This window comes from Drosophila persimilis, unplaced genomic scaffold (genome assembly GCF_003286085.1).
Source record: "Drosophila persimilis strain 14011-0111.01,24,50 unplaced genomic scaffold, DperRS2 tig00000000-arrow-pilon, whole genome shotgun sequence".
Lineage (NCBI taxonomy): Eukaryota > Metazoa > Arthropoda > Insecta > Diptera > Drosophilidae > Drosophila > Drosophila persimilis.
Window position 1 is genome coordinate 20061379 of NW_020825288.1, and position 69899 is coordinate 20131277.

General features: G+C 42.3%; 7 protein-coding genes and 1 long non-coding RNA gene across 10 annotated transcripts; 1 reads left to right on the forward strand and 7 right to left on the reverse strand.

The window, feature by feature from the left end:
* Window positions 1-10241: 10241 nt before the first annotated feature.
* On the reverse strand, window positions 10242-24605 carry LOC6591912 (dipeptidase 1). Its single transcript, XM_002016833.2, has 8 exons — window positions 24339-24605; window positions 17058-17789; window positions 16920-16989; window positions 16643-16819; window positions 16489-16573; window positions 16326-16401; window positions 16079-16217; window positions 10242-11095 (listed from the first exon to the last, which is right to left on the reverse strand). Exons 2-8 carry the CDS (start codon window positions 17702-17704, stop codon window positions 10988-10990), a joined length of 1302 nt encoding a protein of 433 aa, XP_002016869.1. The 5' UTR covers window positions 17705-17789; window positions 24339-24605; the 3' UTR covers window positions 10242-10987.
* A 4687-nt stretch (window positions 24606-29292) lies between these two features.
* On the forward strand, window positions 29293-33408 carry LOC6591913 (fructose-bisphosphate aldolase). Of its 2 annotated transcripts, none has more exons than XM_026984508.1 (3): window positions 29293-30109; window positions 30168-30367; window positions 32062-33408. In XM_026984508.1, exons 1-3 carry the CDS (start codon window positions 29314-29316, stop codon window positions 32149-32151), a joined length of 1086 nt encoding a protein of 361 aa, XP_026840309.1. In that variant the 5' UTR covers window positions 29293-29313; the 3' UTR covers window positions 32152-33408. The 2 variants fall into 2 exon arrangements, with proteins under 2 accessions (XP_026840309.1, XP_026840311.1); XM_026984510.1 differs by lacking the exon at window positions 32062-33408 and adding an exon at window positions 31178-31544.
* Window positions 33409-33806: 398 nt separating this feature from the next.
* LOC6591914 (proteasome subunit beta type-7) lies at window positions 33807-35041 on the reverse strand. Its single transcript, XM_002016835.2, has 3 exons — window positions 34953-35041; window positions 34676-34858; window positions 33807-34612 (listed from the first exon to the last, which is right to left on the reverse strand). Exons 1-3 carry the CDS (start codon window positions 35039-35041, stop codon window positions 33946-33948), a joined length of 939 nt encoding a protein of 312 aa, XP_002016871.1. The 3' UTR covers window positions 33807-33945.
* An 8720-nt stretch (window positions 35042-43761) lies between these two features.
* LOC113567443 lies at window positions 43762-44356 on the reverse strand. The gene is made up of 2 exons (XR_003409441.1): window positions 43985-44356; window positions 43762-43926 (listed from the first exon to the last, which is right to left on the reverse strand). It is a non-coding gene; the product is annotated as an uncharacterized LOC113567443 (long non-coding RNA).
* Window positions 44357-44396: 40 nt separating this feature from the next.
* On the reverse strand, window positions 44397-45070 carry LOC113567437. Its single transcript, XM_026995262.1, has 2 exons — window positions 44786-45070; window positions 44397-44714 (listed from the first exon to the last, which is right to left on the reverse strand). Exons 1-2 carry the CDS (start codon window positions 45048-45050, stop codon window positions 44422-44424), a joined length of 558 nt encoding a protein of 185 aa, XP_026851063.1. The 5' UTR covers window positions 45051-45070; the 3' UTR covers window positions 44397-44421.
* Window positions 45071-45463: 393 nt separating this feature from the next.
* Window positions 45464-46040, reverse strand: LOC113567468. Its single transcript, XM_026995464.1, has 2 exons — window positions 45760-46040; window positions 45464-45693 (listed from the first exon to the last, which is right to left on the reverse strand). The coding sequence occupies exons 1-2, from the start codon at window positions 46019-46021 to the stop codon at window positions 45473-45475; spliced, it is 483 nt and encodes a 160-aa protein (XP_026851265.1). The 5' UTR covers window positions 46022-46040; the 3' UTR covers window positions 45464-45472.
* A 231-nt stretch (window positions 46041-46271) lies between these two features.
* On the reverse strand, window positions 46272-46789 carry LOC113566046. Its single transcript, XM_026989964.1, has 2 exons — window positions 46582-46789; window positions 46272-46519 (listed from the first exon to the last, which is right to left on the reverse strand). Exons 1-2 carry the CDS (start codon window positions 46751-46753, stop codon window positions 46272-46274), a joined length of 420 nt encoding a protein of 139 aa, XP_026845765.1. The 5' UTR covers window positions 46754-46789.
* A 17999-nt stretch (window positions 46790-64788) lies between these two features.
* On the reverse strand, window positions 64789-68553 carry LOC6591916. Of its 2 annotated transcripts, XM_026992989.1 has the most exons (2): window positions 65317-68553; window positions 64789-65142 (listed from the first exon to the last, which is right to left on the reverse strand). In XM_026992989.1, exons 1-2 carry the CDS (start codon window positions 67759-67761, stop codon window positions 65083-65085), a joined length of 2505 nt encoding a protein of 834 aa, XP_026848790.1. In that variant the 5' UTR covers window positions 67762-68553; the 3' UTR covers window positions 64789-65082. The 2 variants fall into 2 exon arrangements, with proteins under 2 accessions (XP_026848790.1, XP_026848787.1); XM_026992986.1 differs by having other exon boundaries at window positions 65074-68552.
* Window positions 68554-69899: the final 1346 nt, after the last annotated feature.

Genomic DNA, 69899 nt, shown 5'->3' on the forward strand with positions numbered 1-69899 from the left:
ATGCCAGAGGTGGAGCTCCGTTCGATGTGGGCCACGTGACCCAGACAAAGGGAGACCCGCCACAGCCACAGCTACAGGTGCAAGCCAAAGGAACGAAATTGAGTCTGTCTGGTGGGGTCTGCCGATGGGATGGGTTTTCGTACAATGAACCGTCATAGATAAAAGACATAACAATGAAGCCAGGGGCAGACGTGCGGGTCAGGCCAGGCAGAAGCAGAAGTAGAAGCAGAAGGACACAGACAAAAGGTACCCAAGAACATTTGCACCTGCCTTGCAATGGCAATGCCAGGGAAAATAAGCTATAAATGTAAGACAAAGGCAAATGGCAAGGCGGGAATACGTAGGAGAGAGGGCTGGAAAAATAAGAAATGGCAATAAATTCAAAAACTAAAACAAGCCTCAGCACCAGCAGAGGCACCACTGACACCCCAGACAGAGCCACAACGAGGCCAACTTCTTCAGCCATATGATGAACAGACTTGGAGCAGACTTCGAGCAGTTGGAGTGGAGTGTAGTGGATTGGAGTGGTGTGGGATGGCAGTGGAGTGGCTGGTGCCAGACCCTAATAAAGGTGTCAGCCCGGAGAAAGTTGCTCGACGGTTGCCGGTTGCCGGTTGCCCGTTGTGTGGGGGCGAAAACGTGATTGCAAATTGTAACCGCCAATGGGCCGTAAATTGAAACGTGACTAAGGCAGATAATAAAATGCATAAAATCAGAGTACTCGCTGCCAGCGGGCGACGCTTGATGGCCCAAACACGGGCGCAGACACGTGAAATGCCCCCAAAGCGAGAGCCGGTAGAGGATTGTCCTTTGTCTGCTTTGTTGGTGGTTGGGTGGTTCTAGTGGGTTGGTGGGTCGGCAGTACAACAGTTCGGTGGAGCGAATGGCTAGTTACCAGTCTCGGTGGTGTGTTAGTTGGCAAGAGCTGAGCGGCTTGTTTGGAATTTGTCATTAAACGGATTCGAGTTGGACTGAAGCACAAAAGCCCCAAAAATGCACATGTGTAATGTCTAACGAGTGTATGGAAGGAATCAAAAGTGTGTGGAGTGTGGACGGGATCAAATCAGGAAAGAAAAATATCAACTACAACGAAATGCACTTAAAACATTTGAAGAGCTACTTTCGAGTGCCTCGGCAGTGGAGGCCATTAAGGAAATAATATATGAAACGGAGCTCTGAAATTAGCTGTATAGCTTGATTCTGTTGTGGTTCTTGTAATTTAAATGGGAAAAAGTGGGGCCGTGGGCCTTCGTAAATATCGGATATAAGTTCAAACCATTATCTTGCTAAATTGACAAAGTTTATATTTTTAAAGGGTATATTATATATATTTTGGTTTAGATTAAGATTGAAAAATTCATTTATGTTACACACGATTTTTGAATGAATTTTTTTTTAGTTATATATTTCTATAACATATTTGAAACTTAATGAAGTCTCGATAGAGGCTGGTTCACTTCATTTCCCTCCGTTATGTGTGTTCGAGTCGTATTAATTATCCTTCACTGATTGCCCGCAATTTTGTCCATTGTTTGAAGTAAGTTTTTGGGTCCGAAACCACATTAAACACTGTCTTTGACCTGCTGGCTTTTGCTTTAATTGGTAATTTTTTGGTTTTGGCCAAATGAGCACCAGCGAAGTTTTAATTAATTCCATAAAAAACCAAGAGGAGGCCGCAGGCAAACAGGAAAACGGATACACATACATTCAGAAGCGAGTTAGCGAAAGAGAACGAAACACACCAATGGAAAGGGATAGGCATAGGGAGGCAGAAAAGTGGCTCCACAAACATGAAAAGCAGCTGAAATATTGGCAGTCACAGAAGTCTGTTGAACATGGACAGGACGGGGCCAAGGATTGGGGAAGGTTCCTCTGAGGTTGCTGTTGTTGTCAAAGTCGTTGTCATGCTAAATACTGCGGCATATTTAAACAGCAAAAATAACAAGGAATGTACACAAAAAAAAAAAATGAGAACAAAAAAGGCAAAGCAGAAAGGAAACCAAAGCAATGGGATGAGAAAATGAACGAAAAACGAGCCAAATTCGAGAGTAAAGCAAATGAAATGGCAAAGGAACAAAAGAAGTCTTCGTTTGGCCCCAAAGCCATTCCAGAGAGGGGGAAAGCTGCCACATTAAAATGTTAATTCCACCTAAAATGCCAATAGCATAGATATGTACTTAGAGCCCAAAGGTTTTGTAGTGAATGGCCATAAGAGGGACATCTAGTGTACACCCATACATCTAGCCTCCTTGTGGACTGTATTTTGTTCGGCGTTGTCTCCTGTTGGGTCCTGTTAAAGTGCATAAACATCTTACCCGTGGTACGTCAGGCTTGTGATCATTGCACCGTGGCCTTGTGCTAGGTCCCTTTAATTTTTATGAACATATAGGATGATCAGAAAATAGTCAATTTTTAGTTAATATTCTCCTAAAAATGTATGTAGATGTGTACAACTTCCATTTATATAAAAAATTTATTTGACAAAGCTCTAAGATTGCAAATTTGTATCGCTTAAGCAAAAGAAAACCCTCATGAAAAATACCAAAGGATGCAGCAAGAACAGAAACAATGTTGCAAGTAACTTTGATGCTGCCACAAGGAAAATAGAATTGAAGACTCCACCACACCGACAGCCACCAGCAAAAACAGTTGCATTTGCAACAGTAAGAAGCATCTCAGGAAGCAAATAAAGTAAATAAAAGTAAAAAACAATTCTGCGGAAAATCTGGAATCGTTTGGGAGCTTTATAATACCCTTTTAGAGGCACCGAGTGTAAAAATTTTAATGGATATTATATAATGCAAGCATTGGTCTTATTTCATAATTTTATTTTGAGGTAAGATTGAACACTGAACATTTTCCCAGTGACAGCATTTGGTATTCTGATTATATTTAAATTTAATAAAACCTTAAATATATTTAAATTAGACTTTGAGACCCAAGAAATGGCATAAATCCCTTTTATGGTAACGATTGCATCTATTCTTGTATTAATTAGTGGTTTTCTTCTGGCCAAAGATATCTTGCCCATTGAAAGGGTATGCAAAGAAAAACTTTATAAACATTTTAAGTGCAGATGGAGCCAGGAACAAAGGGGAACCACGGCAATGGGTGCAATGAAACTGAAATCTCACACAAAGACAGCAAATGCAATCAAAGGCTGGAGTGTGGCGGCAGTAACAGTAACAGAAAGAGAGAGGAGGAGACACAGAGGATGGAGAAGCAGAAACAGGAACAGAAACAGGAAGCGGACTAACAAAGCAAAACGGATGCGGAAATGGCAGCAACTGATGTCTGAAGAAGTTGTCGGTTGGTGGCATCCCATCCCCAGCAGCCCAGACTTCCCAGTTGAAGCTGCCCCAAATGGCACTGCTGAAAGTGAAATGAAAGTGAAACCCTTACTGCCGAAAATACCAAAAGTCATGAATTCCGTTTTATTTAGCTAATAATTTGTGCTCTACTCGTATTTGACAAACATTTGAATAGTATTTTTGGAAGCTTTTAATTATGTCAACGGAAAATGCTCGAAATTCAAACAGACAGACCTTTGCCCGGACTGGTGTTTCTTACTTGAAATCTGGGCAAAATGTCACAGACGCTTAACCTTTAAGCAAATCAAATGACGGCAGAGTAATTTACTTGGAGCCCGTCCTTGTGAACATCAGGAGCACCAGGAAGAGGCCGCTCGTGCCTGGAGTCAAGCCTGCAGGCACAAGAGTGACAAATAATTTGCGCATGTGTCGGGCCCCGGGCCAACGAATGTGCGTGTGGCAAAAGTTGAAAATTAAAATTAAATGTTCAAATATTTGCCTTAACGTTCTGCCTCACCTCCCCCGCCTTATCGGCTCGCAGGCGTGGCGCTGGGAAAAGTGTTAAATTGCCGCTTTCAGCAGAATGTCGATTGATACGGGAGGGTGGAATTGATTCGCTGTTGGCACTACTAATGAAAGCGGCCCACGGACCCCGTCGCACCCAGTCACATGTTGCCCCTCAACCAGTTTACTCACCATTTAACCGGTGATTGGATCACAGCGCCTCGAATCGGGTAAGGCTGCCTGGCCTGGACCCTCAGGACGATATGAAATTCATGTGAAATGGCACAGCGGGACGAGTGGAACGCAAAAAAAGGGAACAAGATTTATTTTTTCGGTTTCGATGAAAGTCGACAGGGGATATACTCTAAGTATGAAGAACTCTACTGTTAGTTAAAAAAGAAATCCACAGAGACTAAGCATATTTAATTTGCATTACCGTTCGAGGATTGTATTTTATTGTATTGTATTATTTGTTCTGCTCATAGAAAAAGCATTAGCCTTCGCCTTAATCGTGATACCCTTTGTCAGGGATATATGCCAAATGAGTGTAAAAAATCGCCATTATACGAGGCTCTGGTGAAGAGTATGGATGGGGGCATGTGAGGCATCAAGGGTGGGTAACATATTCAATAGCTTTTCAAAAGCATGCTTAACAGACGGCAACAACAGCAACAATAACGAGAGAGAGCAAGAGGCAAAAGCAAAAGAAAAAAGAGGAGAAAGGATCATCAGAGAGAGGTTCCATCACCCATCAACCAACAAACACAAACACTCAGACATTTGCATGTCAAGTCCTCGGCCTGGTCCTCGGTCGGGGCTTGGGTTTGGGCCTCTGCTCTGCTCTCCTCCCGACTGCATTAAAAACGACCATGAATAAATTTTAACATCGCTTGTGTGTTAAAGTATTTAATGCTTAAAGGCTCAGGCCGTCCGGCCGTGCGCCTTAAGCCATGCCACATGTTGAGGCAAGTGCCTGGAAGGAATGAGCCACGTTACGCTACGCACATGCGGCTCGCCCTGAGGACTGCCACTGCTTGAGTGTGTGTGTGAGTGTTTGAATGAGCGAGTGAGTGTGGTGTGGGCACTTGTCACTTTGACAACACGTCGCCAGTGTCGTCACATCACCAGCGTTGTCAACGAGAGTTCGCTTTTCTCCTCCACTCTCTTCCGTGTCTGGGCCTTCTTAGTGATTAAGCACATAATTGGATTCATTCCGGCGTAGAACCCGCCTCGCAATAGCTTACAATCCCACCATAGGGTCTTGAAAAACTTTCTGATATGTTTTACGATGCTGCGGTAAGGATTTGTGGTGCTAAGCATTAATTGCCTTGCGGCTGTCAGCATCGTATGTTGACTTTGGGGGGCAGGGGCAGAGCTGAGAATTCTTCTCACTTTACAGCAGTGATAGGAAAAATTCTCTGCCAAATAATATTTCTGCACACACTGAGAACAAATTTGAATCATAACGATTATATGTGATGACGAGCTCTATCCCTTTTTGGTGAAAGTTTTTACTTCTTAATCATGTATTTTAAGATGCCATATTCTCTATATTATCTAATGTAAAAAAGAAGAGCAGAGAGAACGAACTTATGAACATGTCGCTATTGAAAGAACCACACGGTGAAAAAATATTTAATATTCCGCTCAACCGAAAGTGCTGATTGATGCAACTGGTAAATAACCTCCCCATTTTCATGCGCTCAAACATTCATGCAGGAAAAGTGCAACTACCTGAAATTGAGACATCACCAGAACTTAACTTAAATATTTTGTTTACCTTAAACAGAAACAAATTCCCTGAGTGTACACCATGACAAACTGAACTGAACCCAAAAAGGGCTAAGGGCAGCAGAGGGATAACTTTAAGCAGAACAAAGCCTCATCCAGTGGCCAGTCCTGGGAAGGGGGAAACGGAGAAGGACAGCTGCGAGGCTTAGGCGAGGCTTAACGCAAAGAATACCCGATTGATTGTGTAAAATATGAAAATTTCACATCAAGCATATGGGACCACAGATGCTGACGGTGCCAGAGCTCTCGTATGGATTGAGCTTTATAATGCCATCCAACTGAATTATAAATTATTAAATTTACTTAATACAAAATCAATTCTTATAAATTGGAATGGGCCGAGCCGCTGCGTACTGGTTATGATTGGGGGATAAAAAATCATGACATTATCATTGCCCATCATCGTCATCATCATAATATCAACCAGCCATGGTTGGTCATGGGTATATGGGCATGAGTGTGCTGTGGAAAAACATCATCATTAAATATAATTGCATGTAACAGTTACTCAGTTTCAGAGAGCCGCTAGTGGGTGGGTTGGGTGGTGCGGCATGTGGTTGCGGCAGTGTGGGTGGGAAAAAGCCGCATTTGTTATGTAAACGCTCATTAAAATGTTTGCCGCGTTACGCATACGCATTGTTGGCCGAAAATGAAAACCAGTTTTGCTGCTTTCTCTCTCTCTCCCTCTCGAATTCCGTTCAATTTGTGTGATTTTCATTTTGATTTTCCTTTGTTCTCTTCTCCTCTCTCCCACATGGTCAGTTTCCAATGGAAAGAAGACATTTTCACCTGCCCAACACCCATCTCTCGGGCAAAGCCAAGAAGAGTTGAGTTATTGTGCACTGACATTCTGAATATTTCAGGAATTTCTTAATTGTTTAACTGGCAGACCCAGTAAAAGCAGAGTAATGAAACGGAACGGAAAGGAAAGCGTCCATGGTCACTCTTCTCCTCAGTCCTATTGTTGTGTCCATTCTTGTGTCCATTTAATAATTCAAGCTAAATATTCTATATGTAGTAGATCTGTGTGTATGTTCTAGCGCGTGTGTGCTTATATTTTATTTTTAAAAAACAATTTCCCAACAAAACGACAATGAGAATGACAGCCAAGTTGGTCCCGGGTTAGGTTCCAGGTCCAGTTGCCTAGGACAGGACCAGCATGTGGCCCAAAGTGCCCCCGAAAAAAGCAAAACACTAGATGAAGCATAAGCAACACAGCGCGGAAAAACCCGAGAAGAAAAAAAGGAAGGCAGAAGAAAAAAAAGGGAAAACGCAGAAAAATAATAAAAAGAAATTGGACAATAAAATACAACAATTTATGGCGTAGAGCAATCCTTTTTGGTGGCACTTCTCGGGCCAAGGGTTGGTATTGACCAGTGGCGGGGGATAGGGGACGGAAGAGGCACCAAAAGTCGAGCATGAACACGGACCAACGACTGGATAAGGCGGCAACATTGTTTGCGGTGAGGTGGTGGTGGCTGCAGAGAGGTTCTGCAGGGTGGTGACTGGGTTCGGCTTGGAGCCAGCAAATCGTCATTGGAAACTAAACGAAAATGTTTAGTATGATTTTTTTTTATTTCACTTTTGTTTCGCTCGATTTTTTATATTTATTTATTATTGCTGAGGTTTTTCTCCACTTAGCTGTGGACTTGCCAGGGCTGCGCGGAACCAGCTGGAGCGATTTTAAGAGGAATTTCGAGTGGAACCAGGAAATGAGTAGATTGTTTTGATCAAATCAGAACGAGTAAGAGGCTTATATGTCCTTGCACAAGAATATATTTGGAATCTTTTAAAAGATATGCCTTCATTCATTATAAATTATATTTCACTTCCAACTATAGCAAACTCCTTCTTTGTTTTCATTAAATAAACAAAAAACTAGGACATTCTTTCAATTTTAAAGTTTCAAATGGTTGTGGCTCTTCAGGGACAAAAATTGCAAAGTAACTTTGGGAGTACTTGAGTGCTTTTTCATGTTATATGAAAGGAGAAAGGAATAGAAAATTTTAATTGATAATAAAACACATGGGAGAGTCCAATAGAAGCTGGAAAATTATAAAAAAAAATAATATTTCTCGTAACAATATATTAGGAAATATTTTCTCAGTTCCAATGCATTTTTTCCACGGAAAATTTTAGCCTTTGAGCAGCCATTGAACCAGTTCGATTTTTCAAATGGGTTTCCATGGCTCTTAGACTTTGCTCTCGTCTCGTTTCGTTTCGGATCGCTTCGGTTTGGTCGTGCTCCTTTTTTATTACTTTTATTACTGGAAAAGCTGGTAAGTGATGGCTGTTGGTGCCGCTGCCACTGCTGTAGATGTAGCCATAGCTGTAGCTGCTGGTAACAAATGTTTAACAAAAGTTGTTGCCACTGCCAGTTTCATATCAGCTGCCAGCGAAATGATTTAAGCGGGACGCACGTTCCAGCCCCAGGCAGTCCAATCCGCTCCGCTCCACTTTGCTGCCGCTGCCGCTGCCCCTTTTCCAAGGACGAATCTCGCCGAATCCGCACCCAAAAACCGAAACTTTATTTCATTTAATTGAAATTTTATGTAAAACATACATTTCGTTTCGTTTGATGCATAGTTTTTTCGCTCGCAGCGTGGCAGCCCCAACAAAATGTGAATTATTTTGCAAGTTTTACGAGCATTTGAGTCATGTGGTTTGGTAACTGGATGGAAACTGAGGGAAACTGCGTGACCTTCGCCACCAAAATGAGATAAATTTTCATGATTTTTCACTGTTTGAACGGTTTTGGCCATAAATTACATTGGCCAACACAGGAGTTTTATCTTCTTTCTGGTTTCTGTTTTCTGGTATAGGGTGTACTACTATAAACGCCGCGACGATAAGGAAACTGGAAATCCTTTTACTTTTCCGAACAAATTGACAAGCCATCCCTCCCATCCGGCTGTGGCAGACAGATAAGAGCGCTGCTGGGGGAAGGATGTACTCAGGATGTGTGGCACAAGTGTTTGCCGAAAGAGTGTGTCGAGTGCAATCATCACAATAAGAGAACAAACCCCAGACAATGGGTGAGTGAGGAAAGTGTCTGAAGTGCTGATGGTTGCTGAGGAGTCGAGTCTTACTTACAGAAACAGATTTCCTGAAAGCTTGACGAGGCATGCAGATGGATTTTCCCCCCACAAAGATCCCAAATATAACACAATACTCTGACATGTTTTTGTATAATTTTTATGAATTTATTTATATTTCTGTTGGTATTCTTCTGCTGGCCATTTACGACATCGACATCCTCCCAATATACACACATGAATATGGTTATTTTTCATTTTTCACAACTTGACATACTTTTCCATTCAATTATTATTACAATTTGATCAGTATTCATCCAAATATTTACAGGGTATTAACGCTGTTAGCATTTTGAGAATTTTTTCTATACGGGTTACATTTAATTAGGTTTCTTTTCGCTTTCATTATTTGCTAATTGTTATCAATAAAGTTGAGTTTTTGTTTGCAATTTCCATCAGCAATCAAAAATTGTGGAATTCTCAATAAGTTGTTCTTTTTATTTTTATTTTTTGTTTTTCCTGTTGTTAAACATTAAATTATCGTAGTAATTAAATAGTAATAATATATATATATGTAATTTAATTTTATTTTTGATCACATTTGTTATTTTTGCCTTTACTTTGTTGCGCCCATTCCCATCGCCTGGCTTAAACTTTAAATATGTTTCGTATTTTTTGGTAACCAAAAAGAGGTTGGATCTAATCTATTAGTTGAGCTGCAAAAATTTTTTCAAAGGTAACTTTTCGTTACCCTCCCAACCACCCCCCACAAAAACCCAACTCGAAATCTTTGATGACTAAATTAAAACAAAATATTTAAATATACATATCTATATACTCGTATGAGAGTGTTTGTCTTTTGTTTTATTGGTTTCTATATGCGTTTAATGGTTCTTGAACAAACTTTTCTTCTCATATGCTGGCTATACAATTGTCGTTAAATATTATTTCATGCTTAATGTGTTTTCCTTGTGAACTTATTCGCAATTTTGGCGGGTTGAATTTTGTATGGATCTATTAATTATACAATATGTTTTTTACCATCATCATTTTTCCGTTTTTCCTTTGCAGCACAACGCTTTGCTTTATTTGAATATTGATTAAAAGATTGGCATTTAAGCCTTACAAATTGCCAAATGATGCAAAAAATGTGGTTACATTCAATGCGTGCATTGAATAACTTTCATTTTGTTTTTGGTTTTTTTGTTTTTTGGCTTTTCTCATTTATATATAAATAAAACCTTTGCTAATTAAATGTTTAATGTTAATTAACTTATTAAATGGAAATTTCATTTCGGTTAATAACAAAATTAAAAACGCTTTAAACGAATAACGTGTTGTAATTAAAACTTTTTGAATGCATATTCGCCGGGCTAATGAAAGCGGCTCAGTGGCTGAGATTAATGAGCCCGATTCGTAAATCGGAATCGTGTCAATCTCTAAAACCCTCTGGTTCAAGGCCACTGGCCCGGCGACAATGTATTTAAAAATGTAACAGGTATTTTTTATGTATTAACTATTAGCTATTTCCTTTTCCTTTTGATAAACTTTAATAACTTTTTCATAGAAAAAATACTTCCTGAAAAATTAGATTTTCCTCTTGACTTTTCGGGGATCAGCTTTGGTTTTTTGGTTTCCCGTTTTTACTTTGTATCGGGTTTATTAATTTGGGGCTAACTGTGCTTTACTTTAGCTATTATAGGGATTACTTTTTTCCTAGCTTTTATGTGCTGTTTTCCAGGTTTTTTCCTGGTTTTTTCTTTAGTTATCTTTTTCCACTCTTTCCGCTGACACTACCTGACTTAGAGCTAGAGATAAAAATAAACATGGCAATGATATTTACACAATGTTGGCGGATCTGGGGGTGGGAGGGACAGAGGTGGTTAGGGTTGGGGTTGGGGGTGCAGTGGTATGTGGCATGTGGCAGTCTCTGCTTGCCACTTTGTATTTGTTTATGGGCGATGCCAGCTGCGCACAAAGTTGTCTGGCAGCGGCGGGCACCAGCTGGCCAACACTGCCCCAGGTCTGAGCGATTGAAAAATGTCTGAGTATCCGTGTATGACTGAGTGTGTCCGCGTTGCCTACACACACACATAGACAAGCAAACAATACTCAACAAATAAAACACGAACAAAAAACAAAAACAAAAAAGAGAGCAAAACTTTGTCAATTAACCTAAAACAAGTTTCACTTTACAACACGTACGCTTGACATAATTTTTTGCTATTCTCTCGCCGCGGGAGATTCGCTCTATTTGTATATGTGTGTATATGTGTACGTATATGTATGTGGATGAATATATGTATATGTGTGAATGGGGGATGAACTTTACATATGAAGAAATTATCACGTTCTTGGTCCTTGATAACGACAATAGGATCTGCCCATAATGTCTTCGGCTGGAATTGACTGATCAATGGGTGGCACCCGCAGGAGTTCCATTTGATCACGCACCTAAAACGACAGAGAAAATACGTGGTTTTCCGTTGGTTAAAACTCAATCAGCAATTATCCGAGTGTGCGTGTGTGTGTGTGTGTCAGCCAACAGCTGCATTTGATTGATGAAAATTGATTGCATACGCGAAGGAGTCCAAAGAGCCGAAGGAGCTGTGCCATTGCTGGCACAACTTACAAAAGTTATTTAGCGTAATTGCCAAAGTTTTGTTTGCATTTTCAAATGCTAAAATGATTCCTTGAAAGTGCTCGGGTATCCTTATACTGCATATGGCATTATTATTGTCCATAAATTTTGAGCCGAGGCGTTTCCGTAATGAATTTCTGAGATTTAAGTATACTTTGACTTACGTCAATGGCTATTAGGGAAATTACAAAATCGATGGGGCTCCGAAAAGATTTTTGCAAGAATGGTGCCATGGAATCCTTTAGTTCTAAAGTTTATCAAGCACCCCCAGTGTAAAGACAGACCAATGACGGAATTTTCTTATGAACTATGAGTTTTGAAAAGTATTTGGGTGTGGAGTTGTTGCTGGAACCAGACAAAATATTCATGCCATTATATTGTATTAAATATATTTAAAATTTAAAATAAATATATTTCACATTTAAATAATATATTTTCATTTATACCTTAAATATATTTTCAACAAATTTAATATAATTTATATTTCGATTGAATATGGGTGTGCTTTTTTTCACTATGCCGTGTAAGTTGACTAAGCTTGAAGGTAAGTCTAAGGTAATTTTTAGAAATTATCATGGAATTGGCTGACTCTCAGAAGCTATAATAAAATATTTTTTTTTAGTAATTTTGTATCACTTAAAAAGATTTCAAACATTCTTAAATCTTCCTAAAGCTTAACTTCTAAGATGCCCATTCCTAATTTGTATATCTTTTCGTAGCCCCCCTTTCCCCTTAAATGGCAATAATATATAGAGTTAAATATTCATAAAGAGACATTCTGGCTCACTCCGCCATTCTCACACATACTAAAGACTTAAAGGAAAACCCTTAGTTGCGTCCCTGGAAAAGTTTGGAGCACATTTAATGCCACAAGCCGAAAAAAGGAGGAAAAAACGAAATAAAATGAGAGAAAATGTTTTGTTTTCAACACCAAACACCTTTTGAGGCAGCCCCCGCCCAGCAGTGGGAGGTGATGATGGCGACGATGGGGCAGTGGCAGTGGAAAGGCTGTGTTGGACTGCGCCCGAGTTTGGGGCTCGTCCCACTTCCTGTGTTTTGTTTGCCATACAACAATCGAATTTACGACTTTTTTATGAGGCTTTATGTGCGCCCTGCCACACAAACAACAATAAAACGTCAGCTTTGGCTCAGTCATTGCACTTTGCGTGCAGTCCTAGGCCCGACCCTCTCCCTACCCCTCCCACTCACAGCAGTGGGAACTTTTGTGCCTTTTGCCTTTTGGCCAGACTCTTCCGGCCTTTGAGCCGCGTTCTATGCCCCTGTGTACCCCACGCTACAAGTATTTCTATACAAATGAAAAGCACAGTTCCACAGTTACAGTTTGAGTGAAAAGTTCAAAGCGTAAAATGAATGTTGAAGAGTGCCCGGCTCTACCCCTGTAGCCCGAACCCAAAGCCAAATCAATTGTAAGAAGGTCAGGCTCAGACATTCTCGCACTCATACACACAAGAAGGGGTGGGGGTGGGTGTGCTTGTCTGTTCTTAGAGAAAGAGATCCCCACACAAGGCTGGCAAAAGATATTTAAATGAATTTGTCTCGCACAAATTGCTGCCATTTGCCGGGGACATTTGCCCATGGCCCATCACCCATCACCCCGGACCAGGCCAAAACCGAAGCCGAAGCCGAAGCGGGAGCTAGAGTCTCCGCTGCCGCCACTAGGGCGATGTGTCGTGCCAAATGCCGTTCTCCGCTCTCGCATTAGATATAAAAGGCTAAAATAAAAGATACATTTACACAGACACAAGCAGCTGGAAGGGCTGCTGCTGTTGGTGATGGTATGGGATGGGGGCGAAATCCTTGGCTTTTCTGCCGCTGCCTCTCTGCTGCTTTTGTGTAGATAAAAACTGGCGTCAAGAAAATTATCATGTTCATGGGCTATGGGCTATGGGCTATGGGCTATGGGCTCTCCAGTTCTCTACCACCCGCTGCCCGCTGCCACCCACAAATTTGTGGCAATTGCTGTTTGTCTTTAAGGTCCTTGGGAATGTGTTCTCGAAACCCGTTTTGGTTCTGAATCGGGGGGAAACTTTGGCCTACGACTTCCGTTAGTGTTTAAATTTTTCATAATTTATTGGCTCATAAAATTCTCCCCCTAAAAGATGGAAATGTGTCATAAAAAATTGATTTCCTTATGGCCATTGAATGGCTCTCGAAAACTATGGGGAAACACGGAGGATATATCGTGCAATTAAGGCGAAAATGTTTACTGGAATGCCCCCCGAGTACGTGTCCAGCTTGAAAGGGTATGTGTGTGTGTGTATGGTGGTGCGCTTGTGTGCTAGATGGCAATCATTAAAATGGCCTTTTGCCTAATTTCTATGACTTGCTTAATTATCACAGCCATGACCGAGTCCCCGGTCCAAATCCCCTGTGTACACAGAGAGAGAGCGACCCAGAGACCCAGACCCGAAAACAGCATTAAGCTTCTAATAATTGAACATTTGACCCGCTTTTCGTTATTATTTAATTGCATTACGAGCCAGGCGACACTGGCGGCGCCCCTAAGTAGGCAACAATAAATTTCATGCCAGCTCCAGTTCAATGAACTCCAGAGCCTGAGACTTGGTCAGATGCAAAGCCAAAACAAAAGCAAATGTCATTCGGATATATATTATATGGCTCTCTGGCTTAATCCTCGGGGCTCTGGGCTTTTGGCCAAAGATAAAAGGCGGTTGGGTAACGTTTTTAATTACTTTTTACCACACGCAAAAAAAAGGGCAAGTACTGGAATACAGAAAATAAAAAGTACAGAAACAAACAGAAACGTATTAATATACAATTCTTAATGAGTATTATGGCCATGTAATAAACAGCAGTAAAAATATATATATATATATATGTTCATATATATGTACGAGTATGTGACTCTATATGGTTGTCTGCTGAGTGCAAAACGCCATAAAAACTCGGGACGATTTTAATCAGACCACGCTGCAAGTAAGGCTATACTTTTGCCGGCCCCCTTTTGTCCAGTACTATTATGGGGTAAGTGCGAATTGTAATCACAGACGGACACTAAGTATTCCCTGCTTTTTATCCGAGTATATAGTATACACCCCGAACTAAAACTAATTACAATGTAGCGGCTGGGAGGGGGAGGAGGCTCTGAGAATATGATTAAAGTTTGCCCGGTCTCTCGCAGTCTCTCGGAGTCCGAGTAGAGACAAGGGCTAAATTAAAAAATGCTGCGGCGGCATCTCTTTCTCAACTTGTGCCAAAGGAGGTTTTTATAATCAGCAAAAGCAATAAAAGCGACGACCACGACGACCAGTATCGTTCAAGAGGGCGTATGATTTATACTTGTTATTAAATCTTTAAATTGGTTTTGGGAACCAAAGGAACAAGCTTGACAGAGCGTCCGAGATTCGAAATGAGTATAATTTAACTATTTTGATTTAGAGAACAGAGATTTTATGGAGCACAAGCAGGCGACTCTAGTCAAGATGAATTCGAGAAGAGAATTTACCCCAAGCCATTTTGCCCGTACATATGCTCGGGGCACGCATTCTAAGTATTTCTTATGCACATTTTCCTTTAATTTATAATTCAATTAGCCCATCAATAGAGAGAGTACCAATCTCCTCACAAGAGACAGCTGAAGTGCCCGTCTGCATCGTTTAGCCAAGCATCTAGCCATAGCCATCCCATCGATGCATCGAAGCATCCATCCAAGCATTCGACTGAAAAACAAACCCACTTGCCAGCCTTTGAGTGGTACTAACCTCCACTCGAATGGCATTCAATGCAAGAGGAGTAACTTCCTCAAAAGAGGGGCTTTGGTCCCAGTCCCGTATTGATCTAAATTGAATGCTGCTTGAAGCCTGGAGTGCATAGACATAGACAGCTCCTGCGAAAAGAAACAGAATGGCAAAAACCAATCCCATTCCCTGTACTCTTTACTCTGGGCTTTATGTGAGTATATGGGACTCGTAGTATCCTCCAGTATCCTTGGAGCAGACGGCAAACATGCTGACCGCATCCTGCAAACAAACTGCAGATTCTGCTTCTGCTGTTGAGGCGCCGGCTGTTGCTTCAACTCTCCTGCTGCTCCTGCTGTTCATGCTGGCTGGTCATGCCTCGTGTATAAATATCGGAATAAGCATTTGAAAATCCTTTTAAAATTATTTCACAACTTGCGTCTTTTCGACGCCAGAGCCAATGTCCTGCCAGTGCTAGCTCCAGCTCGTCCGCCTTTCAACTTCTGGTTTTGCTGGTGCTTCTGCTTCTGCTTCCATTCCAAGTATGTGCAAATTCCATTGCAAAGCCACATTATTCCTTTTATCCTTGTGAAAGGAATTTTCCAACTGTAATAACAACCGAGGGTGAGGTGGGGTGGGGTTTCTAGCAATGTCCTTTTCCAGCTCCTTTGTTTGTTTGCTGGCTGAGAAATGTGTGTTAGTTTGCAGCCCTGGCACTGGCTTCGGACTCTAAGTCGGTCAGGTACGCGTCTGACACTAAACAGCACTAAAGAAAACACAGCAAAGGACAGAGAGATCCCAGAAGGAATAACCTCAAGAAATCTACACTATATTTTATGATAGAAATCTAGATTAGAAATCAAGAAAAGCCACTGTATATAATTTCATATGATTAGAAAATCCACTCTCTTTAGTCAGTCAAAGAACTTTCTTGGAAACATTTTTTGAGTCTCTGCGGCAGAGTATCAACACATTCTTCAGAGGCCAAAACGATGAACAATTGAAAAATACCACAGAGAAAAAAATGAAAAATTTTCTCCAAAGTTCTCCCCCGCTTGTTTGCTGCTGGACACTCACCGCTTCGACTTCCTTGAATACACGTATTAGATTCCTGCCAGCCAACTTGGCAATATCCTCCTCTGACCATTTATCAGACTCGAGTAGAGCAGCAAAAAGATGCGGATATTTGGACACATCCTCCAGTCCTTTGGGCACTCTGCAACAAAGGGGAAGAAAGGGACACCAACCATAATTCGCCAAATGGAATGAAATGTAATTGAAGTACATATGTATGTGGGGAGCCGTATAGCTGAAAAGTACTCACAAGTTGACTCCATCGTAGCCAGCACCAATGCCCACATGATCGATGCCAGCCACCTCCCTTATGTGGTTGATATGCGCTGAAAGGAGCAGAGCAGTTTAAAGATTAATGTTTCCCTTTTTGAACCAGAACCAGAAACCAGAACCCAAACAGAAGCCCAACCTACCAACAACATCGTGCAGTGTTGCCTGTCCCGAGCAGCTGACGAAATGTGGATAAAAGGCGACCATAACCAGACCGCCATTTATTGCCTGCCAGTGGGATAGAAGGGACAGGATTAATGCTCTCTGCAAAGATTAATGCCTTCTTAATGGACTTACAATGCGTTGCAGGACATGATCGGGCACATTGCGGGAACTGTTGCAGATGGCATGCGCCGAGGAGTGCGAAAAGATGAGCGGCGCCCTAGAGGCGGCCAAAGCATCCAGCATTGTTGGCACCGACACATGCGACAGATCAACAATCATCCCAAGACGATTCATCTCCTTGACCACCAACTAAAAGAGAAATATTCGGAGTTATTTCACGAGTAATAATACTAATAATATATTCATAGTAATAATAATAGTAATACGAGTAGTAGTTGGATGGTCTCACCTTGCCGAACTGCGAGAGTCCGCCAATGTGTGGATACTTTCCGGGCTCGTCAACTTTGCAACAGTCCGCCCTGATATCAAAGAAAGGAAAGGATCATTTGGTAATCATTTGAACACTTAGACATTTATGGACCCTTACCAAGGTGTATTGCAGGTGTGTGTGAGAGTCAAGTATCGTGCGCCGAGCTGATAGAACATCCGCAGGACACTCAGACTGGTGCCGATGGCATGTCCACCCTCCACCCCTATCAGGCTGGCGATCTTCCCCGTGCGATGTGTCTGCTCGATGCCCGTGGCCGTCGTCACAAGAGCCATGTGATGAGGATAAAGCTGCACCAGGCGCCGGATGAGATCGATTTGCTCCAGTGTCAGCTGCACGGCATCCAGATGCTGCGACGAACAGGGGGCGTAGGCTGACCAGAATTGTGCCGAGACCATGCCCTCCTTGAGGCGGCGCAGGTCTGTGTGGCTCCAGGCACTCGACGACCAGGGAGCCAGTTCCCGGAGATCGCCACCGAAGTGGAAGTCCTTCAGCTGATTCTTGAGGAACTTTCGTATGTTCCAGGGCAGATCGTTGTGGCCGTCGATGAGGGGCACCTCCTTCAGGACATTCCGGACGCGTTGCATGCGATAGTCGAAATCGTCGCTGGCCTTGGCGTTGCCGCTGGCGCCGGCCGCGGCCCCGGCCGAGCATTTCAGGATGGGCAGGACGAGCGGGAAGTAAACGAAGGTCAGACAGTTCAGGCCACAAAGCACGAAGCCCTTTGGCAGCTTCCGTGATTTCATTGCCCCTCAAGGAGCGCGGCGCTCTAACAGTAGAGCCCAGAAGCCGCCGCAGCACTCACATTGATGGTGTTCCACCGCGTTCTAGCTACAAAAACAAACAAAAAAAAGCCAAGAGAGAAAGAGTGAGAAGGGGTGAGAGAGAGGGGGAGTTAAATGGAGAATTCAATGGAGAGGATACGACTTAGTCTATTGCATGTGCGGGTGTGGCGTGATTGAGCTATTGAAAGTTGTTGGCAAACAAATGTCATAAATATAACGCCCACGGCCCTGATTCTAAATAAGCCCGCTACCGCCCCAAATCCAACACCAATTCCAATCCTCGCCACAGCCACAGCCACCCCACGCAAACATAAATAAAACTTTTCATATTTATTTCAGAGCCCAACTTCAAATCGAAATCGCGCACAAAATGCATAAAATGCACAATAAAAATGCAAAATTATTTATAGCAAAGTTTCCACTTCGCTCCGGTCTGTTCCAAACCTGAAAAAAAAGAGAAATCATAGAAAATTTAAATAGTTTTCCCTCCACCGTTTGGGCCAGTCCAGAAAAAGATCCAAAGAAATACTTTATCCATGGAAATTTCGTTTTTGTTTGTTTGACATAAAGTTTTTCCTGGGCCCGGCAGGTGGTAAAGAGAAAAAAGAGAGAGATAGAGGGAGATAGAGGGAGAAAAGGTCTAAGCATTTCCCGAAGAAATTGAACTATCGCCTCGTATGTGGGCGGAGACTTGGCCAAAGTTTTTGGGGTAGGGAAGGAGGCAAATATTTATATATTCCTTGTCACAGAAAGTGAAATTAAAGTTTCTACACCAAAACAGAAAAACTAAACTAAACTACTTTAATAGTTTTCAACGCATAAGTCAGCCTCGAAGTCGAGAAAGGTAATGGCCAAAAATGAAATGGTAAACTGAGCAGATGAAAATGTTAGCCAACTTGTGCCCATATCCCACAAGTAATGCGATTTTTTTGGTGCGCTTCGAGTTAGAAAACAAAGCCTATTTGGGGCGAAATGCTTGGCAAAGTTTTAGATTAATACATAAAAAATGCTCATTCCACTGTATTCTTTATGGATGTAGGTCAGAAATGACTAATCTGGTATTAAATTTATTCTCTTTCCATTAAAATATTGTTCTCCATATTAAAATCCATTTATTAAACAACTGCACAGAGATCAATTTCAATATACAAGTCCCATCCAAATTTTGGTACTATTTTGTACATTTTTATAAAAATCTTTTGCCTGAACGAAAAATTATTTATACCAGGCAGAGCTATTTATTTTCGCAAATTAAAAACAGTTATGGTTTCCGAAATATTCACCAAGAATATGGTATTTAATTGCATCTATAATGCTATGAAACAGCTTAAAAGTGTATTGGTCTAATTTAAAGCACCAGATGAAGGATACTTAAGTTATGTGAAAAAAAGATGCACTACCTCCAAGAAAATAAAAATATACTTCTTTTAAGTAAAAATAACCTTGCCATAAAAAAACTATAGCATATTTAAAAAGTGGATAGCCCCAAATCTATCAGAAAAGTCGGTTTATTTCGAAAAAATTAAAGGGAAACATAAATAACAAGATAAACTAAACTTTTTCCAATAATTTGACTCTTTAAATTCCCAATTTCTCGCTGATAAAAAACAACCGTTTTATTCCATATTTTTTGTGACTATGTTAACACTTGTTTGTACACATTTCTCCAGCTCGTTCTCCACCTTGAGGGTATTTCATCGTATTCTTTTTCTGTTCATTTTCATATGCCAAATGTTGGTGTGTGTGCACTCCTGCAGGTCGCAACAAAGCCACGGAGCAGCACCGGCAAGGGCCAGGACGGGATGGGTAAGTGGAATCCGTATGCTGATTTTCATGCTCCGATGCTTGCGAACAAAATGAAAACATTCCGCTGTGCGATACCTTATCTGCTCTGCTTGGTTTAGTCTGCTTCTCCATTTGTATCTGTATCTGTATCTGTTCTGTGTTCTGTATTTTATATTTGTCCCTACTTCTGCAACCTGGGTTGCTCCTGATTGAGGTTCGGTTCAAAGATTCTCTTCATGCTGATGCTTTAGGTTGCCATTTGATGGAATTTCATGCTTCACCATTTTTCATCTCTCTCTCGATATTGTCCTCGATTTTTGGTTCTGTCGCAATCCTTAAGCTATCTGGACGAACAGAAATTATGCAAAAATCAACAGGGGACAACGATGAGCAGGAAATGACAACATTGACAAGGGCAACGCGCCACGAATATTTTTGGGCCCATGCAAAACGTGACACAAACGCAACGCACGAATTATTAATACAGAGAGACAATGGCAGGAGAAGCGAGCAGGACAGGACACGAAAGGAAGCCAAATTAGACCCAGTTGGGTTAACAGGAAGCGGAGACGAGACTGCCAGCACTGTAAACAAAGTCGGTTCTCGTAAAATCGAAAACGTTTGGTGCTTCATTAAACATTTACGCCTGGAAAACGAACCGAAATTAGGAGCCACAACATAGCAGATATTTAATTAAATTTGAAGAGCTCTTGCTTTAAGCAGACCATGCGGAAAAGTCAACAGGAATCACAGGGAATGGCAGATACTTCTATATTTAGTCAGAGATCAGTCAGAGGAAAAAAGAAAACTGGCGTACATATGTACATCTATGAAGAAAATAATTTTGCATACCATAAACAATCTCATAGCAACCAGACCACAAAGACAGCACAATGGATGATTTAAGCATCATTGAAGCGGATTAAATATCAAAAGGGGTTAATAAATTGTCTGCCTTGCAGTTGGCAAGGCCCAAGCATAGCCAGAACGAGCCAGAAATGGGCGCAAGGATAACTGCGTACAACGCTGCGTATGTGCAATGTGTGTGTAGAGGGGGTAGTGGTGGGGGTTGTCTTTATGTTATATATGGTTTTTTTGTTTGAGTGGCATGCATGGGCGTAGGGATGTGCCAGAACGGATAGGGCCATGGAGGCACATGGACTGAATCGTACATTTATTGCAACATGAAACATTATTTTGCATGGCCCCAAAAAAAAAGAAATGGGAAGAAGGAGGCTACGAAAAGGAGACAGTGAATGAGAATAAGAATGAAGAAGAGGGGAAATGGCACTGGCAAATGCGATGGCGTGGTGGTGGGGCGCCGAGGAAACCGGAGTGCGCGCGTTGGAAAATTGCAGTAAGGAAATGCGATGTCCTCGTTGCAGTTGGAATTTCCATGCAAAGTGGCAAGCGAATAAATATAAAAAATGCTTTTCTTTTCTACATTAGTGCACCATTTAAGGAAGTTGCTCCCCTGCCGCGCTGCGTCTTCAGATATTTCGCTGCGAGTTTGTCGTGTTTCATTTCCATTTTTTCCTCACAACTCCACCAGCAGCAGCAACAGCAACAGCAACAACAGGAGCAGCAAAAAATAAAGGAAACGTGCCGTAAACTACAGCAGACAATCAAAATGCATTCATGTGCGCTTACTTTACGTTATTTATAATCAAAGCCCGCACCGCCCCGTCCCGCCCAAGCCACCGTCCTCATCCTGTGCCATTCATGCCCCGGCATTGCCATTCATTCAGCTCTAAATTCCATTCACTGCGAATTGTAGCAAACAGTCAATGTGAATGGGCAAAGGCAAAGGCAACCAACCGACATCTTCTTCGACACTCCACTCCTCGAAGGAACTGCCTTCCTGCTGGGCAGGAATTCCCAGCCCGCATTGGCTGGAGTAATAAGGTTTCTCTCGCGGCCTTTCAACAATTTTTGGCTCATAGTACTACTTAAATTTAACAAGCATAAAAACACATATTAGATATTAATAAAAGTCTGGTAATGGAGGGTACACAAGACCAGACAAAACAGGAATTCAGATATATGTTTGAGGAAAAACAGCTGATAATTTCCACTAATTCGTACAAAACTTATAAATATGGTAAGTAAATTTGTTATTGGAAAAATTAACAAATCTGGCAATATTTTTTTTAAATAAACAAACAAACTAAAACATAACAAGTTTTAATCAAAATAATAAGAGTATTAATTATTTTTTTTCAGAATTTTTTCAGTTTAACTTTAGAGTACAGTATTTAATCTTTTAGAAATAAAGAGAGAGAGAGAGTTACTGATTTGATGAAAATAAATCGATGAATAGATAATGATAAATATTTTGATGAATGAATTGTTTTCAAGATCTGTATTCAGATATTTTAATTTATAAGGTTATCGAAGCAATAGATAGCTTTAAGAATAGATACAATTCTATTAACTTCTCCATATAATAACTTCAACATACAAATTTAGCAAAAAATACATTTCTATAATTTTCATAGATGGCCACATGAATGGTGTGCCACCTCAGAGCCGCGTCACTCCCGGACCCCCTCCTACCACCTTGAAAATGTTTTCCCATCAAAATCATCACAAATGTGAAAGTTTCCCTCTACGAGGGTATGGCATAAATTAATTGAATGGAACCCCAACAACAGAACAACGACTCATATGGCGAATGGCGAAAGAAAACTGGCTAAAAAAGGAAACTTTAACAAGGATGCTCTATGTGCTCTATGTGTTCTTCGGTTTATTGTGTTTTCCTCCACATTGTGCTCTCTTTCTCTCTGGGCAATAAATAAGCGAAACTGAACACAAAAATTCTGCAGAATGCTTTTGAGGGCCCCGGCAGGAGTAGCAGAAGCACCAATACAATGACACACAGGCAACGGTTAACGGTTAAGGACCCTGGGGCATGCGAAATAGTACCAGAATGAATTGAAATTATTTTACAACATTTCATGTTTCTTGCCGTTTGTTTGATTTGCCTTTGCCTTCGCTTTTACCGTTCTCCGATTCCTTTTGCTGTTTTTATTTCTCCCCACTTCTTTCTGTATGCATAATTTATGCTCGACTTCAGGCCAATTGTGGGGAAACGATGGCGCCAGGAGAGGAGTAGAGGGTGGCAGTTAGAGTGTAGCTTAAGCACAAAAATGTTGACCTAGAATATATGGAAATAATACATATGTATGTATGTTGCGGCATGCCACAAGTAATCTGAAATAGAAATGTCCAACAGATGTCCAAAAAGGACGTCCATTAGTACTCGTAAAATAAAAGAAAAATTCCCATTTTTGGTTTAAGGAAAATCCCCAAAGGAGAGTATAATTTTAGACCAATCAAAGAACCCAAAATAAGGCCCGAGTCCAGTCAATTTTGTCCAGAAGCACAAATTCGTATACTTATGCCACGAATACCATTAAGGACATGAAGTTCAAATCGCAAGTGTATCTCCAATAAAGTACAATCGAGGACTATACAATTAGCCCAAGTAGCCCACTGGCCAACTACTTATCTTCGTCTCTTCGTAAATGCAGCTTAGTCGCTCCCCAGAATTCAACAACAAAATACGCATTCTTTGGCGAGCCGCACAACTCGGTCTTTGATACAATCGAATGCAAAAATTATAACTGATCTTTTTCTAAGGAGTTCTGACGATATTGAAACCATGAAAATATATAGTTTAAGCTGGTATGAGGTGGATATTATTCCATGGAATGCAGTTGATTAAAATTCCCCATTTTGCACTAAGTAAGCAAAACTCTGCATTTTCTTAAGCTTTGAAAAAGTTCTGAGTGGTTTATAACACAAGTTTGAGTCTGCCTAAACTCAAGCACTCAAAATCTGCAAAGGAGCTCTCTCACACAATCCCAGCTTCCAGACACTTTCAAACCACAATTTGTGCCATTTTCAGAGATTGCCATTCCTGGTTCTGTGTGCCACAAAAATTTTAAATTAAACAAAATGCCAAAGTCTAACCCGTTCACCAGTGACCGACAGCACTCATAAACACTTTGTTCGAATAACAAATAAAAACAAAACGGAGAACAACAAAGAATAGCCTGATTGATAGCCGACTATGGGATACCTATTACAGGGATTTATAGTTTGGGCACCAGTAAAAAAATTATCTTAAATCCTATCAAATGGAAAAGTTGCTGAAATTATTTATAAATTACATAAATATCTATTGATTGATATTTTCCTTAGCTATCCTATATTTTAGACACTGTCAAGAAGTGACGACAATAAATAAGAATAAAGAGCTATCATGGTAATACAAATTGGGAATATCACAGCAGTTTCATCCAATAAAAATACAAACGGACAGGAAACTATTAAAACAGAAATACGATATACCTTCTTCGACCTTCGACCGCTGAGTACAAAAAGTGCAAAACAAGGAAAAAAAGTAACAAGAATTTACAAATGGCACAAACAAAAGCTAGAGAAATGTAACTAAGAGTTTGGGTTTTTGGTTGAGTTTTGTGTGTGGAGTTTTTGTGGGTGGGTTGAGTGGTATGCCCCACGCTCAAAGCAAATTGTTGCGGAAGGCAAGAATCAGCATTATCATCAGCAGTCGGGAAGCTGCTCAGTCGGTTATAGGATACTCATTCTCATTCTCATTTAGGGCAGAATGCAGATGAGGAGACAATGGGTGTGGGTGAGGCAGCGTCGCCTGTCGCATATTAATGAAGGGCATGCCGAAAGCGCTACCACCAATTTCTCAATATAACCACAAATCGGCATATAAAGTACATGCTGTATATATACATATATGGAAACATATATACTATACGCCATAAATTCTTACCAAAACTGCTTAAACTATTTAACATTCTTTATTTTTGTTTTTTTTTTGCTTTTCACGTTGTTTATTTTTTGGCTCCAATTTCACACTGAAATGCTAGTATATTCTCTTGTTTGTGCACTCCACTTTCCATTCACACAATAATTATTATTATTTCGCTTTGATTTCTGCCTCGATGGGGCAAACGTAACGTAATCTTTCGGAGAAACGCGCAACGGAACGCAGCGCCAGACAGGCGCAAGTGGGAACGCAACACGTGTGGCAGGACAAATACCGAACGATGGCCACACTACTCGACCGGCCGACGCAGGAATTCCAACTGAAAGCAGCCACGGATGACACTGGGGCAAGCCCCAAAGACCCCAACAAGAGGAGCAGCACTCCCACGAAGGCGTTCCGCACGAAGGCAACAGCCGAGTGACGCCTAAACGAGGGAGAGAGAGAGAGAGCAAGGACAATAAAGAGCCATGTGGCTGTGGCTAACGCAACTGCGTTAGATAAGAATGCGACCAAAAACCTCTATGGAAACCCATATTTTACTTATGTTTTTTGTTGGGTTTAGGGGAAACTAGCCACAGATTACTTACGGAATCAAAGTATCGCAATTAATTTATATCATACTCGTACGAGTAGTTGTTCAGCGTAAGCCCTAGGAGTACATTAACCTCTTCATCGAAAACAAGGCGCAACTGTGCCAAGAGCATAGCCATTGCGAGAGAATTACTCATGGAAAAGAGTCCTTTTACTCTTTCACTCAAACTAAACCAGTAAAAGAGCCCACAACTGCACGCCGAGGGTTAAATACCCTCAAATTTGCCAACGAATCTCCCGCCCAGAACAATATTTTTTTAATAAGTGTTTTGTTAGGTACTTTGTTCATTGGTCTAGACAAGACAAGACTTTTGATAGATCGTTCTTTTGTTAGCTATGATGTCGGATATTCTTCCTTCTCTGCGTTACAAACATCTAACCACTTTGCAGCAACTCTCCCAAAAAAATACAAATACAGGGAAATTTCAGATTTCTCTCAATCAGCTGTTTGCCCCATTGCGTGTGTGTTTGGGTGTGTGAGTTGAGTCCTTTAACATTGGAGGAGGTCAGGCATGGCGTAAAGTCAGTCGCATGTCCCTCATTTTTTCTTTTTTTGGTGTTACTGCTGCTGAGGAGCACAAAAAAGTCATGCACCCCTCGAAGTAAAGCAGGTCGCATGAAATTGGGAAGGAAATTCCATGCATTAATTAATTATTAATTGGATACATATTAGACTACGGTGTGCTACCAAAGGAAAGAGTTTTTAAATGGAAAATAGAAGAAGGAGTATACCCCTAAATAAAACAACAAATTAACTTTTCAGTCAAATAAACAATTTCAAATTTCAAAATTTACCCGCCAAACACCCAAAAGCTCAAGCAGTGCACAGCTTTCCACCAAGGACAGCCACCCACCTACGTGGTTGGTGCATTGGCTAAAAGCTCTCATTTCGGTGTTTTGCCACACATCTGTTGCTGGGAATTTTTCAACACCGACCACGGACGACCTCTAAACAACCTTTTGACGCCCGTTGATGGAATTTCACGTCAACGCCGACGTCGTCGTCAGCCGCGCAGCACAGCAGAGGCAGAGGCAGAGCAGCAGCAGCGATACAGACCGAAAATAAAAGCGTTGAGCTCTCTCCTCCAGTGCAGCAGCAGCAGCACACCCAGTCAGACGAACTTCCCCCAGATTTAGTCTCCAGTTCGGTGAGTGCGACGATAAGTGATAAAAATGTGTACCCCTTTTATCGGTGAAAAATAAGTGAATAAAAAGTGAGCCATCGAGGTGCATTCGATTCGGCTATTCGGGCTGCATTCTCGTAATCCTCAATGGGAAATTTTCCATTCCGTTAGACGGCTGTTTCGTAATCGTTACAAAATATTCCCACCCGAGTTTCTGTGTGTGTGTGTGTGTGTGTGATGGGAATTATTTCAACATACATATATTTATTTACGACATTTTCTAGAACCCTGTGTTGGAGCTTTCTCTAGTACAGTGGTCCGCCTGCTGGAGCGACACCCCTTTCGAGACCTGCTATCGGGTAACATCGGTCCACTCGCAGGAAGTTTTACTACCGGCTCAACCGGCTCTCTTTTCTTCCACACAGACAGCGGCAGAGACACGTCTCTCTCTTCTTCTGCCTTTTGCTGCCTGAGCTCATTTGGTTATTGGCAAAGTTTCAACTGCAATTTGTAGTCGCGGCTGCGGTCTTTCTTTATAAATAGTTGCCGCAAATGTTAGACATATTTGTATCTACATATGTATGTATATAATCTATCTTTTGCATTTAGGCTTCAATTAGCCAACGTCATCGCCAGTTTTTCGGTTTGTTGACTCCTCGGTCTCTCTCTGCCTCTCTCTGTACCTTTTATAAGTTTTATTCACCTTTCGTAATGGATGTATGACAGAGGTGTAATGCACTGTAAATTACAGCCGTATGGGCAAGAGCAACAAACTGAGAAACGAGAGATCTTCATCTACGACAGAGAGGGAGAGAGATACACTCAGAGAGAGAGAGAGAGAGGGGTGTTTGGCCGATAGAAACAACAAAGACTTCCTTATTTTGAAGGTCAACCCGAGGTACCTACAACCAAATTAGATAACAGAATGATATGGTGAATAAAAGAATGAATGAAGTCAGAGATAACTTGGACGTGGAGAAGATACTTTTCACTGCATTTACTCCAATAAATATCTCTACAGAAATTGCAGTGGAACGAACAGAGTTTGTATTTCCTTTACTCCCATGAAGATCTTTTTACCGAACTATGGGTCTTTGCACAGAGAGCAATTACTGTATATTTTCCCATATACTAACATCTTATCTTATAAGAGATAAAGAGATAAAAGAGGTCAAAGAATCACAGCAGATGGAAAGAGAGGAAACTTTTCTCAGCTGTTGTCCCTGTTGTCCCCCAAATTCTCCCTTGACGTCAGCATAGTTTCATTACATCAGCATCAGTGTAGGGGTTCTTATCAACGCACGCCGTGGACTGTGGCTGTTCTTTTGACCCACTGTCGTCTGGGGCGCCCTGGGAGGCCGGACCTAAAATCTCGTTATGATAATGTTGGAAAGACCTTTGGATCGTCTGTTCGGGGGGGGCTTGTTTTCTGTTTCAGATACGAAATGTGGCCACATCAGAGGAGCAGGCAGAGCTCGTTTCCAAAAATGTTCCACACAAGACACTCACTGTTTGTTTTTTCCAGTTCATGTCGTTCTCTTTTTTGTCGTTGCCCGTTTTATCAGCTTGTTTTTCGACACACAGATACGACCAATTCAATACTCGTGCATAGGGGAGGGCGACACATGTGTCGGTTTTATTTTTATACCAGTTCCTTGATAGCAACGTGAATTTACTTTGATTAGTGTCTTTGCTGTTGCTGTTCCATCTCTTCTTTTCTTATATATTTCTCCGACTTTCGAGCAGCGTTTCAGTCCTCATTGATTCCCCGACCCGTGTAGGTGTGTATTTTCAAAGTGAATCGGTTATAGATAGATTTCGCTGTCTATAGATACAGATAGCTATCTATCTATTCAAAGTGTTATATGGTGCTTTTATTGTATGAGATAGAACATTGTTTTTGACACGTTTCGTTTCGATGGTCTTATCTATAGATTTGGTATTTCTCTCTCCAGTCCTTGACTCAATGTCAATGTCAAACAAGTCAATACGTGTCTCTGGAACACAAAATTGTAGCCAAAATATCTTCCTATATGTGTATTTTTTCTACCCCTTCTCTCTCTCTTTCTCCGTGCACGCGCCGCACGAGTTTCTCAACAACATCTCAGCAACACGCAGCACTGTCTCTAGCAACATTGCTGCCGGCAACATTGCTGTTTGACCTTGTTCAATGTCGGGCCAAGAGCGCATGCCCACCCACCCACAGGCTGAAAGTGAAAGTTTCGACGTCACGCATTATGTGGGTGATAGAAAGAGATGGGTACAGCCAGTGGTATGAGAGAGTGCGCTGTGGCATACATACATATGTGTGTGTATATTGCTTCCAGGGCTTTGCCTTTGATTACATCAGAGGAGAGGTTGACGTCGAAAGCGCTTCCGAGACTTTGCTCAGTTACTAAAAAATCGTCGTCAGGGTTGGTTCACTCTCTCTCTCTCTCTAAAACGCTCTCTTTGGTTCTATATATTTAGTAGGTTTGCTTAAAGGGCAAATAGGTGAAAGTAATAACTCAAATAGTGTCATAAATCAAACAGGGCTTAGATACACAGAGTGGGGTGATTTAGCTGGAAGAAATATAGTTTTTGTTACTGTTTCCAATTGCAAATGTAATGAAGGAAAAAAGCTGAGCAACATTTTGTGTGTACTACGTGAAATGTGGAGGGACGGAGAGCGCACTCGCACTCGCGCTCCCACTCTCTCTCCCTCTCTTTTCTGCTGCCTCTTTGTTCTTGCCATCAGCTGTGTATTACACTAGCCAGCAAAGAATTTTTGGCAATGAAAAGAAATTCTTGCGTTCTATGGTAATCGTAAAGATATATGATGAAGAAGAGACCCACAAAATCTGGTTATTATGTGGTGTCCGCGCAGGTGAAATTTAATAAATTGAAGTGAATAAATAACCACGCCTATATCTGAACTTAGGGACTTAAGGGGATCGAAAGATTTTAAACTCAAAACACAAATCTGACAAGTCGTTTCCAAATGTATCCTTCGCATTAGTGGTCTTATATTCTAAACACAGATAATATCTTTCAAAATTGAGTACACATATTTTTGCTGGTGTCGCGTTCACATATAAGCCGTCAAAATTCTTCGTTTAGGACTTTCTTTGGTGTCCTGCAAGCCATTGCAGAACCCAGTTTATCGCCTACTAACATGTCACGAACACTCTCTTTCTTCTTGCCACAACTGCGCGAATCCGTCGCAACCATCAATTGGAAAAAAATGGACTCGCATCTTGCAGAACTACACTCGAATCTCAAACATGACCACCTACTTCAACTACCCCAGCAAGGAGCTGCAGGATGAGCTGAGGGGCATTGCCCAGGCCATTGTCGCACCCGGCAAGGGTATTCTGGCCGCCGACGAGTCCGTCTCGACCATGGGCAAGCGTCTGCAAGACATTGGCGTGGAGAACAGCGACGAGAACCGTCGTGCCTACCGTCAGCTGCTGTTCAGCACCGACCCCAAGCTGGCTGAGAACATCTCCGGCGTGATCCTGTTCCACGAGACCCTCTACCAGAAGGCCGATGACGGCACTCCCTTCGTTGATATCCTCAAGAAGAAGGGCATCATTCCCGGAATCAAGGTCGACAAGGGTGTCGTCCCACTGTTCGGCTCCGAGGATGAGGTCACCACCCAGGGCCTCGACGATCTGGCCGCTCGCTGCGCCCAGTACAAGAAGGACGGCTGCGACTTCGCCAAGTGGCGTTGCGTGCTGAAGATCGGCAAGAACACCCCATCCTACCAGTCCATCCTGGAGAACGCCAACGTGTTGGCCCGCTACGCTTCCATCTGCCAGTCGCAGCGCATCGTGCCCATTGTGGAGCCCGAGGTTCTGCCCGATGGCGATCACGATCTGGACCGTGCCCAGAAGGTCACCGAGACCGTCCTGGCCGCCGTCTACAAGGCTCTGAGCGACCACCACGTCTACCTGGAGGGTACTCTGCTGAAGCCCAACATGGTCACCGCTGGCCAGTCCGCCAAGAAGAACACCCCCCAGGAGATCGGCCTGGCCACCGTCTTGGCTCTGCGCCGCACTGTCCCCGCCGCCGTCACCGGTGAGTCCATCCGCGAGCCCTTCTATTCTGTTCTTCAACTAAATGATCTCTTGTTTAGGTGTCACCTTCCTGTCGGGAGGCCAGTCTGAGGAGGAGGCCACCGTCAACCTGAGCGCCATCAACAATGTTCCTCTGGGCCGCCCATGGGCCCTGACCTTCTCGTACGGTCGTGCCCTGCAGGCCTCCGTGCTGAAGGCCTGGGGAGGCAAGAAGGAGAACATTGCCGCCGGTCAGAACGAGCTGCTGAAGCGCGCCAGGGTGAGTTTTCTACTCCTTGAACGGATCTATATAAGATTGGGTCTATCTAAGTGGTGTCTAGTAATATAAGCGCTGGGTGACAGAATATTTTCCATGGTATAAGCCCCATTATCGACCTATGTATATAAACCACACAATCCCAACCTATTGATCCCATTATGAAACGAAATTGCTTCCTATCTTATCTCCAATCGAAGTAATCCTCATTCTTAACCTTTAATCGATTTCATTATCTTATCCAGGCAATCCTAACTCACATTCTTATCATTTAAGTCGTAAAATGATTTCATTATCGGTTTCAAGAGCAAAGAGAAATTCCTTTCAATTTAATCGTTAATCGAGTTCATTCATTAATCAACTAATTTCCAGAATCAATCCTAATTCTTAAACACATTGAACCGATAATCTCGCTCTAATCTCAATCCTAAACTCATACTCAGGCTAATAGTGCGGCCAGCTGTGGCTGCTACGAGGCTGGTTCTGTTTCCGGTGCTGCTGGTGTGGATACATTGCATGTGGATGATCACAGATACTGAAAGCAAGAAAGAGATGTACAATGATGTAATATTCGATAAAAGATGCAATATTTTGCAATATAATGAACATAAACCCATTAAAAAACCCCACAGACATTAACAGAATGCTTTCCCATGATTAACTCTTCCATTCCATATTCAACCTATTCGCATGCATTAACCCCCATGCACGCTTCGGTAGATGTAACCCTAATCCCGAAACCCAACAAATGCTCCCTAATGGACTAATCCCAACCACAATCCTACCGCTCTCCTTCCTTCCCGCACCGCACAGGCCAACGCTCTAGCTTCCCAGGGCAAATACGTGGCCGGCTCGATTCCCTCGTACGCCGCCAATACCAGCCTCTTTATTGCTGGCCACAAATACTAAATAAAAAGCACAGACCTAACACCGAGTAAGAGCCCCAATCAAAATGCAATAACCTCAGGCTGAACTCTGCACTTGACTCGAAGGGCCTGGAGCTGAACTGCGACTGGCAGACATTCCACTACACATGGATCACTTTCTTTTATTAGACTTTCCTATACACTATATATTTACTGACTAGACTTTATGATCGTAATATGTTGCTGATGATCTGATACTTCAAATTCAGACAAAGACAAACCGACAAGCAAAATAAATTATCTATTAAATTTTACACACTTCTCTGTTTCATGATTTAATCTATTTATATTAATTGTATATTAGTTAAGGTTAATATATATTTTGTATATTTTTTTTAAATCTATAATTTTTTATACACTTAAGGCGAACGTTAAACTTATTGTGGGCTAACCAGACACCCCCATTCACAAGAATTGGGTTCGTCTTTTCACCACTTCTAGTGGACTCGTACTGGAGTTTTTAGAGTACTTACATTTAATCGAATCGGGCTGTTCCTCAAAGAAGTTTTTAAGTTTTCCTGGTATTTGTGGGCGTAAAATGTTCCTGTGAAAAGTGCCGCAGGTGGGCGGGAAAAGTTTTCGAGTGAAGCGAAAATCACAGGGGGAAAACTTGAAAGAGTCAACGAGATGGCAAAATACAACTTTTGTGCTGTGGCATCCAAAGTTATGAGTTAAGGTATAATTAAGGAAAATTGTTTGCAACTAAGCGAGGAAATGGGTTAGTGTTTTCCACATGATACTAATGCTGTAACTTGACTTTTCTTTTCGCAGGCTAACGGCGAAGCCTCCGTCGGCAAGTACGTGGCCGGCACCGCTGGCAGCGGCTCTGGCTCTCTGTTCGTGGCCAACCACGCCTACTAAGGAGCTGCGGCAATTCGCCCACCAACACACACATATATTTATACATATATCTATCTATAAAGCAGATTGCTTGAAATGTTTGATTTTTGGCAGATTTGTTTCTTTCTATTTAACTTAGTTTCGAGAGCTAAGCAGCAAGCATATAAAAACCCAAAAAAAATACAAAAAACGAAAGATTACAACACAATAATGTTATAATGTTATCATATATTTGAGAATTGAATACATAAACAGCCCCCAACAGATATAATTAAACAAACAAAAAAGTGAATACATATATTAAAGAGAATTATGTTGATTGAGACGCAAACTCATCTTTAGTTGTAAGCACACAAGAAACACAATTGTTGAAGTTATGCAATTTCTATATCTATCACTATGATTACTATGAGTAAGATTTCAATGTGGAAGTGCATAGGTCGTAAATCGTTTGAAGCATACTAAAAAAAAAACTAAATAAAACCTCCTCTAAGAACATCTCTAGCACAATCAACATCCAAGAACCTGTTGGTCTCTGTTGTCGCGGAAGCATTGAAATCGCACAAATGTTTTTATTACTTTTTTAAACGTTTGTATACAAAACTGTTAAATGAAAAACGAACGTTTTATTATTATTATTATTATTACAATTTATATTTATGATTAAATAAGTATAAGTGAAAATACAACAAATGACGCAAATAAACAAACACAATACAACAAAAAAAACCCCAACAGCAACAATCACAAGAACCACAAGAACATTCATTCAATGTGAAAAATCAAATTGCTGTTACCAAAAAAAAAAAACAAGAATATATAGGCCACGGTGCAGCAGTGCATCGTGCGATTGTTACTCGTGTTTATCGTTTCCACCCACTGAGCCACGATCCAAAATGTGTGATCGATATCGATTGTATCCGATCAAACTAAACTAACCCAACAATAATGTGCATATATTCCTGTGTACATGTCTATCATATTTATATTTATCATATGCATATACATATGTCTTATTTATTTATATGTTAATCAAAATTCGATATCTGCACCTGTTAATCGAAAGAAAAGAAGCATGGCATACAGAAAAATACCTGTAATTTAATGAGAAAACGAACAAAACCACAACAACAACAGAAAACACCACCAGGAACTGAAAAAACAACTAAATGTTCCACAAATATTGAAGAAATGAACATCACAAAATTAATTAAGGGTGTTTGTTGAACGAACATCATTCAATAAAAGAACCTAAAGAGCAAAAACAAAAACATTGAACGAAATCTTTTCATTTTAACTTGATCAGGGATCAGTGATGGATTTCTTTCGATATGGCACATGATTAGATATTCATTGCATTAGATTTTCAGAATTGGGGTGTACAAATAGTGCGATCCATCATCAGCATTCAAAATATGATAGATGTCAACTGATACATGATGCACAGTACATTAATACTTAGACAGGAAATGTATTGAATATGCGCTAGAGCAACATACAGTTAAAGAAGCACTGGAGCCTAACCAGGACTCAGTTCTATTTTCAATTGAAATCCAAGAAATTCGCTCTGGGGGCTATGTTGAGTGGGCAAAGCTAGCAGAAGTCGAGAAATGTAGGGAACCTAGGCACTTACAATTCAAATTTAATCAATTACTAAAAACAAAACTTTGAAAATCTTGAGTTAAGATTAATTATATTTGTATTGTTTGCTGCTGAGAGTGGCTTTAGTTGACAGCTATAATTTATAGTTGGGTTATCGTAATGAACAAAGAAAGAAAGAGAACAAAAACGACGAAAACTTGTTCTAGAAAACGTTTAACCATCGATTTCCGTTGTTTCCTTAATTTTCTTGCTCTTGAGACGTGCTAATGCGAGAGCGGTCCGTGTGCCCTTTGGCACAACCTGATCGGATTCTGGTGGAAGGCTATGCATGCTATTGGCAATAGGTTCCAAGGTATGATCAGCTGCGAAAAGGACTTTGGGTGGTTGGGGTTTCACTCTCAATACGGGTGGTCTGGGAACAGGAATCCCAGCGAATATCTTGTCATATAGTGATACCGAGTAATCGGTGCGGATAATGCAGATATGGATGGGGGAGCCAGAATACAGATCGTTTCTTATGCCAGATCTCACCGCATCGATGGCTAGAGACTCTGCACTCTTCTCGTCGAGACTTGCGTTCCAGCCTTTTTCCAGCACAGGTAGGGCAGCACAGTTTCCCGAGCCCTGAGCTGCGAAGGGAATCTTTGTCGTGCTACCCTCAAACCATGTGGAATAGAGACTGGGCCCCCCATTGTCAACCCCACCGATCAGCATGGTGATCTTGATGTTGCCCTGATAGCGGTACAGCATATGCTTGACAAAATGGTTAGCGCAGACGACAGGCACCTTGCACCCCATTTGGAGTTGATGCAGATCCATTTCGGCGCGAGTGAGGCGTGCGACCTGGTGTAGATCGCCACAGACCCCGGATCCACCTGCGCTGTATTATCAGGATTCATTAGAACGATAAGCAGATGTGGCACAACCACCAACAAATACTCACTAAATGTTCTCCTGCAAGCGATATATTTTCTTCATACAATTTGTGGTTATCCTGCCGTCGGCTGTCCCCTGTCTGTCGGTGGCCAGGATGACGCCGTCACGGTACTTTATACCCACGACAGTGGAGCCGGTGGTCGTTGGCGGCTTAGGAATAAATCCTTCGCGCTCAGCAAGTTGGTTGTCGCTGCAGATTGTTTCATATAGAATATGAGCAAGTGGCAGAGAGTGGTATTAACTGGTACCAAAAATCCAAAACACGGAGCACGGGACATACTTACCGTTCGCGATTGTCAAAGTTGAATCCTGTTGAATTTCTTTGGAATAGCGATTGGCTAGGCGCCTGGAGATTTGGGGTAATGTTTAACATTATGTATTTATAGGATTTTTATATGATATTTTGAACAATGTTCGAATGTTAAATCCCGGACTACGTGTGATCTTTTAAGTTGTTTAGCCTATGGCCTCCGGTCCTCTCCAGGCCTTACGATTTTTGCAGCGCGCCTAATAAGATGTTATTTTGGAACTCTTTGACACGACCCATTTCCGGTATGAGTTCACATATCATTTTGATGAAATATTTGCACCCAAAAAATCAATTTTGTATCGCAATCATTTTTCTTGTTTCGATGGCAGCATGTGCTGCCGCTTTCTATAAACGGTACTAGCAGATACGAAAGGTATATTCTATTCACGTGCATTTTGCCAGACAAAGTATCCAACGAATATCAAGAGAAAAGTATTTTTCTTTGTCAATATCTATTAAATGTCCCGGGTATCCCACAGTCGAAATACTGTGCCATTACGATTTTGTTTTTCATTGACCACAAGTTCAAGACCACCAGACAGCCTCGAGGCAGAGCAAGAATCTTTGTTCCTCTCTTAGTCTGTAATTTTATTGAATTTTGGTCGCATTTCGTTCGATTTCAATTTACAATTTCCTTAGTTGTAAATGCAAATGTAAACACGAGCGCAACCAGCGACGTAATCTGTGCACTGATCCATTTTCAATATAGCTTCTGTTCTGCTTTTGCCTCTGCTGCTGCTGCTGCTGCAGCTGTTGGCTGCTGTCCGGAGTGCAAAGTTCGCTTAATCGTAACCAAATCCAATGCCCAACGCACCAGACACGGACGAGCCGAAGATTCTCAGGGGCCTTGGAGTATGGCAATGGAGGAACGGAGAGACGCTGACGACTCTGGGGGCAATGTAATTGCCATTGCAAGGGACAGAGGGTGCACGGGGGGAGGCATAGCTTTGGAGGTCACTGATTTACAGCATCGAGGAGAACATTCATTTGATGAGCCATTGCGTCATTTGTGGTCTTCGATTGCAGGCAATTTTGCACGGCTCTCAGTTCATTGCCGTGAACTAAGGATGGTAAAATGATCGATATTTATTTAGCCTTTGGATATTGTGCATGGCTTTTGAGTTCCACTTAAATTGAGGTCAGAAGATTTTATACACTTCAATTTGCGGGAGTTGCTTGTTCCTATGAATATATATAATCTCATTAACACCGGCATTGTACCTGTACAATTTTCACGTGTACAAAATATCCTACTTTGAGCACAGCTCCCTTCGAAATGTAGCGGAAATGTTGCACAAAGCTGGGGTTAACACTCATGTCGAAGCAGAGAAGGGTGAAAATATAAGAGAGAAAGCAACAAAAGGCTTGCTGACATTTGGCATCCTGATCCATCCAGCCTGTGGCAGTGTCAACATTTCCGTTGTCATTCACTCGCTATCTGCCCCTCTGTCTCTGTCTCTCTCTTTCTGCGCCTCTGTCCCTATACCATTTGCTGTGGCATCTGTTGGGCTGATGGGCGGCACTGGTGCTAGCTGCTGGCACAAAGATTGTCCACAAAAGTGGAATTAATTGTATTTGCATAGCATGTAAACATCATCACGTTGCCGGCAGGATCTCGCCCTGCTGCTGCTGTGGCTGCCATTGTCAGCCAGTCGCAACAATTTCGAAACTGTTCACTCTTTCCCAACCCCAAGCTGCCACCCACACAACAGCCATTGTATCCTTCGGCTTCCTGCGGTGCAATTGTGATTTTGCCTTGTCCTGGCACGTTGCTGATTACGCTCCAAGGAGAGACCAGAAACTAGAAAGGAGCAAGGCGACATAAATATCAACTGCACGTCATGTGGCGTCAAAGAGGAAGTGGAAGTCGAAGGCGCAGTCGAGGCACGCAAATGTTGCGCCATCAACGTGTTCAGGCGGAAATTGACACGCCGTGGGATGCTCGATGTGCCCTGAGCCAGAGCCAGAGCCAGAGCCCAGAACTCAAGACTGCAAGTGATTGAGCTGTGGATAATTCAAAGCCCTGCTACATCAATTATTGTAAATGCCCCGCCCCGAAAGCCAAATCGATACGAAATCATTTCGCCCCCTCATTCCTGGATACGCGCAGAGATGTCCTTTCTCCCGTTTCACATGACCTGACCCAATCATGGCCAGGGATAACCACATTGCGGCCAGCCAGCTCCTCGCCAACTGTAATTGCAGGTGGCTTCTACGTGCTCCCCACATGCGGTCATGAGTGTGTGTCTCTCTCTGTCTCTCTCTCTGCCACTTTATGTATATATGAGTAGTTTCTAATTAGCAGCAAACACCACTCGAGGGCCCAATAACAAAACCAAACGCGTGACACCAACGCCAACGCAGCAAAAATAGCTCAAAACGAGCTTCGCCAACAACGAAGGCACCACCAGAGCCAAGCCACAGCAGCGTCCGCTCCCAGATGCATTAGATTGGTCACCAATGGCTGCACAGTGGTCACAGACATCGGAGATGTACGAATTAAAAGTGAGATAACTGAAGGTACACATAGAAGGCAAGAAATAAGGAAGATAAGGAAAGATCTGTATAGGGGATAATTATAACAAGCCGATATCCGTATATAACAGCTTCTTTAAAACTTCAACTAGATATAATCAAACTACTTACCGAGAAAGATATACAGTAATAACCTAGTCGGAGAGGTTTCTCATTACAGAACGATATATCAAGAATCTATTAGAACAACCCGCTCAAAATTATCAATAGATATGCATAAAATCTGGATAAAATACGTATATTTATGTAGGTAAGAGTAGATGCAGAATGCATCGAAGCTATTCGCAGGACTCTGTTTTTTGTTATTCTTAAAGATTCGTAAAAATTAGATCCCTATTATGCATATAAGATTCTTAAGAATTCCAGCAGGAATCATTTTAACCATCCTGTGTAATTCCTTATAGCTCGTATTTACGGAATGTTTCTTAATTATTTACTAAATCTGTTTCAAGACCTTCCCAATGATTTCCATTGTCAGTTGGTCAGTCCAAATGTCCTTTTCCTTTCCTCCTTCCTCTTTCCTATTGCCACTATTTCATCCTCCTTCTGTCTTTCCCTTTTCGGTTTCCCTTGGGGCTTGTGTGTGCATTTTGGGCCATGTGCGTTGTCGTCGTCGTCGTCGCCGTTGCCGTCGTCGTCGTCATGGCGGCCAATGTGAAGGTCGATCGATCCATTTGCTACTCCCAGCCATTGTCCACCCGTACTTCTCTTGCCATCCAACAGCCAACCCTTTTCGTTCCTCCCCTCCACGATTCCCTCCCTCGTCATGGCAATTTATGTTCATTGAGTTGATGTTGATTTGTGCGCCGCGGCATGATTTTTTAATGGAATGTATATTTTTGCGGGGCGTGTGGAGAGTCCAGTGGAATCGTAGACCGGCAGACGGGCGTGCACTCGACTGCATTTTGGCCCACTACATTGGCCGTGCGCCAAGTGCAACGTCGAAACGAGCGACACAAATTGTTTGGCGCTTGCATTCTGCTGTCGTCTCTTTCACTCGTTGACTGTCTGTCTCTCTCCATTTCGGAATCTCTTTCTCACGCGTTGTCTGGCTATGCATTCTTGTGTTAAAATAATGGCAATCTGTTATTCAAAGTATTTCAAAATGTCACAATGCTGTTAAAACATCCATGGGAACGGTGGCTGAGCCATTCAAATTCTACAATTGCTGTCAATATAAATAAAGTTCGACTTAGTTCCTGAAATCTGAATCGATACAAGCTGTTTTATCTATATTTGTAGTCTGTTAAAATCGTATGGGGCAATGTGAATGTAAAATTTATTGACTAATTTTCCTACTTTCAATCATCTGCAAAGACATTCTCCCATTTTAAAATGGTTTAAAGCTTTGTAAGATCATCTCAAAGTAAAACATCTCATAAACTATGAGGGAGGATCTGAACAACAAAACCGCATTTCAAACAGTAAAACCGCAAGGAAATTTACTGACTTCTGGTCCTGATTTGCCATTGTTGGAAAACAGTTTGGGTGTTGAGCAACCCACTCCATTCCGAGCATGAATAAATTACATAAGCCGAAACAATTAATTGTAGCACTCATTTTGTGCTTCTTATGGAGCTTAACAAAAACATGCAACAAGAGGCAATCCCAGCCGAATTTTGACAAATCCATTTATCTTATTTGCACGCATTCGCTGCCACACTCGACAGAGTAAATAAATTGAAAGCCCGAGAGCTGGCACTCAGTCGGAGGAGTATTTTCCATCTACAGATTGAATGCTCGTGCTTGCTTCGTGGCTGTCAGCGGAAGCTGGAACTGTGCCTGGCTTATATTTATAATAGTATATGAAGAAAATCTCAAAATGCTTTTCATTACATGCTCCTGACTCATTTCGTGCTGTTACGTGACCCGCTACCATCTCCAATGAATGCTACTGCGCGCCGGTTCTCGTGGGAAAGCGGAGTCGCCGCACGGCAGAGAGAGGAAGAGTTTGCGGTAGATTGCTGTAAATCTTATGCGATACTCGTACACGATTCGTAAATGGCGCCGCCAGCCAGCTGCAGTGCCGCCTCAATGAGATATTGTCAGTGGAGTGGAAATGGGGGTGAAGTGGAGTGGAGCAAACTGCCAGGTGAATGAACGAAAGAGTGTTGTCGCGTCTCAGACTTTCACTCCGATTGCATCATAGAACTTTCCCAACACGCCTTGACATTCTCTCTGTCCCCGCTCACGTGCAATTAAAATGCCTTTAAAATGCAATCTGTGCGACATCGCGTGAGTTTTCGCTGGTTTGTGGCTGCCGTTTTGCGGGTGCTTGCATAATAGCCGCGATTTCCCGGGAACTTCTGAGTGCGGCGGGGGAGAGGGAGCGGTCTGGAAGTAATTATATGTGCAAATATTTTCTAACGAGCAAATGCAATGAATACCATTTAATTGACATGGCTGGGCAGGAGAGGGCCAACGTTTTGCAATCATGAATGTGTAATGAGAGAGAACTCATTATAGTCTTTATCTGTAGTCTCTGTAGATTTTTCTCTTTTGCCGTATTTTTCTTGGTATGAAAAATGCAAAGCCTTTTAGCAGCTTACATGGAAATCCCCTGCCTTGAAAAAGTGCAACATAAATGGGATTTCAATTGGAATTGGAATGCGCTCAAGGACTTCTTCAGAAGTGTTACAAACCAGCATCAATGGAGGGCAATCAGCTGATAAATTATTCTTTTGAAGGCTAATTAGTGGAAAATAAGAAACAGAGGCAGGTAAGAAGCTCAAATAAATCCACATAATGGCAGTCCAAAAATAAAATGTTAAGAGAATTTCAAATTATTATTTGTTTAGTTGATACATTTTTTCTACGAAATGCTCCACACTATAAACAAACCCCAAATGTTCAACAATTGTAAAAAAATAAACACTCGTACAAAAACCAAAGAAAAAAAATTAAAAAAGGGAATCAAGTTTTACGACAGAAGCAAAAAAAATTGTATTGGCCCGCACGGCCGAAACATATTGCGTATACGTCAGTGGCTGAGACCCTTAACCTTAACCACAGTCGTAGCCCTGCCTAGCCAGGGAAATGAGAGGACGCAGAGGATCAAGAACTAAGCCAGAGGCAAAGTAGGTCCGCTCCCATCGCCATCGCCGGGCCAAAGGAAACTCTGATTTCACAACCCACTTTATGTCCTTTTGTTAGCGGGAAAGTCCTTCGCTGTCAGCCAGCCAGCACGTGAAGCTGACAAAATATTTTGGCATAATTAACTCCTGCCCCGACAAAGGGCTCGAAGGATATCTCGTGGGAGTGCCACCGCCCACCGCCCACTCGTGCAATTAAAGTTTATGCCAATGCGAAACGCACAAAAGCTATTTTACCATTTAGATTTCCCATTAAAGATTGTCAAATAGAACAAAACTGTGCGAAAACTGTGTCAAACTGTGGAGAAACTGTTGAATTTTCAACTTTTCACTTCGATTCGTCGGAGGAGTGCATTTCCAGAGGCAATGTAGTTGGAGCTGCCTGCCTCTGCTTATTCTTTGCCACTTGAAATGTGTCTTGCGCTCAGTTGATTTTTGAAATTAATTGAAATTGCTTGTTCTGAAGGGCGAGGCGTGGTGAAGGGACAAGAGGACTCAGTCTTCAAATTGAAATGCTCAGTTTTGAAGCCACTGTCCCAGTCGGATGTCTTAAGCTCCAGTTCTTTAGATGAAACGAATCGAGGCAGTGAGAGGCTCAAGTGGCTTTGGCATTGAACAAACTTTTCACAGATATTTAGCTGGTTGAGAGCGCAAATTGAAAAGGTTTCCTGGCTGCCTGGATTAGGTGAATTGTTAATTTGAAATGGAAAAGTTTGAGTCCGGATAATGGGACGAGCTCTTTCTCCTCTATGAGCGGGTGTCTCTGAATAGCTGTCCACATTTCAATTCAGCTCTATTCCCACCGCGACTGAGCATTCTTTACTTTGCACTTTCCACTTTGGTCACACTCAATAGCCGTGCGTATGCTAAGTGCAATCATTAGCAAATCATTCATGAATCACGTGAATTGTGCTCGTAACTGCAGGAGCCACTAAGTCCAGAACTTAAAAAATTACGGAGGAGGAGGGGAATATCACTAAGAAAAGTCGAAAAGTCACACAAAAACAAAGAAAAAAAACAACGAAGCTCACTAAAGAAAAGAATTAATACGTCGAAATACCTCGTACTCCGGTAAGACATATTTTTACTCATGACAAAAAAACCTGGAATGCATAGAAATTTTCCAACCTAAATCTCGAAAATTACAAAACCCAGAGAAAAAAGTCGTGCAGTTTACAATTCACTTTCCGACTTAAAATGAATACCAATATATTTTCTACGAGAGTGGAAATTGTAGTGTTTTCACTATTGTTTCTATTTTTTGTATGATATTTTTCTCCGAGTGTATGGTTTCTGCAGCTGCTCTAGTCCCGGTATTCTTTTCTTTCATGCAGACAATGAAATTCAGATCCAAAAACTATACACATTTTGAGCTCGCAAAACCTTTTCTCAGTCTGTCACATATTGCACACGAATGACATATACCCCTGTTCCCAAAAATCACTTGGCATAAGTTCTTTTTTGTGGCGTCAGTGTCATTGTCAATGCAAAAGAGAGCGTGGGGAAGAAGTAGCCAAAGTTGAAGGCGAGACAGTTTTTTAATGCATTGCTTGTCTGCCGCGTATTGCATTTTGCCTTCAATCAATACTTTGAACCCCTGACTGAGTGGCCGACTGCCCGATTGGCTGGCTGACTGACTGACTGACTGCCCGCCCGGCATTTCATTTTGATTGATGTGCGCTGATTTATATTGATTTCTCCTTTTTGCATTTTTATTTGCATAAAGTGCAAAAATGTGCTCAGCTCGCCCATTGGGATGCCGGGCGCGATGTCGTGGATGCCTCAAGTTCAGGCGACTAAGCAATTAAAGCAGCAGCAACAACAAACGAAAACTGCAAATCAATCAGGGGGGCGCGGGGGAAAGTCGCGAGTCGATCAGACCGAGACGGCGACGCATAAATTTCATTAAGCTGCCAGCTGTCGCTTAAACAAATTCAAGAAAGTCGAGACTTTGACACGGCTTCGGCTTCAGTGGGGCACCCAATCCATCGGGTTGAGAGACCTCAGAACTGGGAGATAAACTGCGCGTCTCTCTCAGCTGGAGAACAGTACGTTTTCGCCACAAACCTCGTTGTATTAGCCGGAATGCATTTCTATTTCAAAAGCTGTTTATAAATAGCCGGGCAGCGCCAAAGGCTACACAATCTAGAACAATTCACCTGACAGAGCCACTGCCACAGACAACTTTCAATGCTGCTTTCCCAGTTGACTTGACCCGACTTTTTTCATGACTTTCACTGCTTTTGGAATTCAATTCGCCTTTTTTTCCCTCACATGCTCCACGTGGCTTTTGTTCTTGGCCATGCGGAAATTGTTTTAGCCGCAGCAGCCAAAAATTTCGTTATCCTCAAAAACTTTTTCTACTCTCTTTTGGGCAGCATCCTCTCGTAAGGAACGGAAGGAAGCAGGGGCCACTAAAGTTTGCCACAAATAACAAAAAAAAAACAGAGACAGAAAAAAGGCCAAACAAAGAAGTAATATTAATAGGATTTTGGCTAATATTTGGCTAATGAGTATGTAGAGGGGCATCTCCAAAGTGCCTAAACAATTTACGGCCCTCCAATGTTAAGGCCCAGAAACGGAATTTTGTTCGAAAGTGTAAAAGTATACAGTTTATTGAATTTAAACTTATCCTTGAATGTTAATTTAAAAGGAAAAATCATTTAAGCGGCTTTGTGTGTAAGGAGATACTTGGATATATTTCCGATTTTTGGCTAGTACTCGTATGCGAGATTAAGATGAAAAGAAGCGGATGTAAATACTCTATATACTTGAAGCCGTTATTTGTCATTTGTTCAGTGACAGAACGTAGTTGATAACGTTCATCTCGTGCCTCTCCCGATTGAAATTTACCCAATTCCGAAATGCTCACACGCACACTTTTGTTACAAACACACACAAAAATTGACTAAATTGATGTTTCAGCACAAATTTTGGTTGCTCATATAAGCTCTGAGAACTAGGCGTCAAACAAGACCGCCAGTCGCCAGATTGACAGACATGGCTATATCGACTCGGCTATGGGAGCTGCTCAAGAATTTATACTTTATGGAATGAGAACGCTTTCTTACGGGCGTCACACACATCCACTTTCCCCACAAATCTAATATACTATACTCTACATATAACCTTTTTAAGTAACGAAAAAATACAGAGTAGTGTCTTAATGTTTATTGCCAAAAGTAGAGAACAAATAAGGCAACGATTCTCGATGGATGAAAATCTAGTCGAAGCGTTCGTCAAAGCTGGACTCAGATCATCCTGTCATAAGAACCCATTATAATGTGCACACTCTCTTTCCGCTTCGCTTAAAAGAAGTATCTGCAAATGCATAAGCTTAAATTGGTTTTGAAGTTTTTCTCTTACTAAAAATATGTACCAATCCATTGCGTTGATCCTGTCATATTTTCCGTGCCATATCGTTATCGATTTGAAATTTTGGAAATATTTGTTGTGTACACGTCATCATTTGAGGAAGTTTGGGTTATTTCAATGGTAACCACATTGTATACTGCATCATCATTGTCATTGTGTCAGATGAATAATACTGTCAGATGTTCCACCTTCCGGTTAGCTTTTTAGAGTGTAGTGATATTTACGCATACAGCCACGGAATAGGAACTATCAATCGGAATGAAGAAGTTTGGATTATTTCACTGGTAAGAATATAAGCTCATGTAACGAATAGTCATTCGAGTGTCAGATGTATACAAAATATCCGATTAGTCCGAGTAGTCCTGGTTGACTTTAGAATTTGAAAATTTGTTTCCATAAAGCCAGGGAACAGGAACATGTTTTTGTTTGATATAGAACCTTTTACATTTCCCTCCCACATAGGGCCAATGGGGAAAATATTTGCTGCACAAAATAGATGAAGATCACAGGAAATAAGCCAAAATGTTGGAGTTTTGTTGCGCCTCCTTTTCTCCCTTTTCTCTTTTTTCTACTGTGCTCTTCTATTTCATGGCACGGACACCCCATTGGATCTGATTCTGTGTTCCAATTCCATTTGGCACATACAGAGCAAGGGTTTCTATTATAGGATTTGCTTCTTAGTTGCTGACAACCCGTCTGAGGTGTCCAGAAGCAACACATTTGGCTAATTGCCTCTGAAATTGTAAAAAATAAACTGGTTACCCTATAGGTTACAATAGCAGTAGAAATAATCGAATTCGCATACTTTTGTTGATAAAATAATAATGTTTGGGTAGGCACTCCGCCAAGGAATCCAAGCCCGCCGATAAATTGCCGTCGTGACTGTAATGCAACTCAATCCTGTCATACTGTGAGGGACAAAAAGAGCCAGTCGTTTCGATTCTGCAATCCTGTTGAGCGTCACATTGTCCACATTCCATTGACCTTAAATACTCCGGTATAAGTTCCTTCTGGCCATTGGCCACTGCTGCGATGAACGCGAAAATTACGTAAAAGAAGAGCCCGGACATTTTTGCTGTGTGTAATATATTGGAAACTTTCGTTGAATGAAATAACTGATATGTTGTCGAAATGAGCTTCTGCGTGTTTACTGAAGCCAATAGCGTGGCCACCTTCGTTGTCAGGCTGAGGCTAAAAAAGAACCTGACACTTTGTTCTGGTTTTTGCCATACGTCGAATATGAGGTAAGGTTAGGTTGAGGCGATAGTGGGAGAGAAGGGCGAACCAGAGATGAAGATGAGAAAATCAAAGGGTCGACCAGCGCCATCTTAAGAATGCTTGACATTTTTATATGAATGCTGGGAGAATGAAGCACAACGTAAACTCATGGAAATGAGCATGTAAGCGTATGCTTGGATCTCCCTCCATTTTATTGCAACTGTATCGAGGCACGCAGTGCCTATATAGTAAAATTCTTTTAAAATTCATTTAATTATATATATATATAATTGCTTAGTATCGTACACATAAGAACGATAATGAAAGAGTTGATGTTACAAAGTTTTCCTCCACCGCAACTCGGCCCACATGGACAACCATCTTCCCCGTATGAGGTACATGCAGAGCAATGCGGTTTTTTTGAATAGCCTTTATTTAGTAGTTGCTGACAACCCATCTTAGGTGTCCAGAAGCAGCACATTTGGCTGATTTCTTCTGAAATTGTACAAAATAAAACGGTTACCCTATACAGAAGCAGTAGAAATGATCGAACTCGCATACTTTTGTTATAAAAATAATAATTTGGAGCCACGCATTTCGTCAAGTGTTCCAAGCCCTTCGATAAATTGCCGTCCGGATTGTACTGAATCTCAATTCTGTCGAACTGGTCCGGACAAAAATAACCAGAAGTCTCGATCTGGCAGTGATCTTGAGATTCACAATCGCCACATTTCATTTTTTGTAAATACCTCGGAGTAGTCTTCGCTCCATTGGCCGTTGTGGAGGTGAACGTGAAAATTAGGTAAAAGAGGAGCGCGGACATTTTTGTTATGTGTATTATATAAGGCAAAATTTCGTTGGGTGATATATGTTGTCAGGCTGGGGCTGACAAGCCAAGTAAGTCCCAGAATATAAGATTTAAACAGCCGATGCCGAAAACCCGGAGGACAAGGTTGAGAAAATCAAAGGAGAGTCCAGCAACATCTGAAGTATTCAGCAGCTAACAGCTGCTTTAAAAAGGTCCTAAAAATCGATCTTCTTGCAATGCCTATCTGTTAAAATTCATTCATTGATTATATATTACCATACAATATCGTACACATCATAAGAAGAATAATAATGAAAAAGATGCATTCAAGCGGATTTTCTGCACCATTTTTTTCCTGTGGCCCACATGGACAGCCCATTGGATTAAGATCCAGGAAAGAGCCTCTTTCATGGTAGGTAGCACAATCAGAGCAAGGCTTTGTGCGCATCTTGTTTTTGACTTGCTGGCATCCCATTTCTTGTGTCCAGAAACAGCAGGCCGCCGAAATTCCCTCTGAGGTTATTTCAGCAGATCATTAATAAGCACATATATGGAGGTTATTCAGGAAAACTTACCTTTATTAAAAAAGAAATGATCAGGGCCCATGCATTTCCTTAGATGTCGCAATTTCGCCTTGACTCCTTGCCGGGCATCGAGCTTGTCACTGTCGTCGTGCTCACGGCAGTAATACCCAGAAGATACGATTTTGCATTCCTGGTTTACCTTCTCGCAGTCACCACATTCCATCGTATCCAAATAATCGAATCGGTTTGGTGTTAAAGTATGTGTAGTAACAACTATGGTGGTTGCGAGTATAAGGAAAATTATTGGATGCATTTTTATTGACCATAAAAATGTGACGTATGATATTTGTTAAATTCACGGCCTCCTCAGTTTTGTTTTTTTGTTTAAAATAAAAATGATTTTTACAACGTTTTGTTTTAGTGTTTTAAGCAGGTATATGAATACCACGCTCCGAGCAATTGGAAGGCACAAATATTGAATATTCCGCTTATCCGCATCAGCATCTGGAATTAAAAAACCAATACCAAAATTGACTAGCGCTGATACTGACTCAAATCTGTTCCCGAAAACCATTCGCATATATAATCCATGCATCCAAATGACATGGCTTGCCGGGTAAATATATAGGATTTTGCTTGGATTTGGTTGGAATTGCGTTCGATTGTTCGCTAAGAGCCTTTATTTTCTTTGAATATATTTACTACCTCAAATACTCGTTCGCCTATCCGACCACTCTTTTTTTTTTTTGTGTAAATCTATAAGTTCTCTAAGCCTTATGCAATTTCCAATTCAACTGGCCGGAACCTTCTGGGGGAAATATTTTTTATTGACGTGACAATTTAACATTTTCGTCAAAACGTGGAAGTGAAGGCGTGTGGGGTTGGAGGGCTATTTATATTTCGGTCTAACCCAGAGACACTGCCAATGTCTGGTTGTAGGTCTGGGCTGGGGTCTCCTCGGTCTTTGTGATTGTCATTCCACCGATCTTTGGCTCTCTGGCTGACTCAGACCGCTACCCGGTGAGAATCTACAAATAAACACGAGCCATAAATAAAATAATATAAAGCAATGCAAAGACCAGTAATGAAAAAGCTAAAAGCCCAAAAGCCAAACTGTGAATAAATACAAAACTCATTTCGTTTCTTGCTGGTATTCTTCCAATGATTCAAGCCAACTTTAAACCATTTTAGGCACGTGCCTGGCTTTATGCAACTCCCATTGCACGGCACACAAGATTTCCAAAGCGGAATAGCCGCCGAAGTGACTTTCAAACTGTCAACCAGTCATGGCCACATTTGGGTAGATAAGTATTGGTTTCGGGCCTGTGGTTTGTGGTCTACTCCGAGTCTGAGGAGCCCTTGCCGTGTTCGTCTCTCATCTCTGCTTTTCTGTGCGTGAATCTGTATGTATTTGTGTGTGCGATATATGCGATTGTCTGTAAGAGCATGAAATCATGACATCATCGATGTGAGACTTTGGTGTGTAGAAGAAAGCAGCTGGCATATAATTTACCAATTGTCCCCTACCACAGCAACGAACCCGATTGAAGCATGGTATTCGCCTACAAGCAGGAGAAAGTTTCTTAGCTAGAAATTATTAAACATAGTAGCTCTATTTGAATAGTTTTTAATTTTTTAGTTTTAATTTCTCTACAGTCGCTGAATAGTTTTTAAATCAATATTCTATACTCTCATACCGTCTCTTGCAGCGGCCTTACAATTCTCTAAAGCTGGTAATTTCTTGTTTCTTCTTTTTTTTGCTGTGATTTTCTTTTCTTCATATCTTTGTTTTTGTTTTCGCTTATTTGCCGCCAGTTTGGCTAATAATCCACATAAAATAAAAGCCAACAGCAACAATGAAAAAAATAAAACGAGGGGGAACGTTGTGAGTTGCTGCGGACACCGCAACTCTACAGTTATACCCGATACTAAGTCAGTATGGCTCTCCTCCGGCAGACGGCGCTAATATTAAACGACACGACAAAGAGTGCGTGCGAGAGAGACAGAAAATCAGTCTGAGCGTGACGTCGGGCGCTGCGTAGCCACTGCAAATTGATTTGTTCCTTATGGCTATAAAACTTATCTGATCTGATCCAGATTCAGCAATCTGATAGATATGGTCATTATCTATGATTCTGCGTTTTTAGTTTTCTCAAATCTGCAATATTGTGGATGCAACAGATTTTCGTGCTTTGTGGGGGCGGATGGGGGTGGGGCGAAATTCTGAGATATACGTTTTACAGTGATATCTTAAAGGAGTGTGTGTACCAAATTTGGTTACTCTAGCCTTAATAGTCTCTGAGATTTGTGGTTGCCTCAGATTTTCGTCCTTTGCGGGGGCGGAAGGGGGTGTGGCGAAATTTGGACATGAAACGGTCAAGGTCCGATATCACAGGAGTGTGGATACCTAATTTGGTTGCTCTGGCTTTTATAGGTTCTGAGATCCTTGAACTCATATTTTGCAATTGGCAAAACCGACCATGAAACCTGTGTGTTAGAGTGAGACAGAGCGAGAAAGAGTGAAATTGTTTTCGTGATTTTGGCTGTAATAATTATACGATCTGGTTCAGATTTTGCACTCTAGAAGATATAGTCATCTTCTACGATTCTGCGTTTTTAGTTTTCTCGTATCGTCGAAATTGTGGATGCCACAGATTTTCGCCCTTTGTGGGGGCGGAAGTGGGCGGGGCAAAGTTTTGAAATATTTTTGGAGCAGTGACATATCACAGAAGTCTGGATCCAAAACATCATTGCTCTAGCTCTTATAGTCTTTGAGCATTAGGCGCTGAAGGGGACGGACAGACGGACAGACGGACAGACGGACAGACGGACGGACGGACAGACGGACAGACAGACATGGCTCAATCGACTCGGCTATTGATGCTGATCAAGAATATATATACTTTATGGGATCGGAAACGATTCCTTCTGGACGTTACACACATCCACTTTCACCACAAATCTAATATACCCCAATACTCATTTTGAGTATCGGGTATAATAAGACTAAGAGGAAAAACAACATCTAGCAGGCAAGAGTCAAAAACACTATAAATGTCATAAATAAAAGAGTGCTTATTGCTAATGGTGGAAAATTTGGTCGAGAAAACGCGCCTGAAATCACTGCCAATTGGCAAGTCCCAAGAATTGGGAGGCCCCTTTCACAAATGTACGAGTATATCGTATGTCGATCGAGTGATGAGAACGAAGTTCAAGCGCAAGGCAGCGTGTAATGACAGCAACATTAGCCAGAAAACAAAAATTGCCCCAATTAGCGGGGGGAAATCGCTAATTTGCATAACAATGGATACCCACTTTTTCCAGGCTGTGACTCCCCACAAAAGTTCACAAACCAGAGCAAAATTTAACAGGTTTTAGGCTTTCCAATAAGTAACAATTAGTCGAGACCCAGCCCCATTCCCATGCCTCGCTGTTTTCGGTACAGATTTTCGGTTTGCCTCTTGTTTGGCAACCGAAACGAGTGCATTCCCGTGCACCACGTTGCGTATGAGCGATAAATAAAGACGGCTAAATTCGGTGTCACTGTCAGATAACAAGATTTAGAGGCCAGTCCCTCTATAAATATCCTATATACTCGTGAACTCGTATGTTTGGGCATGTGCTCGCATCACATGCAGACTTTTCTGTCTCTCTTTTGTCGGCACCCGAAACACACGAGTATTACGCATACGTTACGTTGCAGTTTACCTGCATCATGCCTGGGTATGAAATGAAGCACTTTGCTTAGAGAACCTCATTTTGGGTGTAAAGCTGGTCTCTGTTTCAACAGTAACTAACGATTGTTAGTCATAACGTAGCGATTCGAGTGGACTTTGAGCCAACGGGAGATTTCGTTCCAGCGGGAGAGTTCATTCTATACAGATCATTATGACGTCGCAGATTTGGTTTCTTTAATAGCGAGTTAATACCTTTATGAGCTGTCCAAAGTATTTCCTCCGCAATTTTCCCAATCCAAAAGTTAGATCATGCTTTTGACTGACAACATTTAATTGTATATAATAAATGGCTTTGGTTGTTCGCCATTTGTTCATTGGTCTCGCACGGTTGACTCTGTCATTCTCTCTTTCTCTGTGTGATTTGTGATTTTTTACAAATTTCTGTGCGAAGTTTTCTTTTCAATTGATTCTTGATTTCTATTTAACACTTTAAATGGATGTTGTTTAATTTGTTTTTTTATGTTTTGTTTGACTCAACCTCAATGACATGAAGCAGCAAAGTAGTACCTGATTCTGGCCGTCTTTGTGTTTTATACCGCTTCATTTTGCTGTGGTTTTTGCTGTGCTTTTGCCTTTTTGGGGCAGGCGTTGTTACTCTTTTAAGGAATATTTTTTTATTACCACTGGGCGTGCGAGTGCGAGGTGAACCCCAGTCGACGATGAGGCACACGACTCGACCATCGATCGATTTGCAGTCCAAGTCGGACAAACGAAACAAGATTCGAGCGTCTTGGCCCATCGGCAGTTATGAATAATTTACGTGCCCGAAATGTGCCCTCGGCCGGGCTCAAAGTTCTCTATCTCGTCTTGACTTCAAAGCCTAGCGACGCCGTTGTGTCTGGCAGCAGTTCTCGAAATATCTGGACATCATTTTTATGCTCTAGCGACTTTTAATTTAATTCGTTGTTTTATTTTTAGCAAATCTCGATATACTTGTATTGTCTACACAGCCACAGCCCCCAACTCTCGATCGATTTCATAAATATTTATTACGCTATTGGTCTTATTTTATGCGTACACATGTTGCCCTCGACGAGGGATGCCACAGCACTGATTTCACTCCGACGAGTTCTGGGAAGTGAACTGATCCCATCTACTTTATTGCTGTGGTTTTCATTCAAGCGAATTCCCAGGAGTTTGGTGGAAAACCCCTTTAAATTAATCAGCGAATGTATCTACAAATAGTTGAAAGTTTTCTGCAAAGTCATGGTAAAATTAAATGAACATAATTCTTTGCTATTTAGCAGGAATACGATAATGTTTATTGAAATGTTTCTAAACAAATTTAGCAAATTACAATTTGCTGATCACAAAAGCTGGCCAAAGATTTGCCAGCCCTGCCGAATGTATCAATTCTTCATCGTGCATATATAGTACATATATAGATACAGATATAGTACATATATAGATACAGATTTATGTATGTACATACATATGTAGACATATAGACAAACCGAAGACAAATAGCAGCCACATGGATCAGGCGTTATAAGAGCCGTAAACATGTTTCAGATTATTGCGGTTTCTTAAGCAAATCTATAAAAAAAAAATACATTGTGTTTTTGTTACTGTTTATCGGAATTGAATTAGCATATTAAATAATTAAAGACCGCACATAACCCACTCCTCGAAACGAAAAGTGGCAAATAAATTTATGCAAAATCGTGTTTTTAATTATCAAAACCTAAAAAAAGATTAATAAATGACCTTTCTATGGATAGTCGATCTTCTAATACCCTATTACTTCGGAACAGATATTGCAAGGATAAAAATAATTTTATGATATAGAAATATGAGTTATTTATTTATTTTTATTAAGACCCAGCAAGAGTATATCTCTTCATATTTTCTCCATGCAAAACCATTATCAAATTCAAAATACCTTGGAAAAAGGCCATGACTCACCGGGCTGGAAATAATCTAGAAGCTTAATCAGTGACATGAAAATTGTAATTGAAATTAAAGCCCAAAGCCGCAAATTATACATATAGAATCACATAATAATAGCTACTCATGTATCATATATACGCAAAAAAAGATTAACATTTGTATATTATAAAGGAATTCGCACATCATAGAAGTTCATATAAAAAATCCTTATTTAAATCACTTTAATGTTAATAGGTTATGCATTCCATATAGCAAACTACTATTAACGTTTTCCACTTTATAAGGAATCAAATAGAATCAAATAATTTTGGCATTTATTTTGCCCCAGCCGCAATAAGAGCTCAATGATCCAACCCATGCCCCCGAACGACCAGAGACCAGCACGCGCTGTGCCTCATTTGGAATGCCAATCAGTTGTCGTGTTTATTGGCATCCCATCCCCCTGCTCCTGGAAGGGGAAGTGAAAGAGAGCAATACGTGCAACAGCCGCAGTAGCAGAAACAGCAGCGGAAGTTGTTTTTGAGGGCGGCTCAAGTTTGGCATTCTTCACACAGCATTCGAGGGGGCTCGTGTGTAGCTGGCGTCTATTGTTCGTATTGAAATCCTCTCCTTATTTGTGGTGGCTGCAATGGAGATGTGGCACCTCTTTTGCATTGCAATGAGCGTGCGGCAAGCAAATGCGGAAGCTCAAAATTGCGACAACTCGGCTGAAAATTGTCCGAAGAAAGGTAGGAAGTGATTTCGGAATACATTCCGCCAGAATGGAAATGGAAATAAAAGGGAAGGCATTCATAAATATGGATACTAAAGAACGCAAAAGATACAATCATGAACATGAAATTGTTTTCCAATGAATGTGGAGGCTCTGCAATCTCGAATTACTCATACGCAAGCGACTGCTAAAATGAATGGATTAATTCTGAATAGACTTAGGCAAAACAATTCATCTCAAGGCAAGTTTACTGACTACCTGGACCTTACGGGGCAATTATCTATTCATCATCTAAGAATTACGGCCATAACGAGTGTCGTTATCATTAATAGCCAAAATGTCAAATGCTGTACACCGAAAAACGACAACTTTATTTGCGTGTTGCCCTTTACCCAGTTTCGGTATAAGTATATTTTCCCTTTGGCTTAGTTTTAGCCATTTTCTGAGAGCATTTTCTGTGGCAGACCACATTTGACGCTAAGCGATAAAGTCCGCTATACTCGTAAGCAATTAAGTGTCTGAGTCTCTCCCTCTCTCTCTTTTTCTTTCTGTCTGGGCTGAGCAGAGTCCAATGTGGTTAAGACTGCTTGTCGGCACGGGGAATAGTCGCAAAGCAGCAGCCGCTCATAATTGGCCAAAGTTCAAGCAGCTGGTGACGAGAAGACATCTGCCAGACGTCAACCCGGGAAGCACTTGAGAGCCCAGTCAAGAGCCCAGCCAGCCAGCGGCAAGTAATGCATTACCAGGTGCACTGAACTCTGCTGGGTTAGATCATCGGCCAGCCAGCCACCCAGCCAGCCAACAGGTCTATTCTTAACCACCGGATGCTGGTCAGGCAGCATTCGTGATGATGGCAATCACAGTCGAATTTGTTTAAACTGAAATTTATTTGCTGCGGCACGCAATTAAATCTCATTTTCGACGTACACGAAACATTGCCACCCACCTACCAGGAGGCAGGGACTATCCAATCCCAGGTGAACTACCGCAACTCTTTGGCGACAGTTGACCTGTCGCGAGGGAGCAAAGGTCGCTGCTGACCCTCTCGGAGTGCACTGTCGCCGGAAGTGGAGGTCTGTCCACTCTAGTGTTTGGGTTTGGATTTTTTATTTGCTTGGGTTCCGTTTGCCTCCATTCCTTTTTGCCTGGCTAAATTCGCCAATTGTTTAAACTTTTCTAGAGGAAAAATCTACAGAGAAACAAACAACACTAAGTTGCGAGCGACAGCTCGTTGAGCGATTTACAAGCTCTGAAAATTTATTTGTTTTGTACTTTTTTTGCACTGGCACTGGAAACTTTTTTCTTTTAAGAGGCAATCGCTTTGTCACTCTAAATGAAACGATGGATGGCGTTGGAAACACGATTCAATCGATTGATTGGTGCTGGTTCCAATTTGGCTTAGACCAAAACCCACTCCCACTTCCACTACGAAATTTGGAGGTCCCAAAAAAATAAACGCGATGCAATCGCAGCGATGGAAAACCCACAGCGTCCGAAATATGGAAATCATATTTATCGAATCGTGAAATATGCGCACCACTCGTATAATTAAGTGGAAGCTAATATTTTTTTTATTTTATACAACATATTTTATACTGCCACCAAAAACATAAATACATTTGAATAGTTTTATTGCTTTTTTTGGGTTATCTCTTTGCTTTTTGTCGGTTTTTCTCAATTTTTCTGCCTTAGCTGCATGCGGCGCTTTGACCTAGAGGCCAAATCACAGTGGGGCAAAACAAAAATTCACAAATCTTAATAAATAAAAAATAATAGTAAAATATGGTCAATTATTTTTTCTGTATTAAACATGAAATTAAAAAAAATGTATACATAGCATAAAATAAATTAATAAATTATTATTGCTATTTATTTTATTTTATTCTTTACCAAATGGGAAAATGTTGAAAGATTTGTAAGCGCTTTTTTCAGTCAAAAATCGCTTGAGCTCTGCCCACTGTAGTAGCAGCTTAAGTGGTCGTTGGGGTCAATCCACAATAATATATCTTCTTTGTATATATACTCTAAGAAAGTGTGGATTCATTTCCAACAGAAGTTTGTTTCATTTAACTCACAGTTCACAAAAATTATTGAAACAAATCTCTAAATAATTATATTGCTTATATTTTTGAGAGAAAGGTTTCATTTGATAGTTATTTCTTTATTTAATTTATTTATTTCATGCTTTATCCTAGCGCTACAAGTTTAAACTTATTTTTATAACGCCAGTCATTTTAAATTTAGAATTCGTGTAGAAGGCTGACATTTATCCATTTATATTTATTTAAAAGCTAATATTTTTCCAATAATTGTTGTTTAACATATGTATATATATATTTTAAGTTAAATTAATGTTTTTGGCAGCTAAAACTATAAAGCGTATTCTTTTCTTCGGTTTGCTGGATATCATATATGTATTTCACCCTCGCTTTTGGTATTTCTCGAAGCCAAAATAAAATAGTAAACAGAAAAAAAAACCGAAGCAACAGCAGAAACATAAACAAAGCCCAGCACCAACTGAATATACCCCAAAAAGCAAAAAACTGCTCGTAAATAAAACAGACGCCCCGAACAGAAGTGGAAAAACTTCAATGACTGTGGACCATAGAGAAATACCAAAATTGTTTAGCAAGTGGCCGAAAAGTCTCAGTTCAAGTGTAAAATGTCAGTCAGCCGGTGGGTGAGGCGTGGGACAGCTTTATGAAATATTCAAAATCAATGGAAAATCTAGAAAAGTGGCCAGCGGAAATATCTGTCAGCGATTTGTCAGAAATGGGCCTCTATGGTTGCCATCCATCATATGCTCTGCTCCACAGCTGGGAAAGAGACTAGCAGAAACAATGAGTACAGCCCTGGCCGTGGCAGGAGAACGTGTCGTGCGCTCGACCACAAAGTGTTGCATGTTTTCCAGCTGCTGCTGTTGTGCACTCAATTGCTGCCACATGACAATGCAATAAAAGTGCGGCCTCCAAGTCAAATGCAACCGCACGCAAACAGCTGCCAAAGTTTCGCCTGGTCCGACCTTGACTTTGGCCCTGTTTTGTGGGTTGCTCAGACCCTGCCCCGTTCCCATTTTCGATTTCCCATTTTCCGTTAACATTTACAATTGCACAGTGTGTGATGTGAAGCTTCCATTCGTCCTGTGCCAGCAGAAACTAAAGTGAGAAATGGCCAAAAAAACAGAGAAGTGGCACAGCCGCAGCTGTACCCGTATCGATTACCGTCCCTAGCCTGGCTAGGGGTGTAGTTTCAATTTCAATCAGAGGTGTACAGTTCCAGCCATCTCGTCATCGTCGAGTTTAAAACAATATTCTCCACAATACACCCACACAGTGTGCCACTGTGTCCTGGTTGCCACTCTCCAGCTCCTTCGCTAGAGACCGTAGTTGCATAATGTCGTTGTCGGTTTTCATTTTCGCACGCCATCATGCTGGACATCCATACACTGAAGTTCGCTTCTCGGATCGATTGCACTGATTCATGCATGAAATACGAGTATTTCAATTTAGGATTTCATTTAGCCAAAAGTTCTCTCTTTTCAATGCAATGAAGTATTTCAATAGGACTTGCATATAAGGCCACAGTTTCGTATCTTCAATGGACGTAGTATATTACTTGGAGTATTTAATAAAGTTGAGCATTCTTCCGGCACTGTTTCAGTGAACAACTCTTCAACTAATCACAGTGAAGCATCGTAGTTTAGTCACTCCTTGTGCTTGCCCTACTTTTATCCCGGATGGCAGGAACGACAGGAGGCTGACGCTGATGATGCCTGGCAGGCTGGCAGAATAGCAAACAGGCAGGCTGGCTGGCATACAGGCAGGATGGCAGGCAAAAATGCTATCAAGCATAAAGCAAAGGCAAAGGCAAAGAACATTCTGCGAGAGTGGTTTCTGGGGGCAGGACATCAGAGAGAGAGAGAGAGAGAGTGAGAGTGGATGGCTATGGTGGCTCTGCGGCTGGCGGTTAACCCTAAGTGTTGTCGTGCAACAGCCCCACTACTCCCTCTTCAACCGCGCCACACTCTTGCCCCACTTCACTACCACTTTGCTGGCTGTTGGCGTGAACTGCAAAACTCGGTAATTTTCAATAGCAAGGAAGAACCGAGAGCAGAGGCGTCATCTGGGCTGGCCTGGTGACAGTGTGCTGTGTCCTGCCTCGCATGTGGACTCGTTCTTGGCTCAAAATCGTGCTTGGTTCGTTCTCTGCCGGCTTGTGCAAGTTTAATAAACAATTCACCCCGTTGTGGCCCCAATAGACCTAAAGAGTCGCATGTAAATGCAAGTTTATCTGGCGCCATTCCATTGTTTCCATTTCGGTCTCTTCGCTCTCTCGGATGACATAGAAAATGCACGATTTACAGCACATGGCTTGGGGAATGAAGTCAGCAAACAACAAACATGCACATGCGGCATGCTACATGCCACATGAAGGGCCCACAAGACGAAAACTGAATTACGAGAATGAGAAAATGTCAGTCAATATTTTAGCTGCACGGCTGACAGGCTCAGTGGCTTGGGGACTGAGCAACAGCAACTGCAATTTAGATGTTTTCAGGGAGAAGTCTATTGATCCATTTTTTGTTACTGTACAAAGAGACCAAAGGATAAGTCCATTTGTTGTATAAGGACTTAAGGTAAAATCCTGCACACTCCCGTAGAATTGCAGAAAAATCAAGCCACATATCAAATCTATTACCAAATATTACGCATACGCCGCATGAGCCACTGTGGCCGGGCACGTATTCCGAATGTGTTTTTCCATTTATTTTAAATCAGTTTGCCACAAACACTGCCATGCTACTTCTTGAATGAAAGTTAAATCTCTTTTACCCTGCCCCGGTTCGGTGTGCTTCGGTTCGGCAGTGGCCGACGCCGTGGCGCCCCAGAGCAGGAGCAGAGAAAACAAAGTTTTAGCAACTTGTACAAATAAAAATAAGAAATAAAAATGTTTTTCTGTAGTAGTGATAATACGTTTTTTATGGCTGCAGATGGCTGGAAGTTCGGTGGCTATCGCTGGAGCCCAGAGTCGATCTGAGCTGAGCCAATATTTGCTTAGCTGTGTTCAAGTTTGGCTCGACTCGACTCTACTCGCTTTTATGCAAACAAGCAGATCAAACAGCAGTTTGAGAGTCACAGCTATGATACAAGTGTTCTGCTGGCCAGGTTCTGTGAAAAGTTTTCCCCCCTTTTTTTGGGGCACCTTTTCGCAGCTTGGCCCCAAGCCAAAAAGTGCACGGACAAGTCCAGCCAACTGTTGGCAATAACCGTAGAATGTCGACGGGGGAAAACGGCAGACTCTGCTGCTGCCGGCTAACTGCCACAAATCCAATATTATTGCCCAACCGTTTCTCTTTTCATTTTCAGCTGTTTACTTAACTATAAACTTTTTCGTGCGACCCCCTATTGTTAATAAATATTTAGGCGGTAATATGTACAAGTTAGCAAACGAGTAAAGCTAAATTTATAATCATACGGAAATGAATTTGTTTCTGCTGCGATGTGTGGCACTGACGATGGCGGATGGTTGGCAAAATCTAGCCATAGAACAAAATGTGCATCGCATAGGAAATGCTTCGTTGTCTCGAGCGGCGGGCTTTTGTCTCTCCGCTTAGTCATAGACAGTTTTGTATTTTGGCAGATATAATAAAAACGAGACATCTGTCACCGCCAGCCCCCGCAGTGCAAAAAGGCTGACAACTGTCAGAGGATGGCAGACAAAAATTTAATTGAATTGATAAAAGAAGAGCCAAACAGATAATCGATAGTGGAAAATAGAGACTATTCCCTGACACTGAGAAGTGCAGGAGGATGCAATAAAAAAAGACGTCAGAAGTACGGAGCAAGGCTTCCGTCAAGCAGAATATCCTTCTCTGTGCGCTTCACATATTATCCAGCTGAATGGGGAAGCTCATCAATCAAATTTCAAATTAATTTCACTCCCACTTTTCTGGGAAATAATCCAGTTTGAGACAAGAAAATCCCATATTTAGTGGATGCCAGCTGGCAGCTCCTGCTTGAACACGATTCAGCCCTCGACAGTTTCTTGGAAAATGCAATAAAATATTTTTGTTTTCCTGCTATTTCGTCTTGGGCTCTGACTAATAAATTCATTTTTGTCAGCACCAGAAGTGCACTCAGCCATACTTTGGCTGCTTTTCTTCTGTTTTCTGCTTTCTGTTTTCTATGCATACATTTTACAGTACTTAGCTGCACGAGCCAAAACAAAACTAAAAATAAATTCTATGCAAAATTGGTAGGAGGTTGGCAGCCGAGCCAAATTATTGGGAAAGTGTCAAAATTAATTTAAATTTATTTCTTCAAGAGATCGCATCTCCTTGGTCGTTTTATCTATGAGATGTCCGATAAGCGGGACAGGAGAATGGTAAGAAACTTACAAACAACATCGGAGGAGATAGAATCAAGCCTCCAGCTGCAAGGCTTTTGCTTGCTCTGCGACAATATTTGAAACGTGTCATGGAATATTCCGTGAATCCGAGTTGAGAACTTGCCTCCGCTGCCTCTACTGTTGACGGGCCACAATAACAAGGCGACACATCCCTTGGCCTCAGCTCTGTGCAAGTTCAAATATTGTCAGGCAGAAGTCGCGACTTTGGGAGAGGGATGGGATGAATGCCTACATAGCGCACGAGTATCTATATATGTTTCTATTACAGCTCTGACGTCACCATTAGCCAAACATCAGACAACGAATCGTGAATCGTGAAACGTGGTAGCTGGTTATATGTGAGCGATAAGTCGAAAGGCAGCCACGACTAGCAGTAGACCGTAGGAGACAGCCAGCCCGACGACGGCATATTTATGAGCCCATTTCCACAACAAATCCCTACAAAAAAGATAAAACACTGTAAGCTGCGTGAGAATGGCACAGTTTTGGATGGAGTTCGAAACGAAGAACCTTTCCTGCCAGCGAGTGCATTTATATAATATTGCTCTATTTTTTAGAGAAGACATTCGAGAAAACAGAATCCAGTAGAAAACAGAGAACTCGCCTTGTTTATGAGCAAATATATTAAATCATTTTGATTATGCTGTTAGATGTTCTAGAGCCCCACCCATCTGTGATAACGCGGAGGGCTGATAAGGCCGTCATATATTTACATATTATAACGTGGCCCGACTCTGACTCCCCTTCAGTTCAATTTTAGTATAGTTTGGCGCAAAACAAACCACTTAACATTATGTTTAGTCTGGCCGACTCGGCTGCAGCTGTCGTAAATATCTCTCCCTCCCAGTGGCTTCGCGGAAAACTGAGCCAAAATTGAACATAACATAAAACCATGTACCCATATCAGAGACATGGGTTCTGTTCTCCATATCTGCTCAAGGGTGTGCAGCCAGCAAAGTCAATGCACTCATTGCCTCATTCAAGTTCACATGCAAATTGGATAAATCCGAAATCGTTTAGATTTATGATACAAAACAGGCCGCACCGCATCAGCGATTGATTGATATTTCATTCTATCCCCAACACCTCTGACAGCCGACCCAACTTCCGCGAGGTTCATTGACACGACACGGAGTTTAGATTATCAGCTCAGCCGTCGTTAGTTTTCCATTCTTCTGGCATCTGCTCTGGCATCATCTGGGGGCACTGACGTGTCTTGTCGTTTCATGCTGAAAGAAAAAGGCAATATGTCGCAGTCGAACAATTCATTTCCTTCTCTTGCCTAATCGACAAATTTGCTTAAGATGACAGCAGCTTGTCCACCCACACCATCTTTCCTACCTATTCACCTGACTCTTGACTCTCGGCTGTTTTTAGCATTTAAATCCCATTTATTTTTTTGCTCTGAAGAAACACAACAAAAAACCATCAAAATCTGTGCCTCTGTGCCAACAACCAAACTTTGTTCTAATGACATTTGGTCGTATTCTCTTTTTCCCGTGAGTCAAAAATTGTTTTTTAATATTATTTAATTTTTATTTAATTATGCAGCTATTCAAATGGATGTGTTTTTATGGCTTCACACCACGGAAGCAAGTTGACATTTTGGGTATTGCTTTAGATTGCAAAGCCGAATGAAAAATGGAATGGAATTAGCGGCTTTTAAGAGCGGGTTTATATTTAGGACAATTATTAAATTATAATTCTAATTAATGGCAATTTTGAAAAAACCTGATTTGCTTATAATTTCAATTAGTCTGATTCGGTGTTGGCGTACAGCGCTGGTTTTTTATGAGATTCCATGTACTTTTTAAAATTATACATTTGAATTGTGTAGTCTCCCATTATGCCTAATTTATATAAATGGAAAACATCGAACAATTAGGTGTGTCTAAGAATACCAGAAGAATACTTTCCATACTAACCTCGCAAGCTGGCAAATCAATTGAATAAAGGACATCAAGAAGATCATCCAATTTCACAGTTAAGATAAAGCTTAACTTCCTATATCAATCAGCAGAGATTATTTTATTTGGGTTCCTGTGCTTCAAGTTCCTTTTCACCATTATCATGTAAAAAGCTAATGGCTGCTGCCCCAAGAACAAGTTCATATCTCGTTTAGTATCGTCTTAATTAATGTATGTATTAAATATATAACTAACTAACTATAATGACATGTATTGGAAAATGGTTGGGTTAGAGCGCTCACTCACTGCCCAAAGCTGAACAGTAAAATTCTTAAGTCTAATATCTTTCAAAGGACCCTTCAAAATGCTACAACTAGATCAAATTGAGATTCCTTGTGCGCTTGTTAAATGGTTTTATTTCCTAAAAGTTCTTATCTTTCAAGAGCGATTATAATAAAAATTCTCATAAAATGAATTATTAGAATAGCTATTAAGTTGATTTTTTCACACCGCTTTTTATGAATAAAACTGGAAATTCTATTTTCAGACCATAATTGGCATATAACAGAAGTCTTTCTGTATATCCCCCACTCTCTCTGTTTACTTCTGATATAAGAACGAAAATGTCAGAGGCCTCATTCCCTGGGATCCATGCTAAACGCACTATGGAGCAAGTCTCAAAGTGAATCATAAAATAAATAAATAAGTGCGACGCTCTCAGTGACCGATTTGTTGAGGGACAGATACGCATCCGCTAGATACTCGTCGCACTCATTCGCTGTGCACATATGCCGGCTTTGGGTGTCTCTGTGGGGTATCGCGGGTGCTGTCGGGTGTCGGGTGTTGGGGGTTTGACTTTGGCTTTGGCTTCGGTTTTGATTTTGTTTATGTGAGGGCCGCATTTTTTCTGGGGAAAGACCAAACAGACGGTTCTTTGTCACCGCATTGCTGCAAAAATTAGCAGGCAGGCAAAAGTTTAAATAAAAACATATGGAATATGGAATATCAGACTTGCTTATCACTCAGCAAACTCAATGTCCCATGCCTGGGCATGACATGAGTAGTGGACCTGTCCGGACTGGACTGGACTGGTCTGGACTGGAATGTGAGTCAGTTTGTTGAGGTAAGCCATGACTTCTTTGATATTAAACTGGTACCAGGTGCCAAGCGATTAGTCACGCCTCCCATTTGCCGGCAAACTGCAATCAGAGTTGTCAACGCCCATGCGCCCTGCCACTCTTGGCTTCATCTGGGTATTTGATCTCCCTCCCTCTCCCTCTTGGATGCTAAATGTTCGGGTGGTGCTTGCCTGACTTTTTTGAGTAGCAAACCCGTTGGTGCCAATCACCGACTCCCATATAGAGCAGACATCTCTCAACCGCTGTCCCCCTTTGGTTTATACAATATACATTTCGAATTCTGAATTCTGAAACGGAACACGCGTTCCGTTCGCCTCAATCAGACCAAATCAAATGTGTAATATTTTTTGCTGCTGCTGCTGCGAGTATTTCTTTTCGTTTTATGAATCAATTAATACGCTTATGGGCAGAAGCAGAAGCAGAGGCTGAAATGCTCAAAATGCTGAATGAAATGTTGAACTTGTGCGCCCCCCTTTGGCCTAGTCTGGTCTGTTCTGATTAAGTGCTTGTTCGTGTTCTAGAGCTTCTTGTCGGGGAAGTTGAGGACAGAAGAGGTTGGATCGATGAATTCACTCAAAAGAGTTCGGCAAATTGCTCCGGCTTCTCTGCCAATATGCTGAAAACTTTCTGTTGTTGAAATTAATTGGTTGGGAAAATGTTTCACTGCAGAATGGATCTGTTTCTCTCGATCTGCGCGTGGGATGGCGGCAAACAAGTTCCAAGCCAATTCCAATTGAAAGGCCCGCAATAAAAAGTCAGGAGATTAATTCTTTTAAGACACATAATCTTTTATTTGAATAGAGTTTTGTTGCTTTGTGTGTTGTTTGGTTTGGTTTTGTTTTGGATTGGTTTTTTCCATCGATTTTTCGATTAATAATTAATTTGCAGTTATAATATTTTTCTTTCTCTTTTTTTGTTTGCTGCAATTGGATTTTGTATTTGTTTCGGTTTCTTGTCAGATTAAAAGCTAATTTGTCACATTGAATTATTTTAGTTTTTTCTTTGCGTTTACAATTAATCGTAATGGTTTAGCGAATGACAGTTGAATAAATTTGAAAAAATATCACTACTATATATAGTAAATGTATACATATATGTATGCTTTGTGTGTGTGTGTATGTGTGTGTTCCTCTGCATCTGTATAGGTACACACATATATAATGTAGTATGTAAACTATTAATACATGTTTTAAGTTATTTCTCAATGCATTTCGAAATGACATTCTTACATTCTTGTTTTCCTCTCAGCTCAACATCACAATAATTGTTTTTGAAATACATTTTCTTTGTCCGAACACACATGCATAAATATTTATAGATATTCGGTATGCACACGCTCTATACATATATAAAATATAAACTTTAGAAATATAAATTCGAGGTTGGTTTTTGTGTTGTATCTTGTGTTTGTTTGTGTGGAAAGCGAGTCAGTTGGGCAGGCGGAAAATCAAAGCGGGCTAAAGCGAACTTAGGAAATAAAGCTTTCTGGCCTGGAGGCGGCGGCCAAGACAGAGAAGAGACAAATGCCAGGGCCATTAGAGAGCACTGCAGACCCAAGTATGTATAATACATGAGCCGAGGCCCGCCACCGATGATGGCTCTGCTCTGACTTCTGACCTACTCGCAAAGCCGCCATCCATCTCTCACTTGAAATTAAAACTAATGAGGTATTTAGCTGCACGCAATGCCTGAATTCTAAAGAAAGAAAATTGACTTTAATGGACCGACCGCCCGCTCTAAAATAAGTTACTGACTGACTGACTGTCTGGCTGTCTGGCTGTCTGTCTCTCTGGCTGGTTTTCTCTGGAACTGGAGCTGGAGGCGACCATTGCATTGACTGACGCGTTTTCAATATGAAAACAGCGGCCATTCAATGGTCGCCCCTCTAGGACACAGGACACAGGAACAGAGCCACAGGAAGAGGACAGTTTGAAAAGCACTGCTCGGCACTAGGTGCTCGGTTGTAAGACTACTACTCTTATGGCTCTAGAATACACATATGCTTTGCACATTGACTTAATTAACTTATAATTGAATGTTTAGCGTTTCTCTTAGCCAGAATGTTTTGGAGTTAAAGCTTTTCGTGTTGGTTTTGTCTAATAAATATTTACACAGATCTCTAATGATAATAATAATAGTTCTATAAAGTTAATAAATAATAAATTAGCTGGTGCTTTCTTGTGTGACTGGTTAAAACTGTGCTGTCTTTGCTATTTTTCGCGATTGGTTTTCGATTTGTGGTTTCTTTTTTTGTTTTGTTTGAGTTTGAGTAAAAACATTAAATGTTAATATGCTTTTGTTGCTTAGGTACATTGATTCCCATCCGATCCGATCCGATTCGATCGGATCCCGACTTGGCTTGGTTCCAGTTTACAGTTTGATATTTCTTATACGAATGTGCCATTGTATTTTAAATTTAATTTGACTTGTACACAGATGTTTCTATTTTTTTTGTTAATCGTTTTTTTAAAGGTACTTTTGTTCTTCGTATTTTTCTTATATTTTTGTGTGCTTATAAAACTGTTTGAACAGTTTGACAAGCACTCGCATTTATCGTCTTTCCTTGTTTCTTTTGTTTTTGTTTTTGTTTTCATTTTTTTTGGCATGAGAAGCTTCTAGAGACAGCATTATTTCGGCTTAAAAATTCAAAGTCAAACACTTGTTGTTGTCTTTGCTAATTGGTAACTTACAAATTACGAATACTGTTTTAGAATTCTTCAGCAAGCGAGTGTACTCCGCTCTCCGATCTCTTAGGCATCTTAGACCTCTGTGGGCATGCCACAGTTGGACTGCAGCTTCTTGGAGCCGCGGAAGAACATCTCGAACAGGCGGCCGCGGCCGCTAATTGCTAATTGGTAACTTACAAATTACGAATACTGTTTTAGAATTCTTCAGCAAGCGAGTGTACTCCGCTCTCCGATCTCTTAGGCATCTTAGACCTCTGTGGGCATGCCACAGTTGGACTGCAGCTTCTTGGAGCCGCGGAAGAACATCTCGAACAGGCGGCCGCGGCGCGCCTGGTACTTACGCGGCGTCGGCGGGCTGAGGGAGATGTGCTCCACAATGGTGATGCCCCGCTGCAGCTTGGGGCGCATGTTCCTCGTCTGCGACGGAGGTGGTGGTGGGGCCGGTGGTGCCAGTGGTGCCAGTGGCGGCGAGGGTAGGTCCTCGGACTCTGCCGATCCCCGTGTGGTCGTCCCAAAGTTGATGATGGTGCTACAGCTGCTGTTCGGACGCAAGGTCAGGGTAGTGTGCACCGCTGCGGGCTGGCACTGACTTACGAGGGAGCTCTGGGGCGTCAGATAGCGACAGCTGTTGCTACTGTACTGCGAGAGCTTGCTGCTGTTCCTCTGCAGCTGGGCGGCATTGGGTCCGGACACGATTCCGCCTGCCCCACCAGTGCCATTGGTCTTGATGCTGCTGCTGCAGTGGCGCTGAAGGGAGCTCGAGGACTCCAAACCAAAGAGCCGTTTGACTCCACGGCGCACCCGCTTGTTGCGATACGCGAAAATAAAGGGCGAACTGAGGTTGGCCAGCAGGATCATAAAGATGGCTAGCTGCGAGGAGCCCCCAAAGTTGGCCGCGGAGAGGCGCGCTTGCAGCAGCACCAGCAGCCCGAAGGGCAGGTAGGAGACCACGAACATGATCACCACCAGGATGCTGATGCGGGCGGCACGCGACTCCTCGCGGTATTTGAAGAGCGAGCTGGCATTACTCAAGCGATGACGCAGCGAGCTCATGTAGCTGAGGGCCTTGGGGGAGGCGTGGATGGCGGGTATTTGGAGGGCATGGCCCGAGGGTCCGCCCAAGCTTCCATGCAGCTGGTGCTGATGTTGCAGATGCTGGTGCCGAGGAGAGCTAAAGTGCGGGTGGTGCTGCTGCTGATGCTGGTGGCTTTGCTGCTGCTGCTGCTGATGATGCTGCTGGATCGTCTGCTGCTGCTGGAGCTGTGCGTGCCCCAGCAGGTGCGGCGATCCACACTCGTCGCTAAGCGAGTCCTGGCGCAGCTCCGTGTACTTGTGCAGATTGGGAGAGCTGTGCACCTGGCGGATGCCCTGCAGGCGGTTTGTCTCTCGCAGATCCTGCGAGGATGTGCCCAGGAGCGGCAGCTGGCGGGCCGAATAGTTCCGTTTGATCTCGCCGCTGGCCGTCTGGAGGGTCAGCAGGATGTTCTGGTTGCGATCGGCCAGCGTCTGCTCCGGCACCGGCATTAACTGGATGCCGACGTTGCTCTCCGCGTCCCCGTCTGAGCCTCCGTCATCGGAAATGGTGGGCAGGAGCACCTTGGCTGCCGAATCGCGTCGCAGGCAGCTGGGGGAGCTGCGCTGCTGGCGCTGATCGATCTGCATCTGAAGACCGCCTACGCTGGAACTGCCTCCTCCGCCACTGCAGCCGCCATGGGAGCTGGCCGAGGAGATGGAGTGCCTGTGCACGCAGAGGCTGTTGGCATACTGATTGGCCTGCGCCGCCTGGTGGGCTCCCGTCAGATTGAGGGCGCTCTGCAGCAGCGGCGAGGATCCGTTCTGCCGCATTCGGAGTCCGTTGCCTCGCGCCTCGCTGAAGATGCGCCAGTACATACCGCAAACGAAGCCGAAGGGCAGCAGAATTATCACGATGAAGTACACGCAGGCGTAGACCACCCCAAAGATGCTGTTCGTGCTGCTGATGTTGAAGAAGGTGGCTGCCAGGCGCCGCTGGCGACTGAGCAGCGTGTCCGCCTCAAAGTCGAGCACCCGGAGGGCAGATAGTGCTCCAAAGAGGATCCCCACGGCCCAGGTGAGGGCGATGAAGACCCATGTCTTTACGCCCGAAATGCGGCTGTGGTAGCGCAGGGGATCGGTGACCGCGCACCAGGTGTCTCCAACGACCAGAAGCACAGCGAGGGCGCCCAAGGCCGCCGTCATGTCGATTGACCAGCAGCGCATCTCTACGGGTGGCAACACGAACGCCGGAGTGGGCAATGGACTGGGGGTGCTGCCAAAGGCGCTCAGGTTGTCCTCATGGGTCTCCGTCTCCGTGATGACTATGCCGCCATCGCCCCGCTCGTCGATCGTTAGCTCTCGGCAGTAGGTAGCGTTGCACTTGAATATGGTCTCGATGGTGTCACCGTCGCTGATGTTTCGCCGCACGACGATGCCGTCTTGCTCCACGACCTGGCCATGGCGCCGGATGGTGACCTGATGATTGCCCGGCTTCGAGTAGAACTCGATGCTCTCCGCAGCGGGACCGGACTGGGGCTCGTTGAGGCTCCTGACTCCGCCCAGGAAGAGGGTGGGTGCGAGTATGCAGCAGCCGATCAGATTGATGGCCAGCAAATTGATGGTGAATCGATTGGCCGTGGTGCGCAGTCCGGGCGTGATCCAGAACGCGCACAGCGCCAAAAGGTTGATGAGGAACGAGACGAGCAGCAGGGCCAAAATGAGGAAATCTATTGCCATTCTTCTGGCTATTTCTGTTGGAGTTCCCCGGCTGATGGTTGCACGCACATCACTTTACAGTTCGACAGTCACCTCTGTCTGATTTTATTTTTTAATTTTTTACTGTTTTGTTTTGGTTTTTGTTTTGGCTTTGCGCTTATGTGTGTTTGGCTTTGCTTATGACACAAATTTCACTCGCTTTTAACGTTTTTGGTATGTATCTTTTTCACAATTTACAGCCAATTTCTGTTGTATTTTTCCCGAAAAAAACTGTGCGATTTTTTGGTTAAAAATGTTTGTTTCTTGTTTCTTGCCGAACGCTTGCTAATTTACACGCGAAGTTCGTCGTCGTTGGTACAAAATAATATATGAGGGTTTCTTTTCCCTCTGCCAATATGTGTTTTCAGTGATTTATTTCTCGCGGTGTAGGGCGCGCACCGATCGAGCACGATCTTCACTACGAAGCGTTCCAAGCACAACTGTCGTGTGGGGCTGCCGAAGCGCCCCCAAATATACGCGATGCGAGACTGGGAGACTGGGAGAGCGGTAGGCCCCCAAATCAAGTTATATTGAACGGCGAGGTATGGCGAGCGCTGTGAGAGCGGTGAGCGTTGTGAGAGAGAGCGAGAGCAAAAGCGTTGTGGCGGTTGTGGCTGGCTGCTAACTGTGATTTGCAATTCCCACGCTCCGACTTTGAATTGCTGTTTCTGCTGCAAGTTCCTCTGCCGCTGCCTGCCGCCTCCTGCTGCCTGTTTATTGCCTGTTGCCAGCCGGTCTTTATCACAGAGTCTCTGCCTCCGTCTGTGGCGGGTTGCTGCTACTATTGCTGCCGCTTCTGTCCTAGTTCACGGTGCCTGCCAGCAGCAATACAAATTGTATAATCTCTTTTTTCTTTGTTGCAATGGCAATTGCTTTGCTGCTTCACTTTTGCTCTGTATTACATCAGAGCATGCTACTGGAGCGACTATGGTTGTGTTCTCTCTGCAACATCCAGTAAAGTGCAGTGCAGTGCAGTGCAGTGCAGCAGCAGTGGCCACGCTCTATTTTCCTAACCATAAAAATCGCATTTTTATTGGGCCGACCGCTGTGCAAATAAACAACAGCAGCAACACTTATTGTTTCGCTTTCCTTCGCCTTTTTCCAGCTGATGAAATTCTCACTGCAAGAGAAATAGAGACAGAGAGAGATGGAGAGAGTGAGTGAGAGAGATACTTAAAGAGAGAGAGGGAGAGAGAGAGAGCGAGCGAGCGAGAGAGATATGTAAGCGATAAGGCTCTGATTGTGGGGACTATGCTGTTTATTATTTTTTCTGTTTTGATTGTGAAATTAAAAGCAAATACAAACTGGACCAAGATGAGACAGCAGAAAGAGAGGCTGGTTCCCAAACCGCTTTAACGAGTGTACCCTGTAGTCGCAGGCCACGCAGGGTATGTGCTGCTTATAGAGATAGCGATCTCCAACATTCAATAATATTATATTTGAATTAGTAATGAGCATCTAATAGTCTCAAGATGGATTACAAATAATTGTCTTCCCAGTTTTTCCACCCAACAATGAGTCAGAGGCGGAGTAACTTGGTTTGTAGTTAAATATGGCACGCGTCCGCTATGACTACATTCTCTTATCGAACGGATGATAAGGAAGAAATATTTCACAAGGGCAGGGAAAAAGCCAGAAGTCTCCAAGAGATGCACATTACATGAGGTTACCTTCTACCATTCACGCTCAGCGCACATGGAAGCTATACCCTTATACCTAACTAGTTGTTTACCAACTACTACGCATTATCCCCTCGGCCCTCGACCACCGATCAGCCGCTTACAACATGACTCCAATGAGCTCATCGCCACAAAGTATCTGACGCAGTAGCAGACACAAATACTCGAAGCTATTCAGCCAATTGCCTCCTCGAGATCTTCCAAAGCGCTCTATGGAACACACGAGCGTCCCATCTCCATGCCCGATCTTCGCCAGAATCAACCACCACATCATTGAACACGCGACCAGCGACTGTGAAAAATCAACAGAAATCGTTTTCCATCTCGGGCGTTCTTTTTTTTCGGTGTCAGGCCTGAGCGCCATTTGCATGCCCTACTTACGCTTCTGGGAGATATGCACATCTATATTTTTATAAATAGCCGGCGTGTCCACAAATGAGT

Coding starts and splice junctions, on each gene's coding strand:
- LOC6591912 (XM_002016833.2), bottom strand. CDS start 17,704: ATGAAATCACGGAAGCTGCCAAAGGGCTTCGTGCTTTGTGGCCTGAAC. Junction 16,402..16,488: donor AACACTGCACGATGTTGTTG/GTAGGTTGGGCT, acceptor TGCTCCTTTCAG/CGCATATCAACCACATAAGG. Junction 11,096..16,078: donor TATTCAAGGAAGTCGAAGCG/GTGAGTGTCCAG, acceptor CTGTCGTTTTAG/GTGCGTGATCAAATGGAACT.
- LOC113567468 (XM_026995464.1), bottom strand. CDS start 46,021: ATGTCCGCGCTCCTCTTTTACCTAATTTTCACGTTCACCTCCACAACG. Junction 45,694..45,759: donor TTATTATTTTTATAACAAAA/GTATGCGAGTTC, acceptor GTACAATTTCAG/AAGAAATCAGCCAAATGTGC.
- LOC113566046 (XM_026989964.1), bottom strand. CDS start 46,753: ATGGAATGTGGTGACTGCGAGAAGGTAAACCAGGAATGCAAAATCGTA. Junction 46,520..46,581: donor TCATTTCTTTTTTAATAAAG/GTAAGTTTTCCT, acceptor AAATAACCTCAG/AGGGAATTTCGGCGGCCTGC.
- LOC6591916 (XM_026992989.1), bottom strand. CDS start 67,761: ATGGCAATAGATTTCCTCATTTTGGCCCTGCTGCTCGTCTCGTTCCTC. Junction 65,143..65,316: donor GCCGCGGCCGCCTGTTCGAG/ATGTTCTTCCGC, acceptor CGCCTGTTCGAG/ATGTTCTTCCGCGGCTCCAA.
- LOC6591913 (XM_026984510.1), top strand. CDS start 29,314: ATGACCACCTACTTCAACTACCCCAGCAAGGAGCTGCAGGATGAGCTG. Junction 30,110..30,167: donor TGTCCCCGCCGCCGTCACCG/GTGAGTCCATCC, acceptor TCTCTTGTTTAG/GTGTCACCTTCCTGTCGGGA. Junction 30,368..31,177: donor AGCTGCTGAAGCGCGCCAGG/GTGAGTTTTCTA, acceptor CGCACCGCACAG/GCCAACGCTCTAGCTTCCCA.
- LOC6591914 (XM_002016835.2), bottom strand. CDS start 35,041: ATGTTAAACATTACCCCAAATCTCCAGGCGCCTAGCCAATCGCTATTC. Junction 34,859..34,952: donor AACTTTGACAATCGCGAACG/GTAAGTATGTCC, acceptor AACAATCTGCAG/CGACAACCAACTTGCTGAGC. Junction 34,613..34,675: donor CGCTTGCAGGAGAACATTTA/GTGAGTATTTGT, acceptor CTGATAATACAG/CGCAGGTGGATCCGGGGTCT.
- LOC113567437 (XM_026995262.1), bottom strand. CDS start 45,050: ATGTCCGGGCTCTTCTTTTACGTAATTTTCGCGTTCATCGCAGCAGTG. Junction 44,715..44,785: donor TTATTATTTTATCAACAAAA/GTATGCGAATTC, acceptor TTACAATTTCAG/AGGCAATTAGCCAAATGTGT.